Source organism: Lactuca virosa, chromosome 3 (assembly GCF_052849685.1).
Source record: "Lactuca virosa cultivar CGN04683 chromosome 3, Lactuca_virosa_CGN04683_v6, whole genome shotgun sequence".
Lineage (NCBI taxonomy): Eukaryota > Viridiplantae > Streptophyta > Magnoliopsida > Asterales > Asteraceae > Lactuca > Lactuca virosa.
In genome coordinates this window covers 62,139,615-62,211,703 of record NC_136428.1, presented here as the reverse complement: position 1 = coordinate 62,211,703, position 72,089 = coordinate 62,139,615, and the positions used below count along the sequence as shown (strand labels likewise).

Below are 72,089 nucleotides of genomic sequence, written 5' to 3'. Positions count from 1 at the left end.
GATCTTCAAGCTTCGGGACTCGCTTCAGGTCTCGGGATGATATCGGGGCTTCGGGGGTACTTCTTTGCACGTAAATCTAGGGAGTATGGGTGAGAGAAGGGTGGATTAGCAACTTTGGCCGGCTGCCCCTTCAAATCAATTTATAGGGCAAAATTTTAATTTTCCACGTCGTGGACAGTGTTTCCACGTCGTGGGCTTGAACGTCATTGCATGCATCATCGTCCACTTGCTCTGTCAGGCGTCAGAAGCCATGCCACGTCGTGACCACTGTTTCCACGTCGTGGTCTCTGATAGTTTTGAGGTTTCGCGCCCCGAACTTCAGAAATTCATAACCTTCGCATAAGAAGTCCGTTTTCGACGTTCTTTATATGGACGCGTAGGTGAGATTATGCTCTACAACTCTCGTTTAGACTCCGTTGGCTAATTTTGAATTAAATGTTAATATATTATTAATATATTATTTTTAGTAGGCCGGGACAGGAAAACGCCGTTCGAAATTCATAACTCCTTCATCTGAACTCCGTTTTCGTCTGTCTTTTTATCGTTGGACTACTATCGATGAGATCTTCAATTCTCATTTAGAAAGTTTTGGCTAAATATCACTCGATCTCTATTTCGAGTATTCGGGCTGCATACCGCTAAGTCGAAACTTCGAAAAATCATAACTTCCTCATACGAAGTCAGATTTAGACGTTCTTTTTATGCACGCTCTCAGTTTAACGTATTCTACGACTTTCGTTTAGATCGCTAAATCCAAATATCGCTCTATCATAAATTCACTATTTACGTCGCGCTGTGTCGTGCCGGTTCTGTCGCAAAACTTCGACAGGTCATAACTTCTTCGTTATAACTCGGATTTCGGCGTTCTTTATATTTTCGGAAACCTGGTGACATATACTACAACTTGGTTAAGATTAATCCTTCTAAATAATCTTCCATCAAAAAGTCATTTTTGATGCTTACCGTCTCTAAATTGACTAGCCCGGATCTACGGGCGTTACAATTATCTCCCCCTTAGGATGATTACGTCCCGCAATCATCAACGAAAATAGGACTTTTATAATGATTCCATACGTTATCTTTCCATCCTAAGTAATAACCATGATGCTCAATCTTGCACCTACTCTTCGTACTAGGTTGGACTTTCAATTGTAACCTACAAGTTACAAAATAAATCCTTATTAAGGACTCCTTCTTCTTCTTAGGATAAGTACTTCCCCTTATCTATTGTAACAGATCGACGGTTCATGTTCTAATGACCTTCTTCGGATGATGCAACGTCTAGACTCAAGTCTCTTAGAGTCAAATTCCAAAATGGAATATACCTTCCTTCATATTCTAATGTGATATAGTCACATTTTAACATGTAGCATCTCTAGCTACTAACGAGCGCGATGCTATTGGTCGCATTGATTTCAATCTTCTGACTTAAGTCAGATGCTACCTCGAACTTGGTTCTCCGAACCACGTAACAAACTCATTGTAGTCGGACTCAATTCGATATGACCACTAGGGTCGGAATAACAACCATCTTACTAGTCATTACCGAAACAATGGTAATGACATACTTGAATAAAACGGAATCAATTACTAGCTTCTCGGTAACCTTGTGACTTTCCCTGATCCAAGCATGAGTCATGTGCTTCCAGTAGTATAGATCTTTACTACTATTCACACCTACTCATACTCGTCCCAAGTATTGTCTCGCAGTCTAACCAAGTCACCATACAAAAATCACACAATCATTTAACACATCAGATATTAAAACAATAAATATCACATAGATATCAAAACCAACGTTTATATTATTTCTTGAAACGATTACACAAAGGTTCAAGTTCACCCTATACTATGCCTCTAACAGGCTATGCTTCCTGATACAGACTTTATATATTAATATGAAGTCTTCATCTTTTAATCCTCCCATCGTTTTCTGCTTCGTCGAGGAGCATGTGGAATGCCCTCGGCTGTGGCGGTGTGTCTTTCTTTGGACAGTCTTTAGAAATATGCCTTTCTTCGTTACATCTGTAGAACACCTTCTTGATAGGCGCACACTTGTTGGCGTAATGCCCTGTCTTCCCATATTTGTAGCAAGTCATCTATTCACTACATTTCCCGAAGTGTTTCTTTTTACACTTCTCACACCACTTAGCTTCATCTCTTCCCCCAGATTTCAAGAATTTGCTTTCTTTGTTGATCACTGGAGATCCTTCATGTTTCCTTTTCTCTCCAACTTCAGCTCTTTCCAGACCCTTTCCCTTATTTAGGTCTCAACATTCTTGGCTTCCCAGATGGCGGCTTTCAGAGTGGTTGTTTGCTTGACTATCGGACCAAAGTCCGCTGGTAATCCATTGGCAAACTTGTTGACCTTGGAAAGTTCAGTTGGAATTAGGTATGGAATAAGCTTCATCTTCTGCGTAAAGCTTGTAGCGTATTCAGTGACGCTCAATTTTCCCTTCTTTAGATTCTGGAACTCATTGTTGATTTCCAGAAGATCCTGCTCAGAGCAGTATTGGATTTTCAGTTGCACCACGAAGTCTTCCCAAGACATCTTGCTAGCTTCCCCATGTTGGATTAATGTCTAAGTCCATAACTATAATTGGTAAGACTTGACCCGACCCGGCATGGTCCATTTGGGTTGCATGGCATCATGCATTTGGATAGACTATAATGAGAGAAATAACACTTAAGGTTGGTTAATATATTATAAGTTCTAATATATTAATAAGGTTATTTAATTAGTATTGATCAAGAATTAATTTGGAATTAATTAAGTGATCAAAAGGAGACTAATTAAATATATGGGTTGATTGTGTAAATCATTCATTCTTATATATGTGGGCTTGTGATCCAAGATTTCTTATGTTGGACTAAGTCCATGGGGTGACCCATGGATACTCCATGGAGGTTAAAATCCATGGAGCATAAGGAATGGGTAAAGTTATGAGTTACATGGTGTAACCCTAATAGCCACCATATAAAAAAATCTCATGGCTCAAGAAATCGTGCACTAATGTGTGAATATGAGGGCTAGACGATTTCAAGGAGTGTTCCATTTCTCTCAAGTCATTCCATGTGCATTTGGTGTTGTGTGAACCATTTGAGGTGTCACACTTAGGGCACTAGGCACTCAAGCTTCATGGAGACAAGCTACATCAAACAAAGGTATGTATTCTATCCATTTGATTACCCAAGTATCAAGTATTGTATGCTAGATAGGGTAATACCTTGGAAAGTTCATAATTGCATGTATAATAGAGAAAACATAGATCCAAGGTATTTAGGGTTGCATGTACACTTAGGAGTGTTAGAATGCGCAAAACCCATCAGTGGTATCAGAGCCAGGGCTTGTTTTCTTGTTATACTTGCAAAATTAGCTGAAAAATCGAATTGTATTAGTTTAAAAGTTATGCTAATTACTTGAAAAAATTTGATGTGAATTATCTTTGTTCATATGAGTTTATTAGATTAATAGAAAAGTTAATTGATTATGTGTTTTCAATCCATTTTAATCTAAGAGTTGATTCTAAAATGTGTTTTTGTAACTTGTCCTCAAGTTATATGAAAAGTCACATTTAAGTTTCATAAAACTCATAAAAAGTTGGCAATGGTTACAAAAATAAAGAGTCGTGTCCTCATTAAATGGTTTTATGACTCCATAACTTGTCCTCAAGTTATGGAGGTTTAAGAGTCACTTCATTAAATGATAAAATGTGTAACCTTAATTAGTTCCATAAGTTACAAAAAATAAAGAAAAGTTACATTCTTTTATTAGTTTAAAGTCTTCCATAACTTGTCCTCAAGTTATGGAACTTGAAGAGTTTTTTTTAATTAAAACTACTTTAAACACATAAGTTATGGAATTAATTAGTTTTGAATATTTTCAAAACTTGCCCTCAAGTTTTGGAATTTGTAAAGTTTTCCCCATGAATACTTTAATTCCAAGTTAGCCCTTAGAATTTTAAAAGTTAAAATTCAACCCTTATACTTTATAGTATTATAAGTTAATAATAAATATATGTATAAGAGCAAGTCAGTCTTACCGTTAGTAGGCCTCATTCACGAAGCCGGTCTATAAGGGGGGTATAAGGTTACTGCCTATAAAATGGCAGTTTAATGGGTGTCCACTCTCACCCACCGCTTCCTTGACTGGTGGAGGGTCGTTAGCCGAACGGGTAGGACAAGGACTATAATTCTCCCTTCATTAAAAGTATTAATGATAAATACTAAGTAACTAAACTTTTTATAAATTCACAATCTTAGTTACTTAGGAAAATGTGAATAAGGTGCTAATCCATGAAATTACACTTTGCACTTTGTTTAAACCGTTAGTGGAGCGTGTGTGGTTAACCGGCACACTAACCTGGATTTAACAAAGTAGGCAAAGGGTAACTTAATATTTATCATAGTATCGGTGGAGCTCGTGTGGTTAACCGACACATCGATTGAGGGGTAAATATTAAGGGTACCAAGTATATTTGCATGGTTACTTCACACCTTGTTTTGTGATCCTCGGCATCCCAGTCACAAAACCTGAAGGGCACACTCGAGATTGAAACATGCCATTGAAAAGTTCAATGAATCTCAAAAGATCTAGGAGTTTCAAATCCAATTAAAAACCTAATTACATTATTTCGTTTTTCATGGTGGAAATTGGTAAATCGTCATTTACCTACCTTCAACTATTTTATAACTCGGATTACGGCATCCCTCTTCCAGTTATAAATTGGTTGTTGGATCCTAGCCTTAATATTTCATATTGGGTGTTATATTAAGGACTTTAGATCAACTATCTTGAATATCTCCCAAAAGATGTCTAGTTCAGACATCTATGACCTTCCCAAATCTCTTGGAACTTTACTTCCTCCACCTCCTCCAATTATTCTCCCTAACCCACAAGTTCAAGGTCACTCAAGCCCTAATGGCAAGCAAGGTCTATGTGTGATCACATCTTAGAGATGAAGTCACATATTGACAAGCTGGGAGAGTTGGGTGTCAAAGTCTTGAGAAAGTTGGATGTTCAATCACTTTCTAAGTCACATAGTGAGTTCCTTTGGGACTACTATGAAACAGACTATGACATGAACCTTAATGATCATATCTATTTGCTTGGTGCTGCTGAATCAACAATGATTTGGAACGATAATAAAGCAAATTTGATTAGAAGATCAACTTCCCAAAAACTTTATGGACAGTGACAATGGTGACACTGGAAATCCAGAAAAAGCATTCTCTTCCCAATGGAAAGGGATTGGCCATAGTCAACCCGGTTGACCAAATGGTAAGGAGAAAGGCTAAGTATGAGATAGTCCCATTACCAAAGGGTCCATATGTTTATTTTGCCAAAGGAAGGGGCGTTGATTGCAAAGCTGCCAAGTTTACCTAAGGATGTTAAAGTCAATAAGTCTGACTCTACTTCAGGTAGAGCCCATTATCTAACTCTGTTAAGTTTCTATTCTAAGATCCTCATTACATGATGTGACTGGGTCACATGTTGATGTTTTAAGAATCAAAGAATAGAGAGAAAGCTTAAAGGAAGTATATGCTGATTCTGATCGCGTAGGTGGATTTCGATCGCATCAGAATTTTGAAGCTGTTACTTAGGAGTTATGATATACTGCTTAGGAATAGATAACAACAAGTTTTTCCGTATGCATTTGCACTATAAGGATAAGTTTTTTCCGCAAAGTTTTGAAATAAAATAAAAGTTTTTAATTTTATATTTATTTTAAATATCCTTACAAGTGGCATTTGTGAAAAATGGTTGTTTATATGATTCCATTGATAGCAATATTTGAAAAAAAAATGGACTTGATTCTTTCGTTTGTGGTAGTGTCATAATTTACCAAATAAGGAAAGATTCTCATTCCCAAGGCTTCAGTTGGATAGAAACTTGGAATCATGCAAGTTGAATAGTATGATGAATGAGAACTTTCAAGCATTGGAAAATTAAGACTTGTTCACATGGATGTGTGAGTCAAGTTAAGGACTAAAGGGATCGAGTACACATTCTTGTGCACTGGTCAAGTCCACCACAAAGCTCGTTAAGACTATTCGTCATGATTTACTAAATTTTAGTAAATATGGTTATACTTACAAGTTTAAGTATAATTCTGAAACATTGGAAAAGTCTCAATGTATGGCAGAACGAATGGGAAGAATCAAATTAGGCAGACAGATAAAAGTTTCTCAAATCTGAAAAGATGGGAGAGTACTTTAGTATCATGTTTTGTGATCATCTTAATGATTAAAGAACCACATCACAATTGGTCTTCTAAGGACATCTTAGTGCATTCTTATGACTAAGAAGAGGAGTCATGAATTGTTGAAATGGTTAAATCAAGAAGATGAGTCATACTTCGTTTCAAAACAAGTCTTAGAGTCATACTCCAAGACTATAAGTTGAGTGACATATCTTAAAGAAAGGTTTATAACACTTGTCAAATGTAAGATTAAAAGTGTCCTACTCTTGTACATTTGAAGTTGGTAAGTTGTGATGTTTTGGATTAAACAAAGACCAACTAAGGCCAATTGTGTGAAGTGTTTGTCTTGATAAAGAATCCGCACTATCTCTTGAATATTTGGCAAGATAGTCTTATATGTCAAGAGGACAGTGGGAGTCTTAAAGATCCTAAAAAGAATTTTAAGAACTAATCAAGAATAAAACATGAGGTTCTTCACTAGCACACGACTTGAGGTTTATAACCTATCATGTTGACATATTCTGTGCCCATTCCAGTTAAAGTTGGCTTTGCATAGGAGTTCTGAAAGTTCTCAATTGGTTGCATAACAACTTGGAAGCAATGGCAGGCCCTGTACTGCCAGGTGTCAAGAAGTTAAGATTGCATAAGTTCAGTCCATATGAGTTTGGATTTGTCATTATCCTTGTCTTGTGACTATGGTTTTGACGATTCACATGGATAAGAACACATACACCATAAAATCTAAGGGTCATAAGGTTTCTCTCCGATTCATGAAAATGATGGTGAGGAAACACTTCCACCAAGTAGATTTGAAGCAGATGGCAAAAGGTCTAAACAATTGAGACTATGATTACGACATCCCTTTTCATAGTTCTGAAATTGTTTAGACACACATGCATGCTATCTAAGGAAAGGTGTATGATTTTGATAAAGTTTTATCAAAGCATCTCGTATCAGAAATCTGAACTTTGGTAAGGAAGTCAATAAAGTATTGATTTCTAGAAGTCCAGCTGATTTCTGAGTACATGTCAAAGCTAGTGGGAGCATAAGTGTTATGCTAATAATCATCATGTTAGTGGGAGCATGATAATTATTGTTAGTGTTGCAAGTTAGCAATGTTAATTATAGAAAACAAAAGTTTCAATTCGTGAGGCTGCAGGGATTAAAAAAGTTGTTTTGCTATAATTAAGGGAGAGGATATACTTCATTTCAGTTCTAAAGGCTTAGATTGAGACCTTAATCATCTTTAGTCAAGAATATATATATGAATTTCATGTTGGATTGGTTCAACTTAAGGAAATTCTATATATTGCGTTCTCAAAATTCGATTATGATTACAACATCCCTCTTCATAGTCAAATTTTGAAAACATGGCAAATAAAAATATTGTAGCAAAAGACTGGTCTAGAATCATGTCTTTATGTGAGACATCATGAATCGTGTACCATTTGCTTTGGGTACAGGATCGATTGCATGTGCTATAATATTTGTCATTTCTAAATTTTTCCAAATGCCCAGAGGCATTAAGAAGGGAAAAGGTCTAGAATTGGATATGACTAAAATGATTAAGCAATTGTCGAGGACAATCTGAGGTTTACCAAAGATTGGTTGCTCAGGGACAGTTGGAGTTATAGTGCTAATTTTGGAAGGACCATATTGACATATTCTGAAAAGAGGCATCTCTTATTCAGAAGTGATAGTCAAAAATGAGAATATGGAGTTGTCTCCATAGGTGGAAGTTATCTGTGTAAGATTAGAAACTTAATGCAAGAAGCATGTCCAAAGCAATGTACTTTGAATATGAGACTTAGTTTCCATGGAGTTGATCTCCATTGGAATACCTTATAATGACTGTTGACAAGTCTTTGTGACTTTGTACATATTCATTACAGGAGGGTCAGTGCATATAAGTTTAAAATCTAAACAGATTTCGATAAATGATAGGAATTTGAAATTCTCACATTTTTCGATAAGGATTTGGGAGTGTGAAATTAGAATCATTGAAATTATGTTCAATTGGTTTATTTCACAAAGTAAGGATCATAGACAAACATAGAGTGCATACTTGGTGTATGGCAAAGCTATTGTTTAAGAAAAACATAGTGTACATGCTTGGAGCATGGGACAACTAGTGTTTTTAATTCAAGTATAAAGTTGATAAAACCGAAACAATGAATAATGAGTAATCAGTATGGTGATAAATAAAAGTGTTTATTTATATTCATAGGGTTTGATACCATATTTGATTCATTTATTCTTGTGTTTCACTTTGCATGTTTTGACTTCCAGAATAACTAAGTCGCTCTTCCTGAATGATTAAGTTATTCAAACCATCCACAGTCGGTCATATGTTGGAAGTAGATATGAATCAAGACTGTCATGGGTTGGTTTGTAGAGGTCCAAGTTGGTGGACAAAGTGGTGCTACAACACTCATGAGTGCTCATAAGTTCTGAGTATTGGATTCAACCCGCACTCATTTGAATCACTTCATGGATTTTATCACGAGTGATCATGAGACGATAATATCTTATATTCTTCAAACCTAGAGATATGAGTTGTTACTATGAGTTGGTTGTACATTGATTGCACGAAAACGCATTCGGTAACCCGATGTTATAAAACGTGCCTTTGTGTATGATTCAACAAGTAGTAGAACAAGCCATATGAGTCGAAGTTTATCCATTCCTTTTACCTTCGGGATAAAAGCGATATCTGTGGGCCCCTCGATGATTTAAAGATGATACATCTGAGTGCTTGGCCAAGCCAGGACTGATTTGATTTGTTCAATCAGTCAGTCATCATGAATCGGAAATCGGGAAACAACAAATGGACAGAGAGAATGATTGATAATCCATGTCTCAGTCCATATGATATCTAGAATGGAGGAATATATGATCCCTTATCTAATGGACAAGTCATTGACAAAGGTCAGAGTTCATCGACAAGGTCAGAGTTCGACAGAAGCTTTTGAGAGCTACGATTGCTAATCGGTTCCTAAAGTCATACGCAATAATAGTTTTAGACTTATCCAAGTGGGAGACTGTTGGATTAATGTCTAAGTCCATAACTATAATTGGTAAGACTTGACCCGACCCGGCATGGTCCATTTGGGTTGCATGGCATCATGCATTTGGATAGACTATAATGAGAGAAATAACACTTAAGGTTGGTTAATATATTATAAGTTCTAATATATTAATAAGGTTATTTAATTAGTATTGATCAAGAATTAATTTGGAATTAATTAAGTGATCAAAAGGAGACTAATTAAATATATGGGTTGATTGTGTAAATCATTCATTCTTATATATGTGGGCTTGTGATCCAAGATTTCTTATGTTGGACTAAGTCCATGGGGTGACCCATGGATACTCCATGGAGGTTAAAATCCATGGAGCATAAGGAATGGGTAAAGTTATGAGTTACATGGTGTAACCCTAATAGCCACCCATTATCTCCATTTATCTTAAGGATATACCCTAAGAATCATCTATCCTTCATTCGTAAGGATTGACCTGAGGTATAGGCACGAAGTCACATTGTCGCCAGGGTTTACTCAATAGGCGCTAACTCCATAGTCACCAAGGCTTATACAATAGGCGCTAACTCCATAGTCACCAAGGCTTATACAATAGGCGCTAACTCCATAGTCACCAAGGCTTATACAATAGGAGCTAACTCCATAGTCACCAAGGGTTATACAATAGGCGCTAACTCCATAGTCACCAAGGTTTATACAATAGGAGCTAACTCCATAGTCACCAAGGGTTATACAATAGGCGCTAACTCCATAGTCACCAAGGTTTATACAATAGGCGCTAACTCCATAGTCACCAAGGTTTATACAATAGGCGCTAACTCCATAGTCACCAACTATCCCATCTACCCATGTTCTACCCAACATTTTCGTAGATATAAATAATTACACAGTTTAAATCATTTAACACCTGTATCAAACATCAATTCCACGCCCATCTCAAATAGACAAACAATATATAACACATAGCACGTATTTCATGGCAAGCACTTCATATATATGTGTTAGAAGAAAGTAACTACACACTCACACAAAACATATACTTAATACATTCAAACAATACTTGTATTAAAATCGTGTTTGTGAAAGGGACTATCCACTCACTTGATAATACGATTATCGGACAGCACTACGGCTCTCCAAGTAGTAACTCTTCGGTGAAACCGAGATATTTTCACACACCGGGTTTCTCGCGGACAGAGCTTCGGCTCGGAAACTCTTTTCTTCTCGGGATCTTCAGGCTTCGGGACTCGCTTCGGGTCTCGGGATGATACCGGGGCTTCGGGGGTACTTCTTTGCCGGCTGCCCCTTCAAATCTATTTATAGGGCAAAATTTTCATTTTCCACGTCGTGGACATTGTTTCCACGTCGTGGGCTTGAACGTCATTGCATGCGTCATCGTCCACTTGCTCTGTCAGGCTCCAGAAGGCGTCAGAAGCCATGCCACGTCGTGACCACTGTTTCCATGTCGTGGTCTCTGACAGTTTTGGGGTTTTGCGCCCCGAACTTCAGAAATTCATAACTTTCGCATACGAACTCTGTTTTCGACGTTCTTTATATGAACGCGTAGGTGAGATTATGCTCTACAACTCTCGTTTAGACTCCGTTGGCTAATTTTGACTTAAAGTTTAATATATTATTAATATATTATTTTTAGTAGGCCGGGACAGGAAAACTCCGTTCGAAATTCATAACTCCTTCATCTGAACTCCGTTTTCGTCTGTCTTTTTATCGTTGGACTACTATCGATGAGATCTTCAATTCTTATTTAGAAAGTTTTGGCTAAATATCACTCGATCTCTATTTCGAGTATCCGAGCTGCATACCGCTAAGTCGAAACTTCGAAAAATCATAACTTCCTCATACGAAGTCAAATTTAGACGTTCTTTTTATGCACGCTCTCGGTTTAACGTATTTTACGACTTTCGTTTAGATCGCTAAATCTAAATATCGCTCTATCGTAAATTCACTATTCACGTCGCGCTGTGTCGTGCCGGTTTTGTCGCGAAACTTCGACAGGTCATAACTTCTTCGTTATAACTCGGATTTCGGCGTTCTTTATATTTTCGGAAACCTGGTGACATATACTACAACTTGGTTAAGATTAATCCTTCTAAATAATCTTCCATCAAAAAGTCATTTTTGATGCTTATCGTCTCTAAATTGACTAGCACGGATCTACGGGCGTTACATACGACGAGAGGTCATTAAAACTTGACCCATCGGTCTGTTACTATAATCAAAGTAAAGTCTGTTTACGAAGGATCATGAGTTTCCAATAAGGGTCACGATTGTAACTCGAAGGTTACAATTGAAAGTCCAGCATAGTATGAAGAGCGGGTGCAAGATTGAGCGCCGCCAGTAGTCAAGAAGTCCAAGAGTTAGATACTCATTTGAAAGGACGCAAATAGTTATGATTATTACCTAGGATGAAAAGATAACGTATGGAGTCATTATACAAGCCCTGTTTCGTTGATGATTCCGGGACGTAATCATCCTAAGGGGGAGATAATTGTAACGGCCGTAAATTCGAGCTAGTCAATTAAGAGACAATAAACGTGAAAATATGAATTTTTCATGGAAGTTTATTTAGAATGAATAATATTAACCAAGTTATAGTATATGTTACAAGGGTTTCGTACATATAAAGAACGCCAAAATCCGAGTTATAACGAATAAGTTATGGCACGTCGAAGTTTTACGGCTAAACCGGCACGACACCGCGTAACGTAAAAAGTGAATTTTTGATAAATTACTTTTTAGCCTTATACATCTAAATGAAATTTGTAGTATACATTAAACCGAGAGCGTGCATAAAAATAACGCTTGGCTCTGACTTCGTATGAGGAAGTTATGATTTTTCTAAGATTTGGCATAGCAGTGCACAGCCCGAAATTTGAATTTTAGATCGATCAATTTTTGGCCAACGCAACCTAAATGAGAATTTAATATCTCATTAATAGGAGCTCAATGATAAAAAGACAGACGAAAACGGAGCCCGTATGTAAAAGCTATGAATTTTACACGGTCGTTTAACACTATAATCTTCTCATACTGTTAAATTTACAATCGGTCAAGAACTAGCCGACAAAATCAAAAGGAAAGTTGTAGATCTTGTATTTACCTACGCGTGGATATAAATAACGTCAAAAACGGAGTTTGTATGCGGAAGTTATGAATTTTTAAAGATTGGTTGTTTTACCTGCGTCCGGCGCCACGTGTCAGCACCAGACTTCGCCTTGGAGCCTAGGCAAGACTCACGACGTGAGCACCCTTTTTCACGATGTGAATCAGCCCAAACAGCCTATAAATAGAGGCGTAAATCACCCCCCAAACTCATACCTTTCATACTCTTTCTCTCCCATTACCCCCAAACCCTCTTCCCCCTTCCCTAGCAACTTCTTAGTGCTAGAGGCGAGTCCCGGAACGCCGGAAGGCTCCGAGAAGAAGAGATTTCAGCTCGGAAGTTCTGCCCCTGCAGAGCCCGGCTCCTAGCTAAACCCCCTTGTAGGTAAGATACGCCTACCCTATTTTAAATATAGCTTATATTTAAATATAATATCGTTATTATGAACCTATAAATAAGATTTATCAATGATTCAAAGTCGTTATACTTATTGATCTACTTACGGCGATTATGTCTAGGTTGTGATTTAGTGAGCTGTTTAAAGTGAGATTTCCAAACAGAATACTTAGTATACCAAATGGACCCTACCTCCGATATGATCCTACTTGGTTGTTTCCTTACTTGATATATCATGAAGTAGACTCAGAGTTAATGACGAATCTAGACTAATAATTAGTCGCAATAAATATTAGACTAAAATCTAGTGGTAATAATATTAGGTTTCATCAAAGGAAATCATATTGATAAGAAGCGAAGCGCTGCTCGAATTACAATTCGTCACTTTAACAAGTGAGTGCATAGTTACTTTCATCTTACACATAGATATGAAGTATTTTATACAAATTACGTGCTATGTGTGCATATTATTTGAATAATTGTTGTCTATGCTGAATGAACGATTTTATACATGTTTTAAATGAGTTAAATTGTATATGTATTTTATATCTACGAATATGTTGGGTAAAACATGGGTAGATGAATGAGGAGGGATGAAAGAGGATATAAGTAAACACTGGCGACTATGGACTTAGTGCCTATTGTATAAACCCTGGCGACTATGGACTTAGTGCCTATTGTATAAACCCTGACGACTATGGACTTAGTGCCTATTGTATAAACCCTGACGACTATGGACTTAGTGCTTATTGTATAAACCCTGGCGACTATGGACTTAGTGTCTATTGTATAAACCTTGGCAACTATGGACTTAGTGCCTATTGTATAAATCCTGGCGACGATGGAATTCGTGCCTATTCCTTAGGATAATCCTTAGGAATGAATGAACGAGGAATAGCTGATTCTCAGGGTAGAACCTAAAGAGTAAAGAAGATAATGGGGATGGGTAATTGGGTTGATTGTTTGATGTTTAAACATAATAACTATATTATTGTGGGTTGAAAACCCTATGTGCTCAGCAGGTTTCCCAACCTGACCCACTCAGATTATTTGTATAACAGGTTTTGATACGAGGCTATATTACAAAGAGAGATTAAAGAAGATGCGAATCACTAGTGTAAAAGAACGTAAGGTCTGTTTATGCTTATGTTTCTGTATTGACAATGACATCCCAATGTTTTAAAATGAATAAAATACATTCTTCGGAAATGCTTTGATAACGTATTTATCATGTTTTTCTGGGAACAAATTCCGCAACATTGTTCTTTAAAAATGATACTCTGATTTTAAAATAAGCATAAATAAATTTTTTAAAATGACCGTGAATTTGGTGATGTCACAACATACGAGCTACCTAATCTTAGAGGTAGGAAGTCTTCGGTTATATCGCCCCTAGAGATGAAGAACAATCCATTGCAGACCCCCATACCTTTTTCGTTGTCCCTTGTCCCCATTCGGACCTCATAAGGCTTCGTTTCTTCAGTTTGGATTCCCACAGATGTGATGAAATAGGTAGCAATAAAGTTGTGGGTGGCTCCGAGATTGATGAGGGCTACCACCGGCTGTTTTCCAATCGCCCCTCTCACCTTCATCGTCTTGGGAGAATTCAGGCCTGCTACTGAGTTCAAAGATACTTCAACCTCTAGATTAACCTCCGTTGACACCAAGGTGGCGGGATCGGTCTCCTCCAACTCTGGCTCCTCTTCTTCGACAAGGATCACGTTGACTTGGGTTTTGCACACATTCCCCTTGAACCATCTCTCGTCATAGCGGTATCACACCCCTCGAGCTCGCTTGTCTTGAATTTGTGCTTCTGTCAGTTCAGTGGTTGCGTGGGTTTTTTCCCGTTCGTGCTGGGGGAGTAAAAACTTTTGTTATGAGTCGGGTTTCCCCTAATTTGTTTCCTTCTCAGTGGTTGGATGAGAATACCCAAAGATCCAAGTCTGCTGGTTAAAAGAGCTTGATTTCTTACCTCCACTTGTTGGGCTAAATCGATAGCATGACCCAAATCTATGGGAGCCCATAGTCTTAGTTTGCTTTTGATATGGTCATGTAGCCAATCTAGGAAGTTTCCCAGATCAACTCGTTACATTGCTCCTTCTAGCGGCGCCGACAACTCAATGAATCGTTGAATGTACTCCTTCGTTGTACCAGTCTGAGTCAGAGCGGCCCATTGATCATACAAATCGCCTCCATTGATTGAGCAGAAACATTTGAGGAACACCTCCTTGAGCTCTTCCCACGTATTCATGGGCGTGCGCTGGCTCGTTCACCTGTACCAGGCCAAAGTGTCGCCACTAAGGCATAAGACCGCTGACGTGATCTTCTCCTCGTCCGACAGCTGATAGATGGCGAAGTAGCACTAAGCATGGAGTATATATCCATCGGGGTTAGTCCCATCGAACGTCGAAATGTCAATTTTCTGGTGCCTCTACTCGTATCGACTTCCACCATTGGTGTGGTTCAGTGAGTAAAGAGTCCCAAACACGATGCCACTCCCCATGGTCCGCCTTGACTAGTGCCGCCTGGTCCGAGTTTCCTGGCCCAGAGTCGATAACCACCGAACTAGCCACCCGCTTGTTCTTGTTCATCGAAGGGACAGAAAGAGGGGTGAGGATTCCAGAATGAGGGTTCGTTGGGTTGCTTCTTCCTGATGGATCCCCAGCCAAAAAGTCCAATCTCTCCATAACCTTGTCCATAGTGGATTTCATTTCGTTGTCCTAGGTTTGCTTGATCTTGGCCCTAGAGGAGATTATCCATTCTCAACTTCATGTCTCAGATATCAGTTCCATGATATTGGAGTTGGGTCTGGATGATTCCCACTTGTTCTTCAATCTTCTTCACAAAAAATGCCTTAGTTGAAGCTCCTCCCATCAGATCTTAATGCTCTGATACCAATTGATAACCTTGGCCTGTGTGTTTTACGTAAGAATTGAGAGAGACAAACAGACACAGAGAGAGTGTAACGCCCGTAGATCCGGGCTAGTCAATTTAGAGACGATAAGTATCAAAAATGACTTTTTGATGGAAGATTATTTAGAAGGATTAATCTTAACCAAGTTGTAGTATATGTCACCAGGTTTCCGAAAATATAAAGAACGTCGAAATCCGAGTTATAACGAAGAAGTTATGACATGTCGAAGTTTCGCGACAGAACCGGCACGACACACCGCGACGTAAATAGTGAATTTACGATAGAGCGATATTTGGATTTAGCGATCTAAACGAAAGTCGTAGAATACGTTAAACCAAGAGCGTGCATAAAAAGAACGTCTAAATCTGACTTCGTATGAGGAAGTTATGATTTTTCGAAGTTTCGACTTAGCGGTATGCAGCCCGAATACTCGAAATAGAGCTCGAGTGATATTTAGCCAAAACTTTATAAATGAGAATTGAAGATCTCATCGATAGTAGTCCAACGATAAAAAGACAGACGAAAACAGAGTTCAGATGAAGGAGTTATGAATTTCGAACGGAGTTTTCCTGTCCCGACCTACTAAAAATAATATATTAATAATATATTAAAATTTAAGTCAAAATTAGCCAACGGAGTCTAAACGAGAGTTGTAGAGCATAATCTCACCTACGCGTAGATATAAAGAACGTCGAAAACGTAGTTCGTATGCGAAAGTTATGAATTTCTGAAGTTCGGGGCGCGAAACCCCAAAACCGTCAGAGACCACGACGTGGAAACAGTGGTCACGACGTGGCATGGCTTCTGACGCCTTCTGGAGCCTGACAGAGCAAGTGGACGATGACGCATGCAATGACGTTCAAGCCCACGACGTGGAAACACTGTCCACGACGTGGAAAATGAAAATTTTGCCCTATAAATAGATTTGAAGGGGCAGCCGGCCAAAGTTGCTAATCCACCCTTCTCTCACCCATACTACCTCGATTTACGTGCAAAAAAGTACCCCCGAAGCCCCGGTATCATCCCGAGACCCGAAGTGAGTCCCGAAGCCTGAAGATCCAGAGAAGAAAAAAGTTTCCGAGCCGAAGCTCTGTCCACGAGAAACCCGGTGTGTGAAAATATCCCGGTTTCACCGAAGAGTTACTACTTGGAGAGCCGTAGTGCTATCCGATAATCGTATTATTAAGTGAGTGTATAGTCCCTTTCACAAACACGATTTTAATACAAGTATTGTTTGAATGTATTAAGTATATGTTTTGTGTGAGTGTGTAGTTACTTTCTTCTAACACATATATATGAAGTGTTTGCCATGAAATACGTGCTATGTGTTATATATTGTTTGTCTATTTGAGATGGGCGTGGAATTGATGTTTTATATAGGTGTTAAATGATTTAAACTGTGTAAGTATTTATATCTACGAAAATGTTGGGTAGAACATGGGTAGATGGGATAGTTGGTGACTATGGAGTTAGCGCCTATTGTATAAACCTTGGTGACTATGGAGTTAGCGCCTATTGTATAAACCTTGGTGACTATGGAGTTAGTGCCTATTGTATAAGCCTTGGTGACTATGCAATTAGCGCCTATTGTATAAACCTTGGTGACTATGGAGTTAGCGCCTATTGTATAAGCCTTGGTGACTATGGAGTTAGCGCCTATTGTATAAGCCTTGGTGACTATGGAGTTAGCGCCTATTGTATAAGCCTTGGTGACTATGGACTTAGCGCCTATTGTATAAGCCTTGGTGACTATGGAGTTAGCGCCTATTGAGTAAACCCTGGCGACAATGTGACTTCGTGCCTATACCTCAGGTCAATCCTTAAGAATGAAGGATAGATGATTCTTAGGGTAGATCCTTAAGATAATGGGGATGGGTAATTGGGTTGATTGTTTGATGATTAAATATAATAAATATATTATTGTGGGTTGAAAACCCTACATGCTCACCAGGCTCCCAAGCCTGACCCACTCAGTTTTCTTTGTATCACAGGTATCGATGCGAAGACCCATTTCACTGAGAGATTATAAGAGATGTAAATCACTAGTGTAAATGAATGTATGATATGTTTATGCTTATGTGTCTGTATCGGAACATGACATCCCGAGGTTTTATTATTAAATAAAAATACATTCTCTTTGAAAAATGTTTTGATAAGTTATTATCATATCTTGTTTTGGGAACAAATTCCGCAACCGTTTTCTTTAAACGATTACTCTGATTTATAAAACAAAGCATAAACAAATCGGTCTTTTCTGGCCGTGATATTGGGGATGTCACAGTTGGTATCAGAGCATTAGTTTAAGCGAACTAGGAATTTGTAGGATTTCTAGACTTAAACTTAGAATGCTAAGCGATGATTGTGAGATGAGTGTCTACCATATTTTTGACACGAGCACTAGTATATTTTAGGAAAGATGCCTAAAATGCTTTTATGTGCTAAATGTTATATGTTTTCCATATATGAAGTTGTTTGTTCGGATCTATGGTCTGTTGCCGACCGGATCTGGAAACCTTATGTGTTTAGGATTCTAAGCGTACGACTACGATATTAGAACTAGCATGTAAACGTTTCGGAGTGATAAGGATGATTTGATTATCTATCGTGATTGAGGATCTAAATTCACCTTATTCGGTGTATAGATCAAGAATGGCAAGAACAAGAAGCGGAGTTGGAAACGCGAACGAAAACAGGAATCAACCACCTGTAATCGAGCAAATACCTTTTGTAGCTGCTGCACTTGAGCCGGTGACAATGATTGGTGTACAATTGATGATTCAGACGATGTTGGATCGTCAGATGGAAGAAACTAGACGTCTGCTTCAACAAAATCGTGAAGAACCTTCAATTCAAGTTGAAGAGCCCGAAGTGAATGGAGGGCCGTCGGATGGAGGAAACTTCAGCAGGACTGTCGGTCAAGCCGACCCACCGTTAGTTCGACAGAACAATCTGGATGGAGGAAATGACGGACATGGATGCAAGTACAAGGATTTCATGGCATCCAAACCACCGTGTCTTTCTGGGAGCCCGACACCGGTGCAAGTCATGGACTGGATCTCTGAGATGGAGACAATGTTTGAAAGTTGCGAGTGTAGCAACAGACAGAAGACCGCTCTTGCAATTCCTCTATTAAAATCTGGAGTACTGAGCTGGTGGAAGTTACTGGCCCGTTCGATGCCCAAAGGGGAAGCTAGCAAGATGTCTTGGGAAGACTTCGTGGTGCAACTGAAAATGCAATACTGCTCTGAGCAGGATCTTCTGGAAATCAACAATGAGTGCCAGAATCTAAAGAAGGGAAAATTGAGCGTCACTGAATACGCTACAAGCTTTACGCAGAAGATGAAGCTTATTCCATACCTAATTCCAACTGAACTTTCCAAGGTCAACAAGTTTGCCAATGGATTACCAGCGGACTTTGGTCCGATAGTCAAGCAAGCAACCACTCTGAAAGTCGCCATCTGGGCAGCCAAGAATGTTTAGACCCAAATAAGGGAAAAGGGTCTGGAAAGAGCTGAAGTTGGAGAGAAAAGGAAACATGAAGGATCTTCAGTGATCAACAAAGAAAGCAAATTCTCGAAATCTGGGGGAAGAGATGAAGCTAAGTGGTTTGAGAAGTGTAAAAAGAAACACTTCGGGAAATGTAGTGAGGAGATGACTTGCTACAAATATGGGAAGACAGGGCATTACGCCAACACGTGTGCACCTATCAAGAAGGTGTGCTACAGATGTAACGAAGAAAGGCATATTTCTAAAGACTGGCCAAAGAAAGACACACCGCCACAGCCGAGGGCATTCCACATGCTCCTCGACGAAGCAGAAAACGATCGGAGGATTAAAAGATGAAGACTTCATATTAATATATAAAGTCTGTATCAGGAATCATAGCCTGTTAGAGTCATAGTATATGGTGAACTTGAACCTTTGTGTGATCGTTTAAAGAAATAATATAAACCCTGGTTTTGATATCTATGTGATATTTATTGTTTTAATATCTGATGTGTTAAATGATTGTGTGATTTTTGTATGGTGACTTGGTTAGACTGCGAGACAATACTTGGGACGAGTATGAGTAGGTGTGAATAGTAGTAGAGATCTATACTACTGGAAGCACAGGACTCACGCTTGGATCAGGGAAAGTCACAAGGTTACCGAGAAGCTAGTAATTGATTCCGTTTTATTCAAGTATGTCATTACCATTGTTTTGGTAATGACTAGTAAGATGGTTGTTATTCCGACCCTAGTGGTCATATCGAATTGAGTCCGACTACAATGAGTTTGTTATGTGGTTCGGAGAACCAAGTTCGAGGTAGCATCTGACTTAAGTCAGAAGATTGAAATCAATGCGACCAATAGCATCGCGCTCGTTAGTAGCTAGAGATGCTACATGTTAAAATGTGACTATATCACATTAGAATATGAAGGAAGGTATATTCCATTTTGGAATTTGACTCTAAGAGACTTGAGTCTAGACGTTGAATCATCCGATGCAGGTCATTAGAACATGACCCGTCGATCTGTTACAATAGATAAGGGGAAGTACTTATCCTAAGAAGAAGAAGGAGTCCTCAATAAGGATTTATTTTGTAACTTGTAGGTTACAATTGAAAGTCCAACCTAGTACGAAGAGCAGGTGCAAGATTGAGCATCATGGTTATTACTTAGGATGGAAAGATAACGTACGAAATCATTATACAAGTCCTATTTTCGTTGATGATTCCGGGACGTAATCATCCTAAGGGGGAGATAATTGTAACGCCCGTAGATCCGGGCTAGTCAATTTAGAGACGATAAGCATCAAAAATGACTTTTGATGGAAGATTATTTAGAAGGATTAATCTTAACCAAGTTGTAGTATATGTCACCAGGTTTCCGAAAATATAAAGAACGCCGAAATCCGAGTTATAACTAAGAAGTTATGACCTGTCGAAGTTTCGCGACAGAACCGGCACGACACAGCGCGACGTAAATAGTGAATTTACGATAGAGCGATATTTGGATTTATCGATCTAAACGAAAGTCGTAGAATACGTTAAACCAAGAGCGTGCATAAAAAGAACGTCTAAATCTGACTTCGTATGAGGAAGTTATGATTTTTCGAAGTTTCGACTTAGCGGTATGCAGCCCGAATACTCGAAATAGAGATCAAGTGATATTTTGCCAAAACTTTCTAAATGAGAATTGAAGATCTCATCGATAGTAGTCCAACGATAAAAAGACAGACGAAAACGGAGTTCAGATGAAGGAGTTATGAATTTCGAACGGAGTTTTCCTGTCCCGGCCTACTAAAAATAATATATTAATAATATATTAAAATTTAATTCAAAATTAGCCAACGGAGTCTAAACGAGAGTTGTAGAGCATAATCTCACCTACGCGTCGATATAAAGAACGTCGAAAACGGAGTTCGTATGCGAAAGTTATGAATTTCTGAAGTTCGGGAAAATGAAAATTTTGCCCTATAAATAGATTTGAAGGGCCAGCCGGCCAAAGTTGCTAATCCACCCTTCTCTCACCCATACTACCTCGATTTACTTGCAAAGAAGTACCCCCGAAGCCCCGGTATCATCCCGAGACCCGAAGCGAGACCCGAAGCCTGAAAATCCCGAGAAGAAAAGAGTTTCCGAGCCGAAGCTCTGTCCGCGAGAAACCGGGTGTTTACTTGTATTCCCCCCTATAAAACATATAAAAAGTTTAGAAAATTGTAGGGGTATGAACTCACCTGATAGAAGTGGTGAGTTGAAGAAGGCGAGACTAAACTCGGGCAGTACTTCGACTGGAAAGAAGCAAGTTCCTCGGGAACTTCGGGACTTCGAGCCATGCGTCGTGTGCTAGGGTTGTTATCGGGGTTTCGGGGTGGTCTCGGGATGCTTAACACAGAGTAGAAGTGGGAGAGAGGATAGGAATGAGCAGCCAAACTCGAAAGGCTTCAATTTCTATATATAGGCTAAAAATCGAAGTTCACGTCGTGAGTTTTGCCAATTCACGTCGTGAGTTTGTCCCGATTTGCTCATGGCATGCGTCATCGTCAAGTGGCTCTAAAATGGTCAGTTAGACTGTTCACGTCGTGAACTTTAGTCTTCACGTCGTGAACTCTGAAAATTCTGACACAGCGTCGAAACTCGTGCCTCGAACTTCAGAAATTCATATCTTTCGCATACGAGCTCCGTTTTCGACGTTCTTTATATCCACGCGTAGGTGAGATTATGCTATACAACTCTCGTTTAGACTTCGTCGGCTAATTTTCACTTTATTTTTAATATTATATTTTTAACAGGCCGGGACAGGAAAAGTCCGTTAAAAATCCATAACTTCTTCATCCGATGTCCGTTTTCGTCAGACTTTTTACCGTTGAAATACCATTGATGAGATCTTCGATTCTCGTTTAGGTCATGTTGGCAAAAAGTCGCTCGATCTCGATTTCGAGTTTTTAGCTGTCTACTGCTATGTCCGAAACTTCGAAAAATCATAACTTCCTCATATGAAGTCAGATCTGGGCGTTCTTTTTATGTATGTTTACGGTTTTGGGATATCTACGACTTCATTTAGACACCTAAGGTTGAAAAGTATTTTATTGAAATTTCTCGTTTTGTGCTTAACAGTGTTTTACCGGTATCGTCGCGTATCTTCGATCGGTCATAACTTCTTCGTTATAACTCAATTTTAGTGTTCTTTATATTTTTCGAAACCTAGTTACAATCTCTATCACTTTATTTATCCCAATCAAGGTTATTGAACAATTTATTTTTGACCTAAATTTTGCTGGTGTTACATTATCCCCCCGTTAGAGAGAATTTCGTCCCGAAATTCGCATTTAAATGGGACATCGATGGTTGAGGAAAGGTGAGCGTACTTCTGTGCCATTTGAATCTTCTTGTTCTCTACTGAATCCAACTCTTAGCATGGGTGTTCCAGCGGATCTTCATTATCCTGCCTATTGTTTTGATCGGTAGAGGTCGTGTGGATTTGGGTTTATTTGTCTATGTTCATCTAAATGTTAGTATTGATTACTCGTAATACAGGTCGGCTTCGTCTTGAAGTTTATGGTTGAATTCTTACCTAGTTCGCCTATCACCGCCTTGTGTATACAAGTCGCATACACTCTTTGTAGTGATAGGTTAGCCGTAATCATTCCTAGCCTCAACGTTTGAACTTGACTTGTTGTACGCGTGTTATTCCTAAATAGTTTGTCGGTAATCATTCGGGAAGGTTGCAAAAGGTATAGTACTCCTCACATGAGTACTTTGGGATTTTAACTATAGAAGATTTGGAAGTTTGTGTCGGGTTTGTCGTTACAGATTGAAAGGTTTCCGTTAGTGAACGGTGAAAACGAAGGGTATTTCTATAGCACATGGAATTGGTATGGTGAAGACCAAGCCAATCCATTTCTAGTAGCTATTTGGGAACTTCTTATCGTAACAAGTGTGAAACCGATCGGGAAAAGTGTTCGGACGAGGAAGTAATTTATAATTACTTTTTATCTGGTACTAGATTTTAGTAAAAAGTTAAGCTTTATATATATTTTACTGGGAAAAGCATACCGTTGTTCATAGGGGTTCCGGCGTAGTCTCTGCTGCGGTGATCATTAGTATTCTTCCATCTCCGCCAGAGTTCCTTGTTATTGGACAATCCCTCTGGAAGTGTCCAGTTTCGCCACACCTGTAACAGCCAGGAATCTGAGAGATAGGTTGTGCCGGTACTCTACAGAAACGAATAGTGTGTCCCTTCCTATTGCAGTTCTTGTAATGCATCCTCTGACAAGCTCCTGTGTGATGAAAGTTACACTTATTGCATTTCGGAAGGTTCCCAGCATATCGACTAGTAGGTGCTAGATTGGCAGATGTCGTGGTAGCCTGAACAGCCACTATCTGTTGTCTTTTCGAGGCTTCTTGTGTTTGTGGTCCCTCTTCCTCATTCCACGACTTCCGCTTATAGTCTTCTATTTTTGTTAGCTCTGGAGTGGGGGTCATCACGCCTTGGCGGACTTCATGGTCGATGAGTCTCTGGGCCAAGCGTTTAGCGCTATCGAAAGTAGTTGGGTTTGAAGCTAATACATGTCCTTGAATCTGAGGAGATAGTCCCCAGATGTATCTCTCTACTTTCTTGTTTTCCGGGGTAACCATCTCGGGGCATAGTGCTGCTAGATCACTGAATCTATCAGTATAGGCCACTATATCAGAGCTTGTCATAGTAAGGTTCCACAGTTCTTGCTCTAGCTTCTGTATCTCGCCCCTTGGGCAGTACTCTTCTATCATCATTGCTTTCAGGCCTTCCCAGCCTATTGAATTTGCCATTGTGAGTGTTAGTGACTTGACATGGCTATTCCACCATGTAAGGGCCCTGTCTGAGAAGGTGCAGGCAGCAAACTTAACTTTGCTTCCTTCCGGGCACGTATATATCTCGAATACCGATTCTGCTTTTTCGAACCATTGCATCAGAGTAATGACTCCCCCGCTTCCACTAAAGGATTTGGGTTTGCAGTTCATGAAATCTTTGTATGTACACTCCCTAGAGTGTCCGTGGCTATTTCCGAAGTTAAAGTTGTTAGTACCACTTCCCGCCCCACTGGCACCATTCGCATGAATTTGAGTCATGACAGTTGCTACAGCGGCAGTTATGACAGCCTGGAACGCAACAGGATCAAACTGTGGTGGAGGCGGTGGTGGATTTGTTGACATGTTGTTATTACGCCTGTTATATCTACGAGGAGGCATCCTTCTGTCTGAAGATGAAAGGTTGGTAAGATATCGGAAATGGTTATAAATCGAATGTCCTAAGAACTTGGCTATCTTAGCTTTGAATGCATCATGATTCGAAAGTGTTTTGCAAACAATTCATAACAGAGGTTTATATATAAAATAAACTTATGAATTTTTGATATTGAATATCCTCAATTGAAATTCCGTGATTCGATTTACTGTTATTTGTCATGTCAGAAAAAGGCATTAAGCCTAACACGTAGTGTGAGTAGTGTAATCACTAACTCACTAGGTTATATTAGTTATTAGTATGACACATCAGGTCCTTGATGATATCTCTATTTCTTTGATCCTCATCTGTTCCCTTCTCGGGATTCTCTTTATGAGTTACTTTTTTATCTTCCTTGACTCCTCTGTTGACTGATGTAGTGAAGTGGTTATATCTAACTATGTTGTCGTGCGAGAATGGGGATGTCTAAAGAATAGTAATAGTTTTTATGGTGATCCTCATTGGGTCCTCCTATAATTATGCAGCTTACACCGGTTGTATATAATTGAGATTAAATAGACTTTCGATTAAGTGATCCTACTCTAAAACCACAACCAAACAAGGAACAGGTTGTAGAGCGAAGATCACTACTTCTAAGTCTATGAAATCTTAATTATATATAACCTTGGAGCATACACTCTGCAATTATAGACCTGCCAGCAAGGGTCTTTTAGTTTTCACATAAGTTATCTTATTGTACTTAAAATACTCCTATAGTATTTTATGTTTGGTTCCTAAGTTTCTTTGTATGAAAAGTTTGGTAAGTTTTAGACCTTGTTGCAACACCACGACCATTCCTAGGCATATGCTAAGCACCTCTCGAATAAATATAGTGATCAGGCTATATTCATCCCAGACCTGATTATATATTCCAAGGCCTACTCGTGCTATTCAACAATCTTAATACTTGTGTATTGTTTTAATTATGATACTTTCCTTGTATATATGTTCGCGTGTATACTTTTACAAAAATATTTTTATATTTAAAAGTATAACTCTTGGTAAGAGTGTTTTAGTCCCATTGTATTTATAGTTGTATATCTTTTATAAGTTGATATACTTAGTTCACTATAAACAATGTTCTGATACCAATCTGTCACACCCCCAAACCTGAACGGCGGAAACATTCGGGGGCGGAGGACATCATGTACAGTATCATAACAAATGTAAAATAGTAATCAAAGCAACAACAGCCATTGTATTGATAATAAAGTGTTTACATTGAATACATAAAGTAGATAGTGTGATTCCAAAAGTAGATGACCAAAACAAAGACTTGAAGCTACTATGCTCCATCTTCTTGACACTTTTACGAGTACCTACTTATTAGTTTCCTGAGAATACAAGTGATTTGGAAAGTGTATCAACATTTAAGTTGGTGAGTTCATAAGTATTTGATTTAGAAGGTAAGTTTATTGTTTCTTCAAAATGTTCGTATGATATTACAGAAAATCATATATTTTCTTAATAGCTTGAAGTGTAGCCCTTAGCATTGATGACAAAATATATTTGATTCTTACGTTTAAAGAGTGATATATGATACTTTGAATTTGTATATGAAAAGTGACCAATGTTGGTTCCTACCATGATTACTTAGTGCATATAAGTTATATAAAATCAAGGATCGAACTGACAGTCGGATGAGTAGATCTGCCCTAAGCCCACAACCAAACAAGGAACAGGAAATGAGGCGGAAACCACACATTCCACTATCTATCGAATCTTCATTTTATATAACCCAAACATACCCACTAAGTGATCACATCAATATGAAGATACTTGTATATGTCTCCAGAAAATCGGATATTTTCAAATGAAAAGAGTTATGATTCGTTGTGTTGAAAATGAATGTATTAGATCCAGAAAATCCCATATTTCCCTAATAGATGAGAGGCAGTCTTAAATGACCAAGACCGTGATATGTAAGTAGCTATGACATACTTAGCTTTATAACTTGGTAGTTTTATTATTAAGTAAAACTAGTTAAAGTTGCGTTTACTGAATTCTGAATGTGCTGATAATAACCTATCATGATTACTTAGTCCCTACAAGTTATATATGACTAAGACTGGAACCAACAGTCGATTGGGTGATTCTGCCCTAAATCCACAACCAAACAAGGAACAGGAAATGAAGCTGAAATCATACATCCCACTGTTTATCGAATGAAAACCATATATAACCCTGATGTAAATACTAAGTGATCATATAGTTATTATCCCCCGAGCTTGATTGAGTTGAGTATTACTACATGTATGAGTCATTGTTTCCGCGTTGCGAGTTCCTATAACCATGCTAATATGACGGATATCCTTACTGTAAATGACATTTGTAACCCCTGAACTTTCGTTCCAACTAGAGCTAACAGTCAGGGCATGGGATTGTCGGTCCCGTATAGATCTATACACAAACTCACGCTCTCCGAACGGGAGACTCTGGTTATAAGGGAAAGACTCTCGTTTAATACTAAACAAAGCCGCTGTCTCACAAATGATTCGCTAACAATAAGTTCATGAGAAATATATGATAAACCTTTTAGTAAATAAAAATAACGATTTTTATTTATAACCTTGTACGATAGAAAAAGTGGATTGATTTGTAAAGTATAATCAATATAATTTATATGATTTTGTATGAAAAGATTATCCTTTCGACGGTGTTAATAACAACATAATGATGAGTTATATTTACTTGTAACTACATGGTGTTATAGTTGAAATGGTCAGCCTTGATATAATGTAGTATGCAAACGTATAAATAAAATTTATTTCATTTATAGAACATATTGTATCCCATAAGGGTAAAGTTGTATTGTGAGGTGTTTTGCATGTTAACAATTTTATAAAATAGTTATAAAAACGACATGAAAGGTATAGCAAAAGATTGATGTTTTCACTCGGGATTAACCAGGTGTTTACTTGTATTCCCCCCTATAAAACATATAAAAAGTTTAGAAAAGTGTAGGGGTATGAACTTACCTGATAGAAGTGGTGATTTGAAGAAGGCGAGACTAAACTCGGGCAGTACTTCGAATGGAAAGAAGCAAGTTCCTCGGGAACTTCGGGACTTCGAGCCTTGCGTCGTGTGCTAGGGTTGTTATCGGGGCTTCGGGGTAGTCTCGGGATGCTTAACACAGAGTAGAAGTGGGAGAGAGGATAGGAATGAGCAGCCAAACTCGAAAGACTTCAATTTCTATATATAGGCTAAAAATCGAAGTTCACGTCGTGAGTTTTGCCAATTCACGTCGTGAGTTTGTTCCAATTCGCTCATGGCATGCGTCATCGTCAAGTGGCTCTGAAATGGTCAGTCAGATTGTTCACGTCATGAACTTTAGTGTTCACGTCGTGAACTCTGAAAATTCTGACACAACGTCGAAACTCGTGTCTCGAACTTCAGAAATTCATATCTTTCGCATACGAGCTCCGTTTTCGACGTTCTTTATATCCACGTGTAGGTGAGATTATGCTATACAACTCTCGTTTAGACTTCGTCGGCTAATTTTCACTTTATTTTTAATATTATATTTTTAACAGGCCGGGACAGGAAAAGTCCGTTAAAAATCCATAACTTCTTCATCTGATGTCCGTTTTCGTCAGACTTTTTACCGTTGAAATACCATTGATGAGATCTTCGATTCTCGTTTAGGTCATGTTGGCAAAAAGTCGCTCGATCTCGATTTCGAGTTTTTAGCTGTCTACTGCTATGTCCGAAACTTCGAAAAATCATAACTTCCTCATATGAAGTCAGATCTAGGCGTTCTTTTTATGTATGTTTACGGTTTTGGGATATCTACGACTTCATTTAGACACCTAAGGTTGAAAAGTATTTTATTGAAATTTCTCGTTTTGTGCTTAACAATGTTTTACCGGTATCGTCGCGTATCTTCGATCGGTCATAACTTCTTCGTTATAACTCGATTTTAGTGTTCTTTATATTTTTGGAAACCTAGTTACAATCTCTATCACTTTATTTATCCCAATCAAGGTTATTGAACAATTTATTTTTGACCTAAATTTTGCTGGTGTTACAACCGAAGAGTTACTACTTGGAGAGCCGTAGTGCTGTCCGATAATCGTATTATCAAGTGAGTGTATAGTCCCTTTCACAAACACGATTTTAATACAAGTATTTTTTGAATGTATTAAGTATATGTTTTGTGCGAGTGTGTAGTTACTTTCTTCTAACACATATATATGAAGTGTTTGCCATGAAATACGTGCTATGTGTTATGTATTGTTTGTCTATTTGAGATGGGCGTGGAATTGATGTTTTATACAGGTGTTAAATGATTTAAACTGTGTAAGTATTTATATCTACGAAAATGTTGGGTAGAACATGGGTAAATGGGATAGTTGGTGACTGTGGAGTTAGCGCCTATTGTATAAACATTGGTGACTATGGAGTTAGCGCCTATTGTATAAACCTTGGTGACTATGGAGTTAGCGCCTATTATATAAGCCTTGGTGACTATGGAGTTAGCGCCTATTGTATAAACCTTGGTGACTATGGAGTTAGCGCCGATTGTATAAGCCTTGGTGACTATGGAGTTAGCGCCTATTGTATAAGCCTTGGTGACTATGGAGTTAGCGCCTATTGTATAAGCCTTGGTGACTATGGAGTTAGCGCCTATTGTATAAACCTTGGTGACTATAGAGTTAGCACCTATTGAGTAAACCCTGGCGACGATGTGACTTCGTGCCTATACCTCGGGTCAATCCTTAAGAATGAAGGATAGATGATTCTTAGGGTAGATCCTTAAGATAAATGGAGATAATGGGGATGGGTAATTGGGTTGATTGTTTGATGATTAAATATAATAAATATATTATTGTGGGTTGAAAACCCTATATGCTCACCAGGCTCCTAAGCCTGACCCACTCAGTTTTCTTTGTATCACAGGTATCGATGCGAAGACCCATTTCACTGAGAGATTATAAGAAATGTAAATCACTAGTATAAATGAATGTATGATATGTTTATGCTTATGTGTCTGTATCGGAACATGACATCCCGAGGTTTTATTATTAAATAAAAATACATTCTCTTTGAAAAATGTTTTGATAAGTTATTATCATATCTTGTTTTGGGAACAAATTCCGCAACCGTTTTCTTTAAACGATTACTTTGATTTATAAAACAAAGCATAAACAAGTCGGTCTTTTCTGGACGTGAAATTGGGGATGTCACAGAGAGAGAGAGAGAGAGAGAGAGAGAGAGAGAGAGATAAGATAGATTCCCACAATTCTAGAGGTGGTTACTCTCCATGTTCTTAGAGAACTCTCATTAATTTTCAGCATGTAAACTTTTCACAAAGACTCAACACTATAAATACAAGACCTAGGGACCAACGTACTGACCAATGAACCTGCACTTACTAAAATTTCCCCCCATAACAGAACACGTGAGTGGAGCATTACACAACAAAAGAACTAATTACTAAAAGACAAAATTTAAAAGGAAAGACAAAAAAACTGTAAACATGCTTGATCCAAATGAATTAGGTTGAAATGGGCTTCTTTTTCCTCCGATTATAGACAAGGTGGTCCATGGGCTTATCAGTTGTCAAACCAACAAATAAAAAAAAGGGTATATAAGCAAAATAAAATAGGGAAATCTTCAAAAAAGTCCCAAACTTTTGGGAAAAGTTACACTTTTGTCCCAATATTTAATTGAACATTTCGGCGCTATGTTACCGGGGACCTTGATTTAGCCGGTTAAATTGGCTTATATGGCAAGGTGTCACAACTAGGAATTCTATGCTTTTGTAACAATAATGATGATAACATTTGTAACCAAAAATTTGAAAACATGCATGATGTTTATTCAATGAGACCAAAATTCCATCAAACACTCTATACAAACACTTCAAATAGTGAACAAAAGATTGGAAACTCTAAAAATCCCGGTTTAAGTCCAATATGGACTAGGATTTTCTTATTGGGCCTAATGGACCAATAAGTCTCCAATTTGACTAGTTTGGGCTTAGAACTCTTAATTGGGCTCTAATTCAACCCACTTTCATGAGATTTAACATATTGGGCCATATTGGGCCTAAAATGGAATAAACTACTCCAATAAGCCTTATTGGGCCATAATTGACTCAATTAGCTTTAATAGGCCATAAAACCCATTCTTTTATATAATTTGGGCCGTGAACTACCCTAAAGGCCCAATGGGCCGAAATTTTTTCTATAAACCTCGTGATCTCGAACCAAGAATTGAAGTGGGCCAAACTAACTCATTCCTTCTTTCTTTGGCCCATTTCGGCCCAAGTTAAAAAAAAGGGGGGTTTATGGAGGATTAATGGGGATTATTAAGTCTTGACACATCATTTTTATCCAAAGGATATCAAGGCATGATGTCTCATGCATCTAGGTGAACATCACATCTCCTTCTCTCCCCTCTCTTCTTAACCTCGGCCGAGAGCACCACACATCCACACCAAAATTTCACTTTCAAACAATTTCCAAATTCTCTCAAGAACATCTTCCTTCTTCCCTCAAAATCTCGAAGTTGCTTGGGTTTTTAATGATCTTCATCAAGTTTTCTTCAACCTTTGGTAAGTTGGTATCAAACACAAACATCTACTTCCATCTTATTACTAAAACTCCTTCTTACATAGCTTTGTTTCATGATCTAACTTCCTAGAACTCCTCTAAGTTCGAAAGTACCTCCAAGTTGTAGCTAGGACCAAAAATCTCTCCACATCCTCCTCAAAACCGAACCAACAAACCCCAAGGTGAGTTCATACCCCCTTGTTTTTGGTTTTTACTTGTTTTTAGGGGAGAATACAAGTATTATGTGTTGATCTATGTGTGTATGCTTGTTATATGTGATTTCTTTGGTTTGTGTTGTAAAAATATGATATTACTTGCTACATCTCGAAATCTATGGCTAAAGTGTGAAGGATACATGAACAATAAAAAAATAAACAACATATTTCAAAGATCTAAGAATCTTTATGTTTAAAAGGTGAAAAACAAGGCCAAGATTGTCATAAGTGTCATTTTTGCAAAAATAACAAAGATTTGGTTAAAAGATGACATTTTCGATTTTACAAGGATAATATGGTATATATCTATATAAAATATGATTTTTATGGAAATAATACTTCTCAAAGGACCAAAAACATCACTTTTGCTTATTGGGCTTATATTTGGGCCCCAACGGTTTTTGGGCCCAAATTTGCGAAAATATGGAAGTTTGGGACTAAAACTGTAAAGTTATCAAAGTACAAAGTCAAATACGTGAATGAATTAAGTTCAAGGGCTGAAAATGACCTTTTTCGCTAAATTGGACTAATAATGCAAAGTTTTTAGATTTTGGGCCAAAAATGTAAATTTTTAGCAAATAAGGGCTAAAAACGTCAAAAGTGGTATTTTGGGCTGATATTATAATTTAAGATCTTATTTGGGCTGAAAATGCCAAGTTAAATAATCTAATGGACTAAAATGTCATTTTTCATCAAAAAGGACTAAAAGTGTCATTTTGTACCATTAAGAGCTGAAAATGTAAATTTTATATGAAAAAGGGACCGAAATGATCAAATAAACATTTTGAACCAAATATGTAAATTCTAAAAGTATTTGATCAAAGATATAAAATTTTACAACAAGAAGGTTTAAAAATGGTATTTTTATAAAAACTAAAAAATATCGTTATAAACAACACTGAGTATTTTAACGTCAAAAAGTAAACACTAAGTGTATTCTAAATCCTATACTACAATTTAACGACAAAACAGATAAACCATTCAAGGATTGGGTCCAATATCGATTATTGGGCCCGATATAAACAAAACATGTATATTGGGCCTTGGTGACCCAATTACATGCCCAACGGGCCTTTATTAGCTTCGACATGCTATTGGGCCTTAGTGGCCCATTTGCATTGCTAATATGGTCCTAAACATTCATCATATGTTTAATGGGCTACAACGTGTCCGTAGCATACTCGACAGCCTGTAATAACATACAAAGTTAGTGGGCCTCCATTGTCCTCTTTCTTGTCTGTTAGACTTACCTTATATTCACGTAAACATAAATCGGGTTGTAAAACAATGTTATTCAATTTCATTTGGATTTAGTGAGAAATAACGGGTGGCACCAATAAGTGTCGGTCGTAGTCTGTAGTTATAATCAGAGTCTCCTGGAGGGAGAGCGAGAGTTTGTGTATAGATCTATACGGGGGTGACTCCCCCACACCTGAGCTGTTCGCTACAGTTAGACTCGGCCAGTCTAGGGTGACAAAATCTTAAATCAAAACCGGTGTTTGATAAAATGCCAAGACAGGCGCATTAGTCATTATTATGCATGGTTATAACGACTCACATAGATATCCATTACCATCTAAGTAATCATGGGAAATCATATTCATACGCTATGACGATGCAAAGTGATTATACAATAATACAAAACTATCATACTATTTAAATCGGAAAACATCGGGTTTTCCGGGGAACAACATTATTCACTTCTACTTACAACAACTATAATACAAGGAACAATTATGAAAGGCATTTCACTTTTACATGTTTTGAAATCATATACATGTATACTTATGGATCATCACACCTTTTTTGTAAACAATTTTCGTTACAGAAAATATCGGATTTTCTGGGTTTTACAAACAATACAAAACATTTTCACATCAAACCTGCTTATGAACTCACCAACATTATATATGTGGACCGTTTTCAAAATAACTTGTGTTCTCAGGTAACCGTTAGATTGAAGAATTATAAAGCGTGTTTCTGAAATGTCTTTTGTGTAATGTCAAGCGATAAACAATTTATGTTTTGGATTATGTAATGTAAACAATGTACTTGATGTGAACAATGACGGTTGTAATGTATTAATGCATGGTGATGCTTATGTTATGTTTCATGTATATTCATTGTGATGATATTTCAATTTAAGTCACACGAGCCTCGGACGTTTCCGCCGTCTGGTTCGGGGGTGTGACACAAGGACATGCTGAGGTGGTTGGTGAGTCATTTAATGGCCTTGTATTAAAGTCTAAATATAGTGGAAAACTTCATTCGTGCCCTAGCAGATAACGATTGAAGCAGGAGCAGTGGAGGACCAAGACAAATGTCTTCTTCATCTTCAATGAATCGTCTCAGAAAGAGGTGCTACTATGGTGATCCTGTAGGAAGATGGACTTCATGGACTCCATTAAACCCAGGAAGAAGGTTTATAGGATGCCCAAATTACCAGAATGGACTCAAAGATTGCAAGTACTTTCGTTGGGTGGATCCTCCTCTACAAAGCCAGTGGTATGCAGATCTGTTATTAGTATTACACAACAATGTCAATTTGGAGAACCATCGAATATTTGGGGAGTTTGGGCAAGAACAACCAGCTGGGAACTTTTTTGGAGACGTTGTGGAACAACCAATGGCACAACAAGTAGTGGAAGGAGGAAAATGGAAATCATTGCTTTATGTCTTCGTGGTTTCTTTTGTGTTTTTTTGGTTATGTTGATGGATTGGTAGGATAGAAAGTTGTTTTAATGTATTTTGGTTGTGTTTGTTTTGGTTATGACTAAGGGTTGTTAGTTTACTATGAATGTAGTATCTTGTGACTCATCTGATTATGAATGAAGTAACTAGTTTATGTATGAACTGTAAATGTGTTGATTGTAATCAATGAATGGAATCAAAGTATGTGTAAATGCCCAACAAGTTTTATGGCAAGTTGTGTAAATGCCCAAAAACATGATCAAGGGGCCCAAAGCCTATAGTTTATATGGATGTAAACAAAAGGGGCTATCAACAGTAGAGGCTTATCAACAAAAAGGGCTATCAACATTTGCCCAAACCCAAAAGTTTTATACATGTTCTTAACAAAAGTAGGGATTAGAAACACCCTAATCTAGACTAAGGGGGTTGGATGAACTCATCCCCTTTCCATTCTTGACAGCTACCACCTTTTGCAACTTGATCTCTGTTATCCTTTCCGAAGACTTCCTTCTTCTGACTTGATGCACTTTGCTCCTCTTTGTAGTCCTCCTTCTGACTTGATTCAATTCTTGTGTGATAGGTATTTCTCTCTCACCATCCATCCTTTCCTCATTCATCATTACCTCACCCATCCCTGGCTCATCTATGCCATCCTCCTCATTCATCCTTTCCTCGTCTCCAAGTGCTTGAGTTGTAGGGAGTTCTTCAACTGTTATTTGGCTAGCAATTCCAACATCCTGTAACAAGCATAACAAAAAGGCCAGTTAGCAAGATTTAACATCACAAAATGAATAATGAGAAAGCATACTTGTGACATAGCAACATCCACATCTTCAATTTGTTGTACTTCTGCTTCACTCAATCCAAGACCTTCAATTTGTTGTAATTCTGCTTCACTGAGTCCAAGACAGTCCATGATCTCTTTTGAAGTGTATAAAGATTTCCTTAGGTTGTCAATTGTTAAGCTTATACGATTGTGAAAATATGGACTTGCATCATTTTCACTCTCAACATTTGGAATGGCAAAATGTTCAGGCTCACATTTAGGAAACTCAGAAGTACCCTCCCCATATTCTGTTTGGACTCCTTCACTAGATCCCCTACCACCACCTCTATTGCCTCTTCCACTAGATCCCCTACCACCACCTCTACTCCTTCCTCCACCAGCCCTTCCACCACCTCTAGATCCTCTTTTAGTTCCTGACCAATTAAGCAAATCAGGTTCCAACCTAGGCTTGCCCTTTTTTTTGGTTGAGGTTCTGGAACCACTGTAGGATTCTTGCATGATGTTTTATTGTGTCCCCTTTGTAGACAATTTTTACACTGGACAGTTCTACCCTTGCTTGACACTTGAGAGTACTTGTCTTGATTTTCTGAAACATGTATTCTTCTTTTAACACTAGGCCTTCCTGGCATCCTCCTTTCAATGGGTAGAAGGGGCTTAGTGTAACTTGTTTCTTCCCATAGGATACTTCCATTAACTGGGTGTATATTCTGATCATAAGTTGCCTTGTAATTATTCTTGTTGAACCAACTACTTATAAAGTTAACTGGATCTTGATTGGTGTACAATATTGCCACTTGTGCATGCACACAAGGTATTCCTGAAAGTTCCCATAATCTACAAGCACAACGTTTTTCCTTCAAGTTAACTCTATAGTTTTGAAACCCATTCCTTACTTCATATTCATTCACTCCACTTGGAACTGCATACCAACTTCTGCAAACATATAAGATAGAACATAAGATGCAAACACATAAGATAGAACATATAAAAACAAAACAATTGAGAATACTTACTTAATGTCTTCTCCAAATTCTTCCATCTTTGTTATCGCGGAAGGACAAACTTCACCAACCCATTTTTCAGCCTCTTGTTTCAGATTGAAAGCCCTTTCCATCATGTAAAGCCTAATCTCTTCAAGCTAGTCAGTAAAGGTTTTTTTCTTGCGTCTATAATGATTGCATTGAAACACTCAACACTCCCATTCTCTACAGCCTCGCAACCCAAGCCAGTAGAGAAATAAGCCATGCACCATGAAGTTGGTTCCCTTGCCATGAGATGATCATAAGCAGCAGAACTTATTGCCCTAATCCTTTCCATATTAAACTTGAAATCTCCTTCTGTGGTAGATTTTGCAGCTGCCTAAAACATGTTTCTGAACTGCACTCCACTATAAACTTTTCTGAAATTGGCATAGATATGACTTGCACATTGCCTGTGCTCAACATATGGTAGAATATCCTTACTAGCTTCAACAAGACCCTATAACATGAAAAAAAAAGTTAATTAGCAACACCATACACTATTGTAAATAATGAAAAATAAAGAGATAGTTACTTTACCTTGTGTTGGTCACTGATTACACACACACCCTTTCCACCCTGCAATCCAAGATCATCATTAACCAAATCCAGGAACCATTTCCATTTGTTCTTGTTCTGTACATCAACAACTGCCCAAGCTATAGGATACACCTGATTATTGGCATCCCTACCTATTGCAGTTAACAGTTCACCCTTGCACTGCCCCTTCAAAAAAGAACCATCCAATCCTATTACCCTACGACATCCCTTTTTCCACCCCTCTCTTATTGCTTTAAAGCAAATGTAGAATCTATGAAATATTGTGGTATTATCAGGGTTTACAGTAACTGTAATCCTAACTGTGCTGTCTGGATTGGATCTCAATAGCTCATGCCCATAATCCCAAACTCTTGCGTAGTGGTCACTCAATTTCCCATGAATTAATGACAGTGCCCTCATCCTTGATCTATAACACTTTGACCATGAAATTTTGCAATGAAATTTACTTTGTATAATTACCTGCATCTCTTTGCATTTTAAATTAGGTTTCCTAATCAACTCCTTCACAAATTTCCTAGCTAACCAGGTAGGATCCATAAGCCTTGAATTGTTAAAATTCCTAACACATTTATGAATGTCTATCATCTTTTTGACTTGGAAAGACCTTTCAGTACTCATCCAAGAAGCCCTAACCACAAATGGACACTTCTCTGAATCACTTCCATATATTTCCACTAGTCTAATACTATCATATTTTTTGAAACGGATTTGAAAACCCTTACTAACAACATAGTTGGTTAAGCACAATTTCAGTTCATGTGGGGATTCATACCTTTCACCAAGCGTTGGTCTCATTTTGTTCCATTTCACGTTTGGATTGTGGGTGGAATACTCAAATTCCTCATCACTATCTTCCTTGTTACTACGTTCTAGATAATCTTCATCTGATTCTTCTTTAGTGATTCCAGTTTGAGCATCGTTTCTAGTTTGAGCATAATTTTCAGTTTGAGCATGATTTTCAGTTTGAGCATCATCTACTGCCTCGTAATCGTCTTCTTCACATAGAATATTGAGAAATTCGTATTTGCATCGGGAAGCTTGTTTCTTTTTGAAGTACACATCCAGCTCCACATCTATTGTATCAAAATCATGGATGTCGTCCATGATTTCAACTGCACGGGGGTAAAAACCCTAGTTTACTGAGGGGGAGGGAGAATGTGAAATGAGAGAAGTAAGTTGTATTGTATATGTGTGTGTGTAAATGAGATCGATTAAACCCACGTAAGCACTCCTGGCCACATAAGCAATTTTAACCGGATAAATGAGGGTTGCCGGTAAAATAGGGCCAAAATGTTCGATTTACCTGGTTTCCTGGGTTTTTTGTTCAAAAAAATATTATTGGGACAAAATTGTAACTTTTCCCAAAAATTTGGGACTTTTTTGAAGATTTCCCAATAAAATAAAATGAAATAAAATGTTGCTAAGTAGTATAGCTAAAGTAGAGGTCGAATATTTTGGGATACAAAACAATTGTTATACACCTATTTGCATAAGATGTAAAGCCTAGAGACTTAAAATAAAAAATAACAATAAGAGGACGATGATTTTTAATTATCTAAATAGAAAACTAAAGTTATCATAAAATAAAGTAAACTAAGACTAGGTTTTTTCTTTTTTGAAGAAATTAGATTTTGAGAGAATTCATGTTCCACGTTTCACATGCAATTAATTGAAATTGATCTTTAGATAGTTTTGTACCTAAGTTGATACTAGCAATATTATTACGCTCTAATATCATTTTTACTTATCAAAATAAGCTTTTTTTTTTTAACTATATTTAACTTTATCAACCCTAACCCAAATAAGTTCTTAGAATAATAATAATAATGAGAAGTTGCATTAAATTCAATACAAATATTCCCAATAATATTCAATATTTATCATAAAATCAGAAACGAAAATGTGATTTTATGTTTACATCCAATTAACTCCGATTTTTGAATCAATTTGATGTATGTTACTTGTATTAATTCATAAAACAATTACGAATTTTATAAATAAAATAAATTTACTATCTATCAAATCAGTTCACGTGGCTATTCATTAAAAAATATAAATTAAAGTACTTTATTAAACCAACATATAAGTCATTAGATTAAAACAAGTCATCGAATGCAAATCTATTTACACATTGAAAATACTACCAAAAATCCCACAATCCAAATACCCCTATATACTTTTGTTTTATAAAAAAGGTTTATCAAATGTTATAAAAGTTAAATCCATTTTTTTGGCTTCTTAATCAGTATTCTTGAAGGAAGTAACGTACCCCTTGACGCGGGTCAAGGGACACCCGACCACCTCCCAACAAGACACCTTGGTGACCGCCAATTCGACCAAGATCTCCTCCAGCAACAGCTGGCAAACGACCAAGCTCCATGCCCGCGGGTGTCTGCTTCACCCGCGCAAGTCACTACTGTCTAACAGACACTATCGCCTTGCGACAAAAGGCAATGGATCCAGGCAACAAAGGTGATGCTCATAGCATTACCACATGAACCAATCACAAGCTTTGAGATGGTGAAGAGCACAATCATCCAATCAGTGCATCCGATCATTGTCGGATCTAACGTCTTTGTCTACCATATAGACTGATTGTGAGTCCTAACTATAAAAGATCTCCATTGTCAACCAAAAAAACTAAGCTCTCTATCACTCATACTCTCACTACACCATTTCTCTCAAGTCGCTAACTTGACTGTTAGAGCGTTTTCCTAAGAACCCGTCCCATAGAACGGTTGATATATTCATTTCAGTTGTGACCTTCCAGATCACCGCCGTAGCAATAGTCGAGAAGACCTTCCGGAGATTTAGTCACATCAATATATATATATATATATATATATATATATATATATATTGATTTTATTTAATTAATTTATCACTATATTGTTATAATACGAACAATTTAAAATATTTTTATATTATAACTTTCAATATACAAAAGTTATATAAATCATAAACTTTATATAAATCATAATATGCAGTTGAGAACATATAATTTTTATCTACAAAATGGATGTTAGTTTTTATTGCAATCTCACATAAAATGATATGCATTTAATATTTTTATTATTAGAATATGTGTGTTTTTATATCATTATAAAGTATTTTTTTTCTACATCTTCTCTCTAAAAGAAAGCAAATATTATAATCTTTACATTAACGTAAATATACCACATCGTTCGTCAATTAATATTAGATTTAATATAAAATATTATCAGTTTAAAAATAAATTAAATAATTTTTTTGTCATTGCCATTGAAAAAAAAATGTTTCTATAGATTCAATTGTAATTTTTGTTTATATTATACTTTAGAAAGATACAACTTTATATATTAAACAACTTTAAAACAATTATTTTTTATTTCGATTATATTTATACGATCAATATCTAAATTTATTGATTCGTTGGTAATTTAAACTTTTTACTCCGTGACTATTTTAAGTGTATAGTTATATTCTTTTACCACTCAAGGGAATACGCCTAGTATATATAAGAAAATATTTAAAAGGATAATCTTTAAAAATTGTCTCTAGGGTTTCCAAAAAAATCCAAATCTAATTTCATCTTTACCAAAAGAATCCAAATCCAATTTCGTCTTTAACTTTTTGTCTTCAAGGATGAGTCATGTGGTTTAAAAACCTTTAATAGACTGTCTTTATATCTAACTTTGTCATTTTTCTCATTTTTCTTCTATAAATTCTAACATGTGCAAGGCATATGAGGAAAAAACCGTCTTCTTTTACATATCGCATGGACCATTTATGAAAATTTGGGGGTAAAGACTATTTAAGTAGATTATTCAAGATCATTCAAAATTGATTATTTGTTATTTGGAATCAAATAAACGAAAGAGAAATTAAATATCCTCCTATTTTTTGTTTTACATTTTGTTTCTACTTTTCTTCCTACCTATTTAAGATGATGACAAGGGTAAAGATTCAAAATCTCAATCAAATTTAAATTAAATTTAATGACACTTGTTACCGTTTAAAATAGGTAGGAGGATATTAGGAACAAAAGTAGAAGGATATTTAATTTCTCCAAGTAAATACACAAACAGTATATGGATGTCCGAAATTCGCAAATAGTCGGATACTCACTTTTACAAGATAGGTTATTAAGATTCACCCAGATCGAAAAACAAGAATTCATCAAAGCAACCACCAAAACACGCTTCTTTAAGCCCATAATCTTGAAAAAATCTAACGTATCATCAAGATGTTGCAGCCATGGCTATTACTCGAAGCTCATAAACATATAACTACCCAGATAGAATCACTTATACCAACTCGAAGGCAAATAAGCATGAGCATAATAACCAGTCTTCCAATGATTCAACCCCACAACTTCTTTCACTGCCCAAAACGAAACAATCATCGCACTAACCATGGCTGCTCTCTGTATCATTGAATCCTTTATCCTAACAATAACTCGAGTTATGAAAGGCAACAACAACCCTACAGTCATGAACAAAAATCCAACATACAAACCTTCAACACCAAACTGCATCCCTACACCCTTATAGAAGAAAATCAACTTATTCGAATCCTTTCTATCCATAACAAACAAAGGTACTTTGCGAATCAATATGAACATAGAACCCGAAACACTAAAGAAGTAAACAAACATAATACCAAACATCCAAATCCTCTTGTGATGAAAAGGAGTCTCACATGCTAATATTTTCTTAGTCATGAATGGCATCGATATCAGGAACAGCCCAATTAGAAACCCCAATTGTGATTTGGAAAACATTGGGGGCCTGTGGATTCGGCCGATTGATAATCCGATTTTGGATTCGAGAAAACCTGCCATTGATTCGGCTAAACTGGAGGACTCTGAGACGTCTAAGGGGATTGAATCAGATTTTAAATCGTCAGCATCAGGAGGAACGATGCGAATGTTAGGTAATGCATGTATACCAAATCGGAGGAAGTCTTTTTCAGATTCACTGAATTCGAGATCGCAGAAGAAGATTTTGGAAAGATTTGAGGAGTTTTGGTTGTTGATGGAGAAGGATTTGGCAATCAGGGCATATTCAGATTTGATAGTTTTGAGATTTGGTTCTGGTTTATCATGGAGTTGGATAGCATCGAAGAAGATGATCAAGTAGAAAGATCTGCGGCCGGCATTGAAGATTCTGTAGAGAATAGTTTCGTTGAGGTGAATGATACCGGAAGGGAATTGTGATTGTAGGGAGTGGAGGTCGGAGATTATATTGGCGGCAACGGCGGATGAGGAGTAAGGCGTACAGAGGAAGATATATGTGATTGTTAGTAGTAGGTTTAGAATCAGAATTGGTTTTGTAGAAATCATCATTTCTAGATGAAGAGAGCTTTCTTGGGTTTCGTTGTGAAGATCAAGAAGACACTAGATGACTTGCATGGTCGCTGTGGTAATTGGTATGTATGTAAAAGACGATTTTGCCCCTCGTATGCTTGCATATGTTTAGACTTAACAAAAAAAAAAAAAATACGAAGTTAGTTAAAAGTTAAGTTTTTAAACTACAGGGACCATCCTCGAATACAAAAAAAGATTAAGGTCCAAACTTGATTTTTATGGAAGCAACAAGGACTATTTTTGAGGATTTTCCTTTTTAAGACAAATAATATTGATCGGCGGCACCAGCGGCCAACGTCCAACTGTCCTCGTCAGAAGAACGTTACGACGTCGTATTTAGGTTTTCTGACTGAGCGGGCAAGTATAGTGTGTAACGCACACCGCGCAAAATCGTCGATCGTCCTCTACGCCAAATTAACAACACGAAACCCTACAATCTCAATTTTTTGCGACCGTATATATCAAATACACATACTGAAGGAACCCAGAAGTATTTTATTCTTATGTGTGTGTATTTGTGTTTGCGAATCGAACCGATTTCTATAATAATCGGTAGATATGGAAGAGTATAGTGATTTGGAGCACGTTACGGGAAGTCCGACAGCTGGAGAGAGTGGATTTGTTCATGTAGAGTTGATTAATTCGGCTTCAATGGATGGTAGCGCAATTATTCAGGTAATTTTAGTCTTTACTAATTTTAGACAATTTTATTTCAGCTGTTCACAACTGAATAGCAATCCCTCCTTAAGCTGCGCAAATGACTTATGTGCATTGTTCTCCCTCCTATCCAGAAACAAAAAAACAAGACAGGGATATTCTGGTTGAAATAGAAACCATTTTGACTTTTGATGTCCACTTGAACAGTTCTCGAATTCAGAAAATTTATCAGGATCATTTGACAAACGATGAAACTTACCATAGGTTTACTAGTGAGAAACTCTTGATCTTGAATTTGTAAGACCATGCATATCATTTAAAAAAGTATGAAATTTGACTTCAAAAGTCAATATTATATCTCTCTATGTTTGGGAATGGAGGAGTCCTTGGTATAGTTATGCAATTCAGTATTTACATCTTCTAATAATTATCGTGAAGCTTTAGGTGTTTTATCAATTGTCATTAAGTTTGATAATTTCACACTATTGGTTTGTTGGCAAGTTATTTTAGTAGTTTAAATGATGCATAATTGACTCGGTACATTGAACTTATTATCAAACTACAATTTAATCTTCTTGAGCAGGATGATGGGGTAGTGGTAACAAGAGTAGATACTGTACAAGATGAGTCAAGTGATTTAAGAATGACTGATGATGGGGGCAATGAAGAGTTTGTAGATTGTCCAGATGACTTACTTTCCTATGATGGAAGGACTGATTTTGATGAAAGTCAGGAAGCAGAAGAAGTAGTTTCTGAAGATCATCAACATAGTTTATTTGACAGTGAACATGAAATCTTGCCACACCATTATCAGGTTGTAATGTGACTAATGTCTACTACCTTTTACTCTGTAGAGTGTAGAAGTCTTTTTGACTTGCATTGACTAACTAAGCTTTTCTTGCAGGAAGAAAGACAGCAGCTGATGACAGAGTTGACTAATCTCCGCCATAAGCTGAAGATCCTTATCAAGAAACATCCATTGATTGATGGAAAAGATGGGGCTCTGTTTACTTATGAACTTGCAGCAGCAACAGTAGTTGGTGATGACAAGTCTTTGTGGCCTCTGCATGAGATGATCTTTGACTGCTCTAGGTTTATTGAGCTTGCTTTAGGTGAACAATCACAGACTGAGCACACAGTCAGAGAACTCTATGCCACTCTAGACACAAAAGATAATGAAATCAATGATCTTAATGTAAAGATCTATGAATTCTCCTCTGTTGAGACCACAACAGATAGAATTTTATCTTCACTTGCACATGCCCTTGGTGTGGAAGAATCCGTGCATACATCTGTTAGTGGTAAAATGTTACATCTTGAAAAAAGTATCTCCCTTTTAATTGGAAACCAAAATCACTTCCTTTCAGAAATTGAGATGCTTAACCAGTGTTTGACAGAGCTGAAAAGGAAAGAACTTGAGTTGACCCATAAAAGTAGTCATATAGAAGATGAATATAGGAAGCTGATGGAACATTTTGAGAGAGGTAGAGAAACCATTAAGATGTTGAATTCAGAGATTGGAAGGCTGAAAGGGGAAGTTGAAGTAGAGAAGACAAGGTATAGTAATACAAGAGAAAAGCTTAACTTGGCTGTGACCAAAGGGAAGTCTTTGGTTCAACAACGTGACTCATTGAAGCAAGCAGTTGTAGAAAAGACAAGTGAATTAGATAAATGTTTACTTGAATTGCAAGAGAAGGCAAGTGCCCTGGAGGCTGCTGAGTTAAGAAAAAAGGAGATGCTACAGTTTGAAACTTTAGCTAATTCACTGAAAGACCAATCTTTTAAGCTACAAGATGAAATTAACACAATGAAAGAGGCTGAAAGTGTGAAGATTGATCGCCTAACAGTATCACTGTTGATAGAAGCTCTGGAGAAGAAGTATCTTGAAGATGAGTTTGCAGATTTGACACACAGGTTTGAAGATTTTGTCAAGAAAGAGAAGATGGATAGGTTGGAGCTGGATAAATGCTCGAGTAAGATAGCTGAGGTTTCTGAAGAACTTCGTGTGTTGAAAGATACGAATGGATGTCTGAAAATTGATCTTCAAAGATCCGAGGATAAAGTTGCTTTATTGAAGGAAAAGTTATCTATGGCAGTTAAGAAGGGTAAAGGTTTGGTTCAAGAGCGTGAGATAATGAAGCAGCAAATAGCTGAAAAGAATGCTCATATTGAGGCATTAAACCTTGAATTGAAACATCAAGAAGATCTGATTAGTAAGTTGTCAAGTGATGTGGAACGGATAATAAAGCTGGAATCTGATCTCCTACATTCAAAAGAAGAAAGGGATCAAATTGAGCAATTCTTAGTTGAGAGCAATACCATATTACAACAGGTAATTGATGCAACTAATGAGATTGTTCTTCCAAATGATATAAATGATCCAGTTGAAAAGGTGAAGTTGTGTGCAGCATATTTAAATGAATCCCAAGTTTCAAAGGCACAAGTAGAACAGGAGTTGAGAGATGTAAAAGATGAAGCCCTGAAAACCACAAAATCCCTTGAAGATGCATTACACGTTTCAGAAAAAAACGTGTCTCAATTAAATGAAGAAAAGATAAAATTGGAAAATCTAAAAACTCGTATTGAAGAGGAATTACACAATGCAAAGGAGGAATCCTGCAGAACTATAAAGTCACTTGAGGATACAGTGTCTCAGTTACAGACACATATGTCTCAATTTTCTCATGAAAATGAGATGACACAAAATAACATAAATTTATTAGAAAGTGAAATAAAGAAGCTGAAAGATGAAGCTGTATATCATGAACATAAGTTCATGGATGCCTCTGAAACTATCAAAACATTAGAAGACACATTGTTGAAGGCCAACAACTGTGTTTCCAATCTTCTTGAAGAAAAGAAGAGTGCTGAACAAGAAATTTCAACCCTCAGGAAAGAGTTGACATGCAAGACAGACGATTGGCCTTCTGAGCTCTCGAGCTTTCTTGAAAATCTTCAAATGTTGTTGAAAGATGAAACTTTGTTGATCTTGTTCAAGCAAAGTCATGAGAAAAAGTTTGAAACCTTTATAAAAATGGACCATTATCTTAAAGATATGAAGGGTTATTTAGATTCAGAAGAGCTTCAAGATTATCCTGATATTGAGGTAACAAATTATATCCTCACAATATAAATATGGTTTTTGTTCAGCTCTTTATGACACTTGTTTTTTGCAGGAAAGATTCCAGTTATCAACTCTTTTCAACAATGTTCTCAACACTGATACAACTAATAGCAATGAAGCAGATGCTGAGAATATTAAATCATATGCAGAAAAGACTTTGGAAAAGCTAAATTTAAAAAACCAGATTCTCAGTGATGAATTTATCCGGTTCTCTACATTCATTGATGAGCTAACTACATCCTTGTTAACAAAACTGGAGGCAATAAAGAACATTATGCCGATTACACTTGAACACACAAAAACTTTGCAAAAAAATGTTGATGATTTGCAGATTGATAAACAAGTACAGGAGAAAAAAATGTTATTAATCTCCACCGAAATAAAAGAATTGCAGTCTGAATTAGAGAAAACCAGGTCAATATATGACAAAGTCAAAGAAGAAAATGACATGCTACAACACAGAGTTTCTAAGATGGAAACTGAGCTTGAAGCATCTCAAACCATGGGGGGCGAAATGGGCATTAAATTACAAGATTTCCAGGCAAAAGAAGATGAGTGGAATAGAAGAGAAGCAGAGTTATCTAAGCAACTAACTGAATTTGCCAAAGATCATGGTACAGTTTAATGAATATATGTATTTTAGATATGTTTACATTTAATATAAACATCTTAACAATATTCAACTGTTTTTCAGAGGCTGAAAATAAAAGAAGTGTGACTGAAGCATCTCCATTAGCTCCAGAATCAGAGATATCAGAAGTTGAAGATCCGGTATGTATTTTCGCATTTTATTACCATCTTTTATTTATTTATATAAAGTAATTTTATATTCAGGTATCAATTGGGAAACGGAGCATGTCTTTGGTGAGAAGTTCACGTAGGGGATCAAATGACCATCTTGCCCTCAACATCGATCAAGAATCTGACCATTTAATTGATAAACAAGAAACTGTTCAAGACAAAGGTATGATCCTAAAAAAATTCCGTTATTCATTTATTTTAAAGTGTTGAAATCTGTTTGAAACTTTGGTGTTTTTAGGTCATATATTCAAGTCGTTGCATACATCTGGTCTTGTGCCACCACAAGGGAAGATGAAGATGATTGCAGATAGGCTTGATGGAATGTGGTAAATAAATTACTTTTACCTAACTTAGTAAAAAAAATGCAGTTAATTTGTAATGTGTTAGTTTTTGACTTTTTGTATGTGTATATAGGGTTTCAGGTGGGGGTGCTTTGATGAGTAGGCCAAGGGCAAGGTTGGGTCTTATAGCTTATTGGGTTGTGTTGCATTTATGGCTTGTGACCACTCTTTTATGACCAGTAATAATGGAGATCAGCTTGTAAATTGTACCATAGAGATATGTATATAACAAGATTCGACACAATCAACATTTACACAAATGTTACAATTGGAATAAGATATATATCCTTCATGTACAATATAACACATGAAGGACTTGAATAATGCAATAAACTAGTCGGAATATCCACGCTTTGCTGCGGTGTTTTAAATGATGAAACTTTAGGGATTAAACTTTTAACATTTCAAAACGATGAAAATTTAAAAAGAAATGAAAGGTGTGTAATTTGTGAATAAGACCCAACAGTGCACCTTATACCGCACACCGCGGTATGCGACGTGGCACCACGGTGTGCTGTAAACACCCCACCGATCCTCTTGTCCCGCTGCTAGGGATCAATGTAGGCGGGTACCCGTCCTAATTATCTGGATACGGAACCGGAACCAGTGGTTCTTAAAATGTTGGAACCGGAACTGGAACCTATGGGTAGCGGTTTCTATACCTGGTATCCGGTTCGTTAAATTTGTTGAATTTTTAAAACTTATAAAATATCTATTGTAAATTTACAAGAAAGTTATTGAGAACATCAATATGTAATTCAATGCGTATTAAAAATGATGATTATAAAATATTAGTAGCTTGAAAACATAATGAAAAAATGTGTGCATGTTTCTTAAAACCTTTAACGGTTCCAAACAAATTACTCAAAATTTTATAATTTTATATGATGTTATTCGAAATACCGTATAAAGTTTGCGATTGTGATATATATATATATATATATATATATATATATATATATATATATATATATATATATATATATATATATATAGGCTTAGGTTATTCTATTCAAAATATTTATTGTGTTATTGTATGCATAAATGTGGGCCAATCAAATTTACTTATTTTAAGAAAGTGATTAATATATATTATTGAATTAAATATAATTGAAAAATATCATCTTAATTAATTACAAGGGTAATTTAGTCAATTAATATAGATTTAATAAAGGAAAATTGCATTTTTTTAGGGATCATAGATTCTATTAATTTTAAAAATCCGATTGTACGAATTATAATTCTTTTAATTCGGACATTCTGACAGAATATGTTTATGAGTATATTCAAAAATAAAAATATTATTGAACCATAAATAATAAAAATATTCTTAACCCTATTTCTTGATCATGACTTTAAAAACTTCTTGTAGAATAACAAATTCTTGAACAATCAATTGACGAATAAAAACAAAAAATACATTATTTCTTATAGAATACGGGTAACAATTGTTAAAAATTACATTTATTGTTAAAGAATAAAACTAAAAAAACTTTCAAAACGGGAAAGAAAACATCAAATCTAACAACGACACTAATACATTCTAAAAGAATAATGTTGCTTAGAATCACTTTTAATTTTGTGGTCCGTTCTTCAAGCATCAACTTCTGTGAAAACAAAACAAAATTGTAGTTTAGATTCCAATAAATGCATTAGCAAAATAAAAAACTAAATTCATTTGGAAAAAGATGTGGACTTGTGAATTGCACCAAAACCAATAAACAAGAATTGTAGAACATGCATAAATCAGTGAGAAAATATTCATACTCCATTCCAACAGAATTGGAATTCATGATTCCATTCCAACAGAATTGGAATTCATGATTCCTTTTATCTTCTACATGTCAATCTCAAGAATTGTACCACACATTTATGTTTTCTTTCCCTTAGATCACAATGTACTCCATACCTATCAAAATTCACAACTATAAAATAAGATCATCAAGAGAATTGGTTTTTTTTATCTATTTAACTAGTAAAACTAAATCAAAAGAAACATACACAATCAAAGAAAAGATCATCACCATTGTTCTTCCTTCTCTTTTCTGTCAAATGAATCAACCAAAGCCTTCCATGTTCTTCTCCTTTGTTTTCCTGCCAAAGAACACCACTGGAGATGGGTAAATCAAGAGAGCAACAACCCTCTCTTGGTCATCCTTGCTCATCACCGATTCCACAAGCAAAAACCACTGATTTCTTGCTTCCATTACCATTAAAAATTAAACAAAAAAAAGATGAAGAACGAAGGGGCTGCAGAAACAGCTCCCTGCTCACCTGTTTCACTGCAAATCCCCCTTCCCCTTTCTGTTTCAATGGTCAATAGCCCCATTTTCATGTTCTCTTCCTTGTAAAAACAATAAACCCAAACACCCATTTTTTCCCTCTATTGATTTCTGTCTAAAACAAGCAAAAAAAAAAAAAAAACAGAAACAAACCTCAAAAAAGCAGAAGGAAATGCCGACTGCCACCACCCTAGACGACCCACTGCCGCCCTACAACTCCCATCTGCACCCACCGAAGGCCACCGCAGCTTTGTTGCTTCTTCCTTCGTTCTAGCCAAACCCCAGAGGTCCTCCATTTTCCCCTCGTTTTCTTCCTTCTCTGCTGTTCCCATCGACCGCATTGTCGCTCACCGTCGAAGGAAACCCATCGCTCATCGATCACCGATGTCGGTCGCCGCTGCTACGGTGCCTCCGTCGCTGCTACTGCTGCTACTGATTTGGTGATGGCGTCTTCAACGGCGGGAGTGGGGTTCTTCAGTATCTTCTTCATCGTCGCCGGTAAATTAGGTCAATAGCCGATTGGATGGTCGGCGTGAAGGAGTCTTCAACCGGTAATGAAGTTTGATCCTACACCGGTGATGAAGATTGATCAGATCAGTCGTAGGCCTTATATAAAAGGGGGGAATTAGGTTAAAATTAACGTAACTAGCAAAATTATAGGGAGTATTTGTGGAAGTTATTTCTCAAATTACCTAGTTACCCTTATTGATTTATTTAATTATTGTTTTTTTATTAATTTTTGATTGGTCCACAATCATGCATACAATAATACAATATTTAGTTAGAATACCTGAACCTATCTCTCTCTCTCTCTCTCTATATATATATATATATATATATATATATATATATATATATATATATATATATATATATATATGAGAAAAATGAATATATCCTTAAGTGTATATAAGCTTAGGTACCTAAACTCACTATAATATGCTGTTTTGTTTGATATATTCATTATAATGTTCTTAAACTTCAACCCTTAACTTGATTTACTTTTAAGATTTTCGAAATTTCATTATTATCTTTTTCTTACATCACATCTTTTTACCGAACACCTACTAGGCTATATATATTATAGCTGAAAACGAAAATTATGTAAGAGAAAGGTAAATGTGAAATTTATAAAAATTGTGGAAGTAAATAAAGTTATAAGTTGAATTATAAGAACATTAGACAATTACAATGTATATATGATACAAAACGACGTAGTATGATGAGTTTGAGTACCTAAGCTTATATACCCTTAAGGGTATATTCACTTTTCTCTCTCTCTATATATATATATATATATATATATATATATATATATATATATATATATATATATATATATATATATATATATATATATATATATATCGGTTCCGACGGGTATACAGCGGGTAGCGCTTCCATAAAAATAAGAACCCGAACCAGAACCGCTTAAGGTAGTCTAGATTCTGGAACCGACGGTTCTGGTTCCGAAAGCGGGTACCCAGTTCCGCTGCTCATCCTTACCCGCTTGCGATGTTTGAAGAGTGATCTTCATTTCTGACTTCTCTCACATGTTTTTTACATTTTTCCAAAAGTACTTGGTTTCTTTAATCCATTTATAACTCTCATTTTCCAACATTCTTCTATTTTGATACCTTTTTCATCTTCTATTATCAACCCAAACTTTTAACATTCAGACTTTCGCTACATGTTTTCTAAAAAGTTGCTAAATTCAACCATTTTTCTTTATTTTTTGTCATTTTTGTCTACTATATTCTACTGCCCTTCATGTTTTTTATATTTTCCCAAAAGTGCTCGTTTCCTTAATCCATTTACAACTTAGCCTCCCATTTTTCAACATTCTTCTATTTTGATACTTTTTCCATATTCTATTATCAATCCGAACTTTTTAACATCCAGACTTTCGCCACATGTTTCTAAAAAGTTGCTAAATTCAACTCATTTTTTTTTTATTTTTTGTCATTTTCGTCTACCATATTCTTCTGCCCTTCATGTTTTTTATATTTTCCCAAAAGTGCTCTGTTTCTTTAATCCATTCACAGATTAGCCTCCAATTTTCCAACATTCTTCTATTTTGATACTTTGTCCATCTTCTCTTATCAATCAGAACTTTTTAACATCGAGACTTTCGTCACATGTTTTCTAAAAAGTTGCTAAATTTTTTATTCTTTGTCATTTTTGTCTACCATATTCTCCTGCCATATTTTTCTAAAAATGATGACCCGTGCAACACACAGGCATTTTCCTAGTTATTATTAAATTATATATATATATATATATATATATATATATATATATATATATATATTCAAAGTTTATTGAAATTATATAAAAATTCATGGTTTTTAATTCCCTACAAATATAGTATAATATTGATATATTATTTACATATATTTAAAGTTAAATAAAAGTGCGGTAAGGTGTAGTCTTATGCTCATCAGTTTTGTGGACCGAGGGAAAAATGAAATGACGATAACATGACAGTGCAAAAATATGGTATATGTGGTATGACATCCACCAACCTAAGAGAGAAAAAAATTATAAAAAGATCGAAACTTTAATTAATACAAATTAAAAAACACACTAAATTATAATTATCTTAAATTAGGTTGACAAAAGGGAAAAGTATTTTCAGGTTGATGCTCCCTTTTCATTTCATTATTTATGTTAAAACAAAATACCAAAAAGAACCATAATTTAAATAAAATTGAAATATATATAAATGATAGAAAGTTTAGGTTCAAATTTGTAACTTTCTAGAACAAAAAAAAGAAAAAATTACAAAAATAGTCCATGTGGTTGTCAAAATTCTATGGTTTTGGTCCAAAAAAGTTTAGTTCCTCTCTCTCTCTCTCTCTCTCTCTCTCTCTCTCTCTCTCTCTCTCTCTCTCCAATTGTTATGTTCTTCAACCCCAAAAAAAACCTCACATGGAGGAAGTATTTTGTAGAAGATCTGATCTGGCCTCCTCACCAGAATCCATATTAATGGAGATAAATAGATCTTGGAAGATTTGGGCATTTGAAAAACCCTTGCTCCGACAATTGCCACTTGACCGTCAACGAACAAGATGATGTTGTAACTGGACGAATGACGCTAAAGCGGTGGTGGTAACGGCTGAAAACCCTAATCACTGAAAGATGGTGGTGGCCACATTTGGGTAGGGACAACTCCCGTTAGAAGGGTGGTGACGACATTTGAGGGCGTCTAAACACTCCTACTTTGACGAGAAGGCATCATCTCCGACAATAAAGGCAACAACTCCGAAGAGAAGAGTGGCGGGCCAACGTCTAGTAATATTTTCCGACAGAAAGCTGGTGAACGGTGTTGTGGTGGATGGTGGGGAAGTTTCATCGGGTTTGAGGAAGGAAAGATGGGGGTGAAGGTGAGATTAGCTGTTTGTGGTCGACGGTGGTGGCAGTCGGTTGGCGGTGGTAGCATTCGGTGGTGATAGTGACAACCATTAGAGGTGATATATATATATATATATATATATATATATATATATATATATACACACACACACACACACAAACACACACTAAAAGAACAAATATAAGGGTATAGTAATCTTTTTAAGTTGATAGGACCAAAATCACTAAAAAGATCTAAAATTGGACCACTGACGCACTACCAAACTTTTTTGGACCAAACTACAAAATTTAGACAACCATAAAGACCATTTTTACAATTTTGTCTAAAAGGTATGTAGTTTGTAAATAAATAAAAAAAATCTAGGGACTATCGTTCAAAAATTAAGACAAAACTGTAAAATTAGTTCTTGTGGTTTTGTAAAAATTATGGATATCGTTCAAAAAATTTACAACTTACACTGAAAGTACAACATTAGGAATTTTCCATGGTTTTGGTCTCTAAAACACTTGAAATGACCATTTTATTAATTTCTTTTGTGATTTTTTTTTTCGTATTTCGTTTCATTTTTAATAATTAAAAATAAAACAAAAAGAGACAGGCCCACTAATGCCCCATCTCCTTCGTGATCATAAGAAACCAGATGGACTATTTTTTCTTCTCTCGACAAACACTTGCGTTTGTCTTAATTTCAGAATATGAGCGGGTGAAGGATGGTCATTCTCCATTGATTGGTATCGGTTCATAGTGTTAAAAAATATGTATATCAGGAAGAGCATCTAAGGCTGTGTTTTTTTCTTTTTTTTTCTCCATAAGTGTTGTCTATTTGGATTAATGATGCTATAAATTATTTGAACATACGAATAATAAATGATGACAAATTCTAAAAAACAAAGACAAAAAAAGTAAATTAAAGTTAGGTTTAATAGTATCATTTAGTACTCTAATCAAAAGATAGCAAAATGTACTTCTCAACTGATTTAATACACAATGTCACCAAAGTGATATATTTTGAAAAATATTACTTACAGATAACTAAAATCATATATGTTATGGTATATGTGTTTATTAATACCCATAGTTGTATCTGAAGTGGATATGTATCATGAATGACAAATTTATTATTGTTGAGAAGGATTCTCGAAGCTTTTTGAAATGCTTCGACAGCTAAATTGTATATTCAACCAAAGATAAAGTAATCATATGTTAGAGCATTCTATAATCATTACAATCCCCCATGGGGCCCAAAAAGTTTTCAGCTTGCACCGAAGGTGCAAAATCAAGCTTTTCATGGGTTTTTAGTCCATTCCGTCTTAGTCCGTTTGTTTGGAGCCGTTACGGCCATCACGTGCCCTCCATGTGAGGGCATTTTGGTTATTTTGCTTCCCAGCCTCCGTTGCTGCCACTTCAATTAATAAGATTGCAGACTGTACTTCACTCATTCGTCTTCTCTCATACCTCATTTATCAATCAAGACGCAAAAACCCTAACCATTGTGTGAGAATCAATTTTCGTCCATGCTTTTGAAAATGTGGGGACTTAGAAATGTTGGAGAGAATGTTAACATTCAAGAAGTTTATGGTAAGATTCTCTGTATTTGATGATCTGGTTTCAAACTTAAAAAAACTCTAACAATCGTCTCTTTGTGTTTTGAAGATGGTTAACCCAACATATTCTCTATTGAACTTCATCACGAAGGGAGTTTCACCAAGTTTCCGAATATCAGGTATATTAATGGGCAAGTTAGGTACTTTGATGTTGTCGACATTGATGAATTTTCTGTGCATGAACTAGACTTGATGAGAGAATTAGGGTATGATGGTACTGAAATCATGTATTACCATTTCCGTTTGCCTAATGAAGGATTTGACTTTGGACTACGAGCATTAGCTAATGATGATGATGTGCGTAATCTCTCACAATATGTTACCCATAACAAAGTGATTAAAGTGTACACAGATCATGGTCAAACGAACTTGTTTACATATTTTATGTCCCCAAATGGTCCAAGAAGGGTTATAATAGAAGACATAGACAATCAGGATCCTCCTAGACCCTCATCACCTGTAGTTGTTCATAAAGTGGTAACTCCAATCCAAATTGATTTTGATGAGGGTGATTTAGGGTTAGCATTAACCTTATACAAGTCAGCAACACCTTAATTTAGTAGGTCTAAAGGTTGGAAACATATTAAAGGGGGATCGTCTTGTAGTAAAAAACTTAACTTGGATTGGGAAGGTGGTGAAAAACAATGGCAAGTGGTGAAGTTGATAAAGGTAAGGGTGTTGAGCCGATGCATCTTGAATTTGTTATAGTTGATGCAGAAGAAGAGTAAAATAAAGAGATTGATGTGAATGAAGAACTTGACATGAGCAAATCCAATGGTGAGGGTGTAGAAGGATTTACAGATGAGGGGTATAGAGTTGTCATGGATAATGATCCTCAAGGAGTCAATGAATTTTCAACTAACATTAACATAGATGATGAGATGACAAACTTTCAACCTTTTAAAGGGTTTGCAGACCAAGATAGCATCCCATTTAATGGGTTTGAAGGCCAAGATAATGTTCTTTTAAATCTAAATATTGATACAGAAGCAGAGTTCACTGGATGTCAAAGTTTGGGTGGTCAAAGAAATGAAGAGAGTGATCAAGAAGAGGATGTGGAAGTAATTGATAATAACGAGTGGGATTCACTAGTGATGACTCAGGGTACAACAGGAAAAGAAAGGAAATGATCATAGAGTTAGGGAAACAAACATTATGTTCTATTGGTCAGGTGCACAAGGTAGCTTTTCATATTGGGCAGAAATATAAAGCTAAGAAAGAATTGAAAGATAAAGTCGACATGCATGCTTTAGAGACAAGGAAGAATATCTCATTTACAAAAAATGACAAGAGTAGATGATATTGCCATATTTATACATATTTTTAGGCAATATTTAAGTACATTTTTATATATATTTTGGTCATTTGCATAGAATAATGGTACTTATAAGGTTAAATTATATTTTGCAGCCAAAAAGAAGACATTTTGAAGAAAAGGGACTAAAAGCGTTAGTTGAAGGCTTGAAAGACAAGAAAAACACCCAAAAAGACGTACTCAGACGTGAACAATTGGTGGTTCACGACGTGAGTGGAAAGAGTTAGAAGATAAGCATCCGGGTGAAGGAATCCTTGACGATCACGATTACCTCGAGTTCACGACGTGAGTTTTAAATTCTCACGACGTGAACGGTGATTTTCCAGAAAATATATATACCCTTCTCCATTACGATTGGGGGGATTTTTGGCTGGCTGAGAAGGGTTCCTAGAGACAAAATTCAGAGGAAAAGAAGATCTGGAAGTTGGTTTCAATACCAAGGAAGAAGAAGTTCATAATTTGGTTTAAAAGATTGGTACACTTAAACATGTCTTTGATTATAGTTTTTGTTGGTTTAGCTGTTAGTATGTCTAGCTAAATCTAGCTGCTTATGTTAGCTAGATGAAGCTGGAACTCATGGTTTTAATGCATTAGATTTGACTTTACTTGTTGGTGAGATGCTTGTGTTGATTAATTTTACCTAGCATGGTTTAGTTAATGATTTGATTGCTTTAAATTCTTGTTCTGTGTAGTTAGTGAACACAAATCTGCATGAATTTGAATACCTAATAATATAGTGAACACTAGTTTATTAGAGCTAAGATCAAACCAATCTTAGATAAGTAATTGAATCACTAAATTAAGCTGTGTTAGAGAACTCATATTATGACTGTAATTGTGTTTTGATTAATCAATCTTTCATGGCTCCAATCTTATTTGATAATTGATTCTGTGTTAACTATTGTGTGACCATACATAGATTTACAATTAGTACATTTAGAACTAAATTGCTAATGCTTCTTTAATTGGTAACCAACAGTAATAGTCCTAACTAATGTATAACCATTGAACGAAGGCGGATTCGAACTAACAGAAGTGTTTTGTTTATTGATTAAGTTTTTGTTAAAGAATTAAGTTCATCTAAACTTGCAAAATTAAAAAAAAAACCCTTTTAGCTTGTTAATAATTAGATTAATTTAGTAGTAAATAGATTAATTAATAACACCGTTCCCTATGATCGACACCCGACTTACCTAAGCTATACTGTAATCTGACTAGGTATACTGCCTACAAGTGCATAGTTAGTCTAAGTTTGTTAGGTTATAAATATTAAAATTAGTGGGTACTTCCGTGCACATCAAGTTTTTGGCGCCGTTGTCGGGGAACGGCTTAGTTTATTATTTATTTATTTGCTTTAGATTAACCGATCCTTTTGTGGGATAAAACCTGCAAAAAGTTAATTTTCCAGCAAGGTTTGATTTTTTTTTTCATCTGTTACAGGACTCACGACGTGAGAACTGTGATTTTTAGTTTTCTTTAGTTTTTAGTTTATTTTTCTATTTTAGTTCGTTTTTACGTTGTTATTTTGTTTAGTTTGCAGGAGTTCATGACCAGAGGCTCTAACACACCTTTGGTGCCACCACTTGAAGATCCGGAGTCAGCCCTTCACAAAAATAAGAATAAGAACGCGAAGGAAGATCACACGCCAAAGAAGACGCCATTGCAAGAACTAAAATCAGCCTTTTTAAGGAAGACGAGAAAGAAGGCAGGAGAGTCAAGTTCAACCCCAAAGGATAAAGGCAAAGTTGAAGAACTTGGTCCAGTTTCTAATCCACACGAATCAGAATACGAGTCAGACCAGAATTTGAATTATTTGCGAGTGAGCCCGAAGACAAGCAAGAGGACGAAATGGCAAACATTGAGGAGATGTCCATGGGAGCTTACAAGAAGTGGATCCGAGAGGATGTGGGTCCTGGTTTAGTCCAACCCGCAATACCTGCCACTGCCACATTCGAGCTGAAGGGGCACATCTTGACGGCACTGAAGGATATCCCATTTTATGGGAAGGATCATGAGGATGCTTTTAAGCATCTCGATGAAGTCAATGACATTGCGGATTACTTCAATGTCCCAAATGTCAATAGAAACATCGTCTTGCTCAGGATGCTTCCCATTACTTTTAAGGGAGTTGCTAAAGAGTGGTTAAAATCACTTCCACCGGGTACGATCACCACTTGGGCTCAAATGCGTGAGTAGTTTCTTGACCAATTTTGCCCACCGTCCAAGATAGCTAAACTCAAGAAGGCAATAGCCAACTTTGAACAACAACCGGGGGAGTCATTATACGAAGCATGGGAGCGTTACAAAGGCTTGATCAGAAATTGCCCTCAGCATGATCTTAATGTTCAACAAGAGATGTCAATCTTCTATGATGGGGTTAATGTTATGACAAGACAACTCCTTGATTCTCAAGGACCTTTGACAAAGAAAAATCCAAGGGAGGTCAAGGAACTGATTGAAGAATTCGCGAAGCACTCTTGTGAGTACCACAACCCTAGGCAAGATGGAATCAAGGGCAGTGGAGGTGCACAAACTGAAGAAATAGCAGCTATGATGGCTATGTTGAATAATATGGACCGGAGGTTAACACAAATGGACCACTCAATTCATGCTATAAGAGTTGGTTGCGAACGGTGTAATGGTCTACACTTGACCAAGGACTGCAACTTGGATGAGTATGGGAATAAAAAGGCTCAAGTATGCTATTCGAGTGAGGACAAGTATGATGAAGACTGGAGGAAACCGAAGAAAGAGTAGCTGCCATATGAAGAATACAAGAGGAAAAAGGAAGAGAAGTATAGGCAAACAAGCCGAGGCTTCTACCAAAAGGAGCAGCCACCAGCTGAGAAAAAACCCGATTTAGAGACCATGTTAGTTAAGTTTATGGAAGCTTCAGAAAAGAGACACGAGGCTACTGATTCTGCTATTGATGAAGAATCATCACGCAATGATGGTAGAACAGCAGGCTTTAATAAAAAATCAACAAGCCTCCATCAATAATCTTGAAGTGCAACTTGGTCAACTAACCACTTTGGTTCACAAGAAGATATTCCCGAAAAATCCTGAAAAGAAGACCCAATCTCACGTAATGGCCATAGATACTGAAGAAGAGGCCATCTCTGAGTTCCTAGAAGCATTGGAAGTGGAGCCACAACAGCCCGATCCAAAGCCAAAGAAGCCAAAGCTCGAAAATGAAAAAGCTGTTGGAACACCAAGTTCACGACGTTAGCCCGCTATGCTCACGTCGTGGGCTCAGTCTGAACAGAAAAATTCCATATTTGTTCCAGTTTATGAACCACCTTTGCCATTTCCGTCTAGAGCTAATCTCAGTCCACTAGAGAGAGAACATCTTGAGTTTATCAAACAATTAAAGGGTATTCCTATTAATACTCCTTTTATTGATTCACTTGCGAAGATTCCAGATTCTACTAAGTTCTTACAAGATTTATTAGACACTCGTCACCAATTAAAGGAGCATTCTAAAGTGATCCTAAGTGAGCAAAGCTCAAAAGCGGTGTTGGGGGAAATATCTAAGAAGATGGGGGATCCTGGACGCCTCACTCTTCCATGTGAGTTTGGGAACAATACGAAGGTTTATGCTTTAGCCGATTCTGGGGCTAGCATAAATTTGATGACTTATTCGTTTTATCAGAGATTGAATATTCCGAAATTGAAAGCTACAAAGATGACTATTCACATGGCGAACCGTTCGGTGACACAACCCAGGGGCATTGTGGAAGATATTCTAGTGAAAATTGGGAAATTTGTTTTTCCAATAGATTTTGTAGTATTGGATATGAAAGAAGATCCCAATGTTCCAATTATCCTTGGTCGTCCGTTACTTAACATCGTTGGAGCTCTTATTGATATTCGAGAGTCTAAGCTCACATTGAGGGTTGGTAATGAAAAGGAAATTTTTGGGATAGAAGATGGCTTTCAAGGGAATCATGCTCAAGAAGAGGTTTTTAACATTGATGAAGACAATGAACTTGAAGAATTAGAGAAGCTCATGGAAGAAGAAATAATAACAATTCACCAAGTTAAAAGAACAAAACCAAGAGCATCTGTTCCATATTTCGTTGAAGTCATTGCCTACACGAGTCCAACTTCTTGGATGAGCAAGGAAGATGATGAGATGACGAGTGATGAAGAGGAGGTTACTTCAAAAGTAACAATTCCAGTGGGGGAAGAAGAGAAGAATGTTATGAAGTGTAAGGAAGAGACTAAAGGGACCAAACGCAAACTTTATGAAGACGAGGTCAAAGCTAAAAAGGAAAATTTGAAAAAGGCGTATAAAAGACGAGTTCAAGCTTACAAAAGGCGTTTCAAGGAACAAAAGATCCTAGTGGTGGATTCTTCGGATGACTCAACATAGGAGGCAAGGAGTCCGGCTCATGACTCCAAGAAAAAGAAGCGCTTCTCGGGAGGCAACCCGAGTTTGGTTTGCAATTCTTTTCTTTTCTTTTTAGTTTTTTTTGCATTTTAGTTTAGAAACATAGATCATATCATCCAACTCGCTTTATTCATAATTAAACACTGAGTGTGGGGGCCCTAAAAATGAAGTGGTAATAATTCAGAATTAGTTATTAGACAAAATAAAAAAATAATTTTCGTACAGGATTCACGACGTGAACAGTTGGGGATTCACGACGTGAATTCTGAATAAACCGGATAATATACCATTAATGCTTATCAGCCCATTTTCTATTAAACTAATTGGCCCAAGATTAATCCCTTTTTGATGAGGGATGCCTGGCCCAATATTAAGCCCAGACAGGACTCACGACGTGAGTTTTGAAAAACACGGGACCACAGATTAAAGGGTAAAGAACTAGTTTGACCCCCTTTTGTTTATTCCTCACGAAGTGAAAAACGAGATCTGGTCCCCCTTGCTCCGATTTTGGCCAACAACACTCTGCTTTCGTTTTTGCTTACCTAATACTTCCATCTAAGGTAATGATTCTTAATTATTAAGTTTAATTTTTCTCTTATAGTTGAACTTAGGGTTAGGGTTTGTTAGTTAGATGAAATGTCGAATTTAGTTCTTAAAATCCCGTAATAGCCTTGGAATGTTGATGCTTTGTGCTTGGGATTAGTATAGGAGTAAACCCCATTAATTTGCCTCCTGATTTTTGCGATTTTGGTTGCTGAGTTACGAATTCACGACGTGAATACTGGGACTGGATTTTTTCAGTTCTGTTAATTTCTAATTTGTTGGGTTGTTTCTTTTGGATATATTTGTTGATGTTTTTGCAGAAATAGCTCCCATAAGAGAGATTCCAACTGGAGTAGCGGCCTTACATCCATTTTACAACTTTCCAACAACTACACCCCGGGATATATATACGCGATGGAACAATCGGTTGGGATGGCTTTACAACCGGGAATTTGCTATTGCCCCCACTATTCAGTGGGCACGGTTGAGGGAGGTTGGGCTGGTGGATCGGATGTCCCAATATCTTACTAAGATATTTTTGGGGGATGGATTTTCCTTCACGTGCAAGGGGTGGTACAATTTGTTTGCAATCCAAGAGCGGGTCTATAAAGAGCTTTGCGTGGATTTCTTTTCAACAGTGACATTCCATGAGAATGTCCAAGATCCTACTTTCCCGCAAGCTTTGGTTTTTCGTCTAGGAGGGGAATATAGGGAATGCAGTTTGGTGGAGTTTTCACGAAGAATGGGGTTGTACGAGGCTCATGAGACCATAACTCATGAGTTTATTTTATTTTTGAGGGACGCCACACGTGGTTATGCGGATGGGGTTTCAGGACCGGAGTTTTGGAGCAATATCGCGGCCGGTGTGTTCAATTCCGGTGTATCCCCCGAAAGTAGCATCAAATCACCGATACATCGCCTTATCCATCGCCTTATCACATTTTCTATTCACCACAAATGTCATGGTGATAAGGTTACTAAGGTCAACTTGTTCTTTTTGTGGTGCATTTTACAGCCAGGCGTGTGCTGTAACATTCCGTATTTCTTGGCCCGATACTTGGCGGAGTATGCTACGAGTGCTCGTCCCGGGAGCCCCATTTGTGGAGGGCACTTTGTTACGCGCTTGGCTCGATCTTATGGCCTCATTGTTTCCGGCATCACTCGTTCTTTGACATGCATGGAGGGGAACGAGTTTAGTATGGGGTATTTAGAGACAATGAAGGTGGTCAAGAATTATGGGACGCATTGGGGAATTCTTGAGGATAATAATGATGGTGATGAGCAGCCGACCGACCAACCTGAACCACAGCCACGACCGAGGAGAAGGAACGTGAGAGGAAGAGGAGAGAGAGGACAGCCAATGCATCCACCCGCACCCATGGTAGGAGCACCTTTTGGGAATGATATGGCTGGGTATTTTGACCAGTTATCCTTGAGTGTAAACTGGATTGGGGGTACCATGGAGAACGTGGTTCAACACCTTGGGGTGGAGCAGCCGCCTCATTTGGGGTATCATTACCCAATTTGCCCGAGGTGGACGGAGTATCGAGGACATGGAGGCGACGGGGCGGGCACTAGTGGAGCAAACGAGGAGGATGAAGATGATTGACCAATTAGTTTTATTTTGTTTATTTTAGACTTGTTTGGTTTGTTTTTATTTTGTTTTTAAATTTGTTTGGATTGTAAGACTTTAAGATATTATGTTACTTTGCTCTTCTTTGGTTGTTAACTTTCAGTTTGCTGAGGAGCCTTGGGGAAGGAGTAAGGTCGAGTCAAGAGTCGTGTTCGTTTAGGCACGTGTCGTTCAAGTTTCAAAGTTGGAAGTCGAAACCCATAATTGGAAATAAGTGTGGGATGAGTCGAGAGAGAGGTTATAGTTAGAAGAGTCATCAAAATACACTGCATTTAGAAGGGTCTTAATTCGTTAAGATGTTGAGTGGAGCATATATAAGGAAGGAGGCAGTTTTAATTCTGGCTTACCCAGGACTCACGTCGTGACCCCATAATTCTCACGTCGAGAGTAAGGTTTAAATGAAAATCAGCATGCGCGCTTCAGCGATTTCACGTCGTGAACCATCAACTGTTCACGTCGTGAGTTATGAATTTCCACCATATTCATTTCGTTCCGTTCTTCTTCATCACACGGAATTACTACCATTCCTTATGACATTTTTTTGTGACGATTCGATGGGCTGTTTTCTCTAATATACAATGTGGCGTATGCTTTCCCACATTGTCTACATGATTTGGAGGCTTGCACCATTCTTTTTGAAGATTGAAGTTTTTATTGATGGCTGGTTTCGCAAGTTCAAGTCCAGGTTTCTATTTCTCAAAGTCTGTATTCAAGATGCACATTCCATCTGCACTTTTGGAGATGATCACGCCGCTATCCCAGGGGAGTCTATTCCTTTTTCTCCCTTCTCTTAATTTTTATATTATTTTAAGCATACAATGAGGGCATTGTATGAAATAAGTGTGGGGTAGGGGGTAGAATTGCTTGAAAAATTGAAAATTTTAAATCTTAGGCGTAGGTTCGAAATAATAATCTAATAATTGAATCTAGTAATAATAATTTAAACTTAAGTTGCTAGTGTTGCATTGGGATGATCTGATAAGAGCTCAAATGTTTAGTTGAGCCAATACACGTTATAGTGCATTTGTGGCCTCCCTTATTTTAGTGAAATCATGGAACAAAAACATAACCTCGCTTAGTTTGAGGGATGCAATATGTTTAGCAGCCTAAACCTGAAATGTATCCAGGAAAGCTATGTCTTAGCCAATAAAGGTTGAAGTAAAGCGCCTCTGCTTAAGCATGTAGGTTTTTGAGTGATATAAAAAAGTGAGTTATACATGTAAAAAAAAGAGAGAAATTACCAAAAAAAGTAAAAATTCTTGAAGAATTTTGGAGCTATCAAAGTATGAAGATCAAAGATCAAAGTTCTAAAGAATAAAAATTTGAAGATGCCAAAAATCATGAAAGAAGTAAATTCAATGAAGTGAAAGATCAAATATTAAAGTAAAGAAGAATTCAAGAGCTCCAAGTTGTGGCATTTTCTAAAAGTTGTAATTCTCTAGTTTATGCATGCTTGGGTAGCTTTACAAAAATACCTTGAGGCTAGTAAGATTTATGGGGATGGATTCAGAGGGTTGCATAAAATGAGCATTGTTCGAAAGAAGTGGGCGAGTGTTTATGAAGATTGTGAGTATTTAAAGTATGGGGGGTTACTTAGGAAAAATTTAGACACAAATGCATGCGTTGAGGTCTTGGCATAATGGCTGAGCTGAAATTGGATTGTTCTATGTAATGTTAGTGATAAAGGTTTAAGTTTAAAATAGTTAGATTTGCTTGAGGGCAAGCAAAGCCTAAGTGTGGGGTATTTTGATATTGCCATATTTATACATATTTTTAGGCAATATTTAAGTACATTTTTATATATATTTTGGTCATTTGCATAGAATAATGGTACTTATAAGGTTAAATTATATTTTGCAGCCAAAAAGAAGACATTTTGAAGAAAAGGGACTAAAAGCGTTAAAGATGGAACTTTGGAAGTTGAAGGCTTGAAAGACAAGAAAAACACCCAAAAAGACGTACTCACGACGTGAACAGTTGGTGGTTCACGACGTGAGTGGAAAGAGTTAGAAGATAAGCATCCGGGTGAAGGAATCCTTGACGATCACGATTACCTCGAGTTCACGACGTGAGTTTTAAATTCTCACGATGTGAACGGTGATTTTCCAAAAAATATATATACCCTTCTCCATTACGATTGGGGGGATTTTTGGCTGGCTGAGAAGGGTTCCTGGAGACGAAATTCAGAGGAAAAGAAGATCTGGAAGTTGGTTTCAATACCAAGGAAGAAGAAGTTCATAATTTGGTTTAAAAGATTGGTACACTTAAACATGTCTTTGATTATAGTTTTTGTTGGTTTAGCTGTTAGTATGTCTAGCTAAATCTAGCTGCTTCTGTTAGCTAGATGAAGCTGGAACTCATGGTTTTAATGCATTAGATTTTACTTTACTTGTTGGTGATATGCTTGTGTTGATTGATTTTACCTAGCATGCTTTAGTTAATGATTTGATTGCTTTAAATTCTTGTTCTGTGTAGTTAGTGAACACAAATCTGCATGAATTTGAATACCTAATAATATAGTGAACACTAGTTTATTAGAGCTAAGATCAAACCAATCTTAGATAAGTAATTGAATCACTAAATTAAGTTGTGTTAGAGAACTCATATTATGACTGTAATTGTGTTTTGATTAATCAATCTTTCATGGCTCCAATCTTATTTGATAATTGATTCTGTGTTAACTATTGTGTGACCATACATAGATTTACATGAATTGATTAACAATTAGTACATTTAGAACTAAATTGCTAATGCTTCTTTAATTGGTAACCAACAGTAATAGTCCTAACTAATGTATAGCCACTGAACGAAGGCGGATTCGAACTAACAGAAGTGTTTTGTTTATTGATTAAGTTTTTGTTAAAGAATTAAGTTCATCTAAACTTGCAAAATTAAAAAAAAACCTTTTAGCTTGTTAATAATTAGATTAATTTAGTAGTAAATAGATTAATTAATAACACCGTTCCCTATGATCGACACCCGACTTACCTAAGCTATACTGTAATCTGACTAGGTACACTGCCTACAAGTGCATAGTTAGTCTAAGTTTGTTAGGTTATAAATATTAAAATTAGTGGGTACTTCCGTGCACATCAGTAGATTAACAGCTGTTTGTGATGGAACTGTAGTTATGAATGCAAGTGGGGTAGGTGGACCTACCTTTGGGAAAAAAAGTAAAGGGTAAAGATGTAAACTCTGATAAAGTTAAATGCACTTGGAAAATTCATGCATCTAGGTCAAGTGTACAAGACTATTGGTTTATTAAAACATATAATCAGAAACACATCTGCCTACAAACACGTAAAATCAGATATTGTACAACAACATTTCTTGCCAAACAAATATGGATCAGATTGAAGCTAATGTTGGCCTGCCTGTTCGTTCCCTACAAGAGCAACTTCAAAAGACATATGAGGTTAGTATTTCAGAAGAGAAAGCATTTAGGGCAAAAGCAGCAACCACCAAAAATGTTGCAGGAGATTACGTAAAGCAATATGCAGCTTGAGAGACTATGTACTAGAGCTGCAAAAGACAAACGAAGGTACAACTGTAAAGATTGATGTGGTTTCTGAACCTGTGGTTTCATCCCCAACCAGGCAATTCAAAAGAATATACATGTGTTTAGGGCCTTTAAAGAACGGATTTAACGCAGGGTTGAGAGAATAATTAGGGTTAGATGGAGCCTTCATGAAGGGACCTTTCCCAGGTCAAATGCTAAGTGCAGTTGGTGTTCATTCCAACAATGGAACCTACCCATTGGCATATGTTGTTGTTGAGAGTGAAAACACTTCAAGTTGGAAATGGTTTCCTCAGTGTCTTGGAGAAGATCTTGACTTGTATTCAAATTCCAACTTCACCTTTATCAGTGATAGACAGAAGGTATTATAGTTACATATAATATTGCATATTAGCTTTCATTACAGACTAATGCTAATTACTTATTTTGTTTTGGTGAAAACAGGGTCTTCTACCAGCCATAGAACAATTGTTTCCTAATGCAGAACACAAATTATGTATTAGACACATATACCAGAACACGAGGAAGTTATTTAAGACTACAGAGTACAAGGAGTATTTTTGGAGGTGTGCTACAGCCACCACCATACCAGAGTTCGAAGCTGTAATGGTAGAGCAAAGGAATTATGACATCGAAGCATATCAGTGGATCTTGAAAATCCCTCCACATCATTGGGCTAGAAGTCATTTTTCAGGTATTTTCTCAATTTGTTGACTTACTTTTCATTATAGTATAGATATACACTAACTGTTATTTTGTTAATGAACTACTAGGAAAGGCAATTTCAGACATGTTATTGAGTAACCTTTGTAAAGTGTTCAATAACAAACTTGTGAAAGGGAGAGACAAACCCATTATCAACTGTTTGGAGTTTATCAGAGAGTACCTTATGAAGAAAGTATGCAATGTGATGAAGGTGTTAAACAAGTGTCAAGGTCCACTAACTCCAACTGGTACTAGGATTTTGGAAGCAAACACAACACTTGCTAGTAAGTATCATGCACGGTGGAACGGGGGACAAAAGTATCAGGTTAAAGGTCCATGGAATGATCAACATGTGGTGGACATGGGGAAAAGGGAGTGTAGTTGTAGAAAGTAGGAGCTTACTGAAATTCCACGCAAGCATGCAATTGCAACCCTAAATGAAATGGCAGACAATGCTGAAAATGTGGGAGAACTATTCACCTATGTGCATAAGGTGTATTGGCTTGATACATGGAAAGAGATGTACTCCTTCAAGGTGGAGCCTATCAAAGGTAGAGTCATGTGGCCTAAAAGTGTCTGCCCAACAACTCTTGTCCCTCCACCAGACAACAAAGCTATAGGCAGGCCAAATAAGAAAAGGAGGATTACAGTAGAGGAAAGGATTGAAATTCAGCAACGTAAGAGCCAGGAAAACAGTCAAAGTCAGAATGATAATGAAACTCAAAAGTTGAGCAGGAAGTTTTTGACTGTGACATGTAGTAAGTGTAAGCACAAGGGGCACAATGCCAGGACCTGCAAGGGCCAAGATGGGAATTGATGTTTAAGTACTTCAGTTGTTTATGTTTGTGAAGACTTGCTAATGCACTTTAGTTTATTTGGTAATGATTTTTTATGGTTGTTTATGATTGGAAACTTAATGTCCTTTTCTTGGTACTTTGATGCCCTTTTTTGGTTCCCTTTTGGTAATGTACTTTTATGCCCTTTTATGGAACAATGTAATCAACATGTTTTGGTAATGTACTTTAATGCCCTTTGTTGGTAATGATTGTGTTTTGGCATTAATTTGTTATGGTATGTAACTCAATATATGCATGTAACCTTTTTTGGTGCCCTTTTGGTAATGTACTTTGTTATTGGTTTATTTTCTATTGTCAAAGCATGAAGATGTTATGGCAATGCACTCAATATATGCATGTAAAACCATTACAATTGAATATTCAAGTGAAGACAAAAACCATTACAATTGCATATCATGTCAAGATAAAACCTTTACAATTTCATATTCATATAAAGATAACACCATTACATTTCCATTTGTCATAAAAGCATTACATATCCAATGATCCAAAAGACAACACTTACATCATATATAAACCACCATTAAATCTTCTAGCACCAAAAGACAACATTTTCAGGTGGTTATTACTAACAAAAAGCCCTAACCTCTAATTCCTAATTCCAAAACAGCACAAACAATAGAAACAACACCCACGAGGCAACCAAGTACATCTTCAGCTGACCCACTTCAACCTCATACCTATTCATTGTTCTCAACAGTCCTGGTATGATAACAGTTGATCTTTGACACGTAGGGGGCTCGACCCACCTCAAAAATCCACATCTGGATCCCTGCAAGAATAAATTAAAGTAGAAGAGTTATTGCATAACTACTGAAATATCATAACCTAATACGAGTTTTCTTACAATTTTAGGGCATGCGTAGAAACGACGACCAGGGTTTCGTGAGGTCCACGAGGTTCGCACAAGAGCAACATTCTCACAGAAGCAAAGCACCATTTTTGAAGCTCGTGATGGTAGAAGTAGATGAGAGACGAAGAAGAAGAAACCTTTCGTTGCTGCTTCTCTGTAAAATCAAAATGAACAAGATGATGTGGATTGTGTATGAGTATGTATATAAAGGAGAAATATGATATTATCTAAAATAAGGACCTAAAATGACCAAAATGCCCTCACATGGAGGGCACGTGATGCCCCTAAGGGCTCCAAACAAACGGAATAAGACGGAATTGACTAAAAACCCATGAAAACCTTGATTTTGGACCTTCGGTGCAAGCTGGTAACTTTTTGGATCCCATCCAAAGGTTTTTGCAAACCACAAGGACCAAATTTGCAGTTTTGTCAAAAAGAAGTCAAAACATAAAAAAAATGATGATCTTTTCATGCCGACATTTGTATTCATGGTGGAAAAGTGGTTAATAGTTTTACAAGGGACAAAAAGAATAATGAAACCATACAATTGATTCATATTATACACGATTTCATATAATTGATTCATACTATAACAACAAAAAGAATGCAGTGGAGAGGATAGTGAAATCTGTGATGGATGATGAATGATGGAAGCCAACAGCGGGACGTCGATACAGAGGTTGAAGAAATATTTTTTTGTGTTGTGTATGATACATGATCCTATATAGGGTTAATAAGGATAAATTGGTAAAGTGTGTGTTGTTAGCCTTATCAAATATTCTCTTCTCTCCAAATCTCTCCAATTTCGGAGGAAGATTATCCTCTGATTTCCTTTCTTTTATTCCCAAATCATTCCAAAAAAAAAACCTCGGGAACACGATGGCTTACTCTTTCTATCTGATTCCCGCACTTTCTCTCCACTTCCCTCGTTAAATGACACTCGGGAACAGGGTGTTACTCTCTCCGACAAGACAAAGCTTCTACTGTCGTCCTTGTCTCCACCGACGACAGCAACTGGGTTTTTCTCCTCTCCACCCTCTGTACTACCTCTATCTCTGCTCTACCTTACCAAAAGAAACAATTCAAACAATTACACATGAAAGAAAGAGAGAATAAGGCTAACATAATGAAATCCTTGAAGGGAAAGAAACGACAACAATTCAAGGAGAGGTTTATCACCGGAAATCACACGTACATGGAGGCTTCTAGAACCATATTTATGCCCAAAACTGGGTATTAGTTGGAAGCGGAGCTTAGAAGGGCGGAGGTTTTTGTGAAGATGGTAGGGGATAAGCCTCAAACGGTGGATTAGGCATTGAAGAGACAGATGAACCATTCTATGAGTAAAGAAATTGATTAGTTAGTGTTGGTTTCTGATGATTCTAATTTCTCAGAAATGTTGAGAAGGATTGGAGATTCAAATTTAGGGAGGGTGGTTTGGTGATTGGGACAAATCATTGGGGAGACAAGCTGATGTGTGGGTTCCATGGAATATGGTTGAGAATGGGGAGATTATAGAAGAGGATTTGGTACTCAGAACCATAAGTGATTTATATGATTTTGTATGTTGAAAACCCTTTCTAGTTTTTGATTTATAACAAGAGGTTCAACGTAGGTTCAATCTTTGGGTTATGTGAATTTGTTTTCTGGAATACGAGAGAGTAGTAATATAATATCTCTTTCTCTCCTTGAATTTGAATCTGGATTTATTTTGTGTTCTAGACCTGTTTATGTTCATGCCTAAAAATCTAGAGTGAGAGAGGGGGTACGGTAGTTTTAGGTGCGGTCGAGTGGGCGACAAATGTCAGCGATAGGCGAGGTGGCTGGAGGAGGCCGATGATGGATCTGGTCTGGTTTTTTTTCATCTCAAAATTGTAGGTGAAATGTGGGGAAGAAAAAGATGTGGAGAGATAGTGAAAAAAGAAAGATAAAATAGGGTAAAAAAGAAAAGGAAGGAGAAAAGGGGGGGGGGGTACGGTCGGGGTGTTGTTTTATTATTATTTTTTTTATAGTTATTTAAATTCTAAAAAAATAAGAAAATGTAAAAAAAGAAATAATCATGGAAAAATATTCATTTCAAATTTATTTTGATCAAATTCACGGTAGATTCTTAGTTTTGGACCTTCCATACAAATCAATAATTTTTAAATCCTATCTACAATTTTTACGAGACAAAAAAGACCAATTTTGCAGTTTAGTCATAAATTAATTATTTTGACGCATATATATATATATATATATATATATATATATATATATATATATATATATATATATATATATATATCCCTTCTAATAAACAAAACTCATTTATGCCATTTGACAATTTTTTAGAATCCATTATGCCACGTGTCACTGTTTTAGATCTCTGCTAATTGTTTTTCCCGCCCATGACTATATTGTATTTTGATTTGCTCTCTTATTTATCACTCAATTTTGGGCATTTCTATGCATAATGCCAATTAATCATGAATAAATTGATATGAGATCCCTTAAAATCATCCATATTTACATTATTGTTGGTTCTCACATCCATAAATCTCGCTGATTTGCTACTTGTCAATCCTTATCTAGCCAAGGTTAGTGTGTATTTGATGATATATTACAATTTTGTGTGTTTGATGCTATATTTGACCTAAAAAACCAATCATGTATTTTTACTGATTTTCGTTGTTGTCATGTTAACTCTTGATGGTTTTGAGTTGCATAATCTTCAAAAAAAAAACTAGAGAGTTATAGGTGTATTATCCCAATTGGGTTACTTCGACGAAGGGCTACCTACATATATGCTCAGGACTAAAGACATCGGTAAAGGTATTGATTCAAAGATCCCTTCTTTGTAGAAATCGATTTCTCTCTGCATATCAACTCTATCTACTTTCATTTCTCAGAAGCAAAAAAATGATGGGATTAGGCCAAGGTGTTTCTGATATTGGATTGACATCTTCAGTTTATGATATCATAGTGCAATACTTTGATATTTCAATTCCAGCTTCTCCATTTCAACACAAATTTATTTCTTATCCAACCTAATGTAAGCATAAACTAGATTTGAAAATAACTGTTCCCAGTATGTGATTTCCATCTTAAATCGTTTAATAGATCCCATGTTCATCCAGTTGTAGGATATCAACACTTCTTCCTTTTTAACGTTCTCATCAATTCAGCCCCATTTTATTAATCTTTATTTGAAAATTTTAACTTTTGCGATCTGTTTAGGGTTGTCCGTTGACGCCATTGAGGCGGTGATGAAGGAATTTAAGCTTTTACATGACCTGGTATGTCCCCGCCTTATCACATGTTTAAGAAATAGAACCTTGATTTACCAATTTACTTGATGGTTTTGTCCCTGCTTTAATTACGATCGGTTACTTTTGGTCTAAATGGGTATATAATGAAAAACAAGTTTTTTTGTTCTTTTATCTGTTTAGCATTGAAGCATCAAGAAAACATTATTTTTTTAATTCATCTTGAATAACCATTTAATATTTATATGTAAAAGATATGAATACTCAGTAGTTAAGACCACAAAGCTTACTTAAAATTCAGCAAATATCTTGAGGTAAGCATTCTCCTTTCCAGTATCTTATCATTATATAAAAAAAGACATCTTCATGTGTTTAAATTGTTTAATCATTCTCATAATAACAAATCTTGTGCGTTAATTTTGTTTTTTTTTTTGACATTTGCAACGAGTCACAAGGGATATCCTCATGGAAGGGGAATTTTTATAATATATTAGAGAATCTATGTAAAGTAGTGTCAAAATAGAACATGTAAAATAGTGTCAAAACAGAATATCAAAATGTATTTACTATTTGTATTTTAGTGATTTTGTATGGAGAATGAGGTTTAAAACATAATAAAATATTAAAATAGACTCATATAACATGCAATAAGAATAAATTAAATGTAACATCCATAAAATTCAAGCCAATTTAAAACTTTTTAAAACATTCAGAAACCAACAATTATTACAAAACTTGTTTTCAAAATAGTTTAGTATCAGAGTATCCCAGAATCAAATCATGAAAACATAAGGAGGTGTACGATCACGCCTTCTCCTTCCTGCGATCATCAGAAGTACCTGAAAGGCTGAAACAAAATCAACAACTGTAAGCCCGAAGCTTAGTGAGTTCCCCAGAAATACCAATGTCATACAATCATAATCATATCATATAAACAAACAGCATGCATAATCGCCTCGCAGACCTTCATTCTATCTGGACCGCTCTTCGAGCCTTCGACACGTCTGGACCGCCTCTCAGAGCCTTCAGCCTATCCGGACCGCTCGCCGGGCCTTCGGCCTGACTAATATGCCAACCCGGGTCTGCAGTCTATCATGTCCACCCAGGGTATGTTGGCCTTCAGCACAAAGCATGTCCGCCTCAACCCAACCCCAATCAAACAATCATGTTCACATAAATATCATACGCTAGCATGTATATAACAGTCAAACCGATCTAACAAATCACTATCATAGCAACA

At 36.7% G+C, this 72,089-nt stretch overlaps 3 protein-coding genes and 1 non-coding gene across 4 annotated transcripts; 2 read left to right on the top strand and 2 right to left on the bottom strand.

The window, feature by feature from the left end:
• Nucleotides 1–40,535: 40,535 nt before the first annotated feature.
• On the bottom strand, nucleotides 40,536–41,579 carry LOC145163584 (putative dolichyl-diphosphooligosaccharide--protein glycosyltransferase subunit 3). Its single transcript, XM_079082408.1, has one exon. It carries the CDS (start codon nucleotides 41,577–41,579, stop codon nucleotides 40,536–40,538), a length of 1,044 nt encoding a protein of 347 aa, XP_078938534.1.
• Nucleotides 41,580–41,879: 300 nt separating this feature from the next.
• LOC145165828 (trans-Golgi network-localized SYP41-interacting protein 1-like) lies at nucleotides 41,880–46,866 on the top strand. Its single transcript, XM_079084731.1, has 8 exons — nucleotides 41,880–42,275; nucleotides 42,841–43,071; nucleotides 43,162–45,363; nucleotides 45,434–45,995; nucleotides 46,076–46,152; nucleotides 46,216–46,345; nucleotides 46,421–46,508; nucleotides 46,597–46,866. The coding sequence occupies exons 1-8, from the start codon at nucleotides 42,159–42,161 to the stop codon at nucleotides 46,697–46,699; spliced, it is 3,510 nt and encodes a 1,169-aa protein (XP_078940857.1). The 5' UTR covers nucleotides 41,880–42,158; the 3' UTR covers nucleotides 46,700–46,866.
• Nucleotides 46,867–57,332: 10,466 nt separating this feature from the next.
• On the bottom strand, nucleotides 57,333–57,439 carry LOC145168182 (small nucleolar RNA R71). The gene has a single exon (XR_013741754.1). It is a non-coding gene; the product is annotated as a small nucleolar RNA R71 (small nucleolar RNA).
• Nucleotides 57,440–65,356: 7,917 nt separating this feature from the next.
• Nucleotides 65,357–66,285, top strand: LOC145163583 (uncharacterized). Its single transcript, XM_079082407.1, has 3 exons — nucleotides 65,357–65,548; nucleotides 65,631–65,880; nucleotides 65,960–66,285. The coding sequence occupies exons 1-3, from the start codon at nucleotides 65,357–65,359 to the stop codon at nucleotides 66,283–66,285; spliced, it is 768 nt and encodes a 255-aa protein (XP_078938533.1).
• The last annotated feature ends 5,804 nt before the right edge of the window (nucleotides 66,286–72,089 follow it).

Coding starts and splice junctions, on each gene's coding strand:
- LOC145163584 (XM_079082408.1), bottom strand. CDS start 41,579: ATGATGATTTCTACAAAACCAATTCTGATTCTAAACCTACTACTAACA.
- LOC145165828 (XM_079084731.1), top strand. CDS start 42,159: ATGGAAGAGTATAGTGATTTGGAGCACGTTACGGGAAGTCCGACAGCT. Junction 46,153..46,215: donor TATCAGAAGTTGAAGATCCG/GTATGTATTTTC, acceptor TTTTATATTCAG/GTATCAATTGGGAAACGGAG. Junction 46,509..46,596: donor GATAGGCTTGATGGAATGTG/GTAAATAAATTA, acceptor ATGTGTATATAG/GGTTTCAGGTGGGGGTGCTT.
- LOC145163583 (XM_079082407.1), top strand. CDS start 65,357: ATGAAGGGACCTTTCCCAGGTCAAATGCTAAGTGCAGTTGGTGTTCAT. Junction 65,549..65,630: donor TTATCAGTGATAGACAGAAG/GTATTATAGTTA, acceptor TGGTGAAAACAG/GGTCTTCTACCAGCCATAGA. Junction 65,881..65,959: donor GGCTAGAAGTCATTTTTCAG/GTATTTTCTCAA, acceptor ATGAACTACTAG/GAAAGGCAATTTCAGACATG.